The sequence below is a fragment of the Cicer arietinum genome, chromosome 6 (assembly GCF_000331145.2).
Source record: "Cicer arietinum cultivar CDC Frontier isolate Library 1 chromosome 6, Cicar.CDCFrontier_v2.0, whole genome shotgun sequence".
NCBI lineage: Eukaryota > Viridiplantae > Streptophyta > Magnoliopsida > Fabales > Fabaceae > Cicer > Cicer arietinum.
Window position 1 is genome coordinate 66,521,888 of NC_021165.2, and position 64,065 is coordinate 66,585,952.

At 28.7% G+C, this 64,065-nt stretch overlaps 5 protein-coding genes and 1 pseudogene across 8 annotated transcripts in view; 3 read left to right on the forward strand and 3 right to left on the reverse strand.

Annotated features, from left to right (window-relative positions):
• Positions 1-13,038, reverse strand: part of LOC101491903 (DNA-directed RNA polymerase III subunit 1) — a 43,728-nt gene extending 30,690 nt beyond the window's left edge. Inside the window, exons 1-6 of one of the 2 annotated variants that reach the window (XR_003473513.2) lie at positions 12,721-13,038; positions 12,479-12,608; positions 11,611-11,760; positions 10,718-10,883; positions 6,252-6,439; positions 5,992-6,101 (exon numbers count right to left, since the gene is read on the reverse strand). Coding sequence is in view for 1 of the 2 variants with exons in the window: in XM_004505866.4 (XP_004505923.1) it covers positions 5,992-6,101; positions 6,252-6,439; positions 10,718-10,883; positions 11,611-11,760; positions 12,479-12,608; positions 12,721-12,794 (818 nt within the window). In the remaining variant the exon portion in view is untranslated. The remainder of the gene's footprint in view (positions 1-5,991; positions 6,102-6,251; positions 6,440-10,717; positions 10,884-11,610; positions 11,761-12,478; positions 12,609-12,720) is intronic. The other variant, XM_004505866.4, reaches the window with a different exon arrangement.
• Positions 13,039-17,111: 4,073 nt separating this feature from the next.
• LOC140920830 (zinc finger BED domain-containing protein RICESLEEPER 1-like) lies at positions 17,112-30,033 on the reverse strand (annotated as a pseudogene).
• Positions 30,034-40,678: 10,645 nt separating this feature from the next.
• On the forward strand, positions 40,679-44,248 carry LOC101489217 (two-component response regulator-like PRR1). 3 transcript variants are annotated; one of them, XM_073369937.1, is made up of 3 exons: positions 40,679-41,219; positions 42,264-42,458; positions 43,234-43,581. In XM_073369937.1, exons 1-3 carry the CDS (start codon positions 40,818-40,820, stop codon positions 43,267-43,269), a joined length of 633 nt encoding a protein of 210 aa, XP_073226038.1. In that variant the 5' UTR covers positions 40,679-40,817; the 3' UTR covers positions 43,270-43,581. The 3 variants fall into 3 exon arrangements, with proteins under 3 accessions (XP_073226038.1, XP_012572766.1, XP_004506003.1); XM_012717312.3 differs by lacking the exon at positions 43,234-43,581 and adding an exon at positions 43,590-44,248 and having other exon boundaries at positions 40,693-41,219; XM_004505946.4 differs by lacking the exon at positions 43,234-43,581 and adding an exon at positions 43,590-44,248 and having other exon boundaries at positions 40,696-41,219; positions 42,279-42,458.
• Positions 44,249-52,174: 7,926 nt separating this feature from the next.
• On the forward strand, positions 52,175-55,013 carry LOC101488892 (uncharacterized). The gene is made up of 3 exons (XM_027336224.2): positions 52,175-53,447; positions 53,541-54,702; positions 54,792-55,013. The coding sequence occupies exons 1-3, from the start codon at positions 52,210-52,212 to the stop codon at positions 54,960-54,962; spliced, it is 2,571 nt and encodes an 856-aa protein (XP_027192025.2). The 5' UTR covers positions 52,175-52,209; the 3' UTR covers positions 54,963-55,013.
• A 4,580-nt stretch (positions 55,014-59,593) lies between these two features.
• LOC101491592 (histone H4) lies at positions 59,594-60,213 on the forward strand. The gene has a single exon (XM_004505865.4). The coding sequence runs from the start codon at positions 59,693-59,695 to the stop codon at positions 60,002-60,004; it is 312 nt and encodes a 103-aa protein (XP_004505922.1). The 5' UTR covers positions 59,594-59,692; the 3' UTR covers positions 60,005-60,213.
• Positions 60,214-61,388: 1,175 nt separating this feature from the next.
• On the reverse strand, positions 61,389-63,815 carry LOC101491061 (receptor-like protein kinase HERK 1). The gene has a single exon (XM_004505864.4). It carries the CDS (start codon positions 63,674-63,676, stop codon positions 61,601-61,603), a length of 2,076 nt encoding a protein of 691 aa, XP_004505921.2. The 5' UTR covers positions 63,677-63,815; the 3' UTR covers positions 61,389-61,600.
• Between the last annotated feature and the right edge of the window lie 250 nt (positions 63,816-64,065).

Sequence of the window (64,065 nt, forward strand, 5' to 3'; positions counted from 1 at the left end):
AATGGTTTCTCAAACAATGGTTTTTTTTACTTTTTTTGGACATAACGGAACTTCTAATGCCCTTAAGGTTGAAGTCCAGAAACTCAATGGAAAAAATTAAATCGAATGTCTCAAACCTTAAGATTGATACTAGACGGTAAGGAAAAATATGTTTTCCTCACAAGAGAGGTGTAAATGACTATCACAACAGATCCGAATTATAGGTTTTGGAAATCTGAGATTGTTTGGCTGGTTAGTAATATGGAGTCAGCATTAGAAAATCTTTTATGTTCTTGCCTACTGCGAAGGAAGTTTGAGAGGCTGTCAAAAAAACATATAATGATATTCAAAATTCTTTTCAAATTTCAGATCTCAAATCACGATGGTGACATGCCAAGTAAGGAGACAAAGATGTCATTTCCTATTAAAATCAGTTGAGAACATTAGGTAAGAATTGGATCTCTGCAATGATGATCATTGGAAGTGTTGTGAGGACAGTGTTTTGTTTCTTAAGAGACAGGAGAACGGCCGAGTATTCATTTCTTGGTTGAGAAGATTGCAATCCCATCACTTCGGGAAGCATTCTCAGAAGTTAGAAGAAAATAGGTGAGATAAAGTGTTATGATGGGTGCTGAGGTCGAAAGCTCCACCCTGGTCAATAAGAAGGAAGAAAGGAAGAGAGATGGAAAGAAACCACGGTGCGAACATTACAAACGTCCATGGCACACACGTGATACATGTTGAAAGCTACATGGAAAACCTCCAAATTGAAAGAAAATGGTGGAAACGAAGGTCGCACCCTCCAAGTTGGTACCTTTGATCAAGAGAAATAGTCTCCTTCAAACCCATCTTCTTTCACCAAGGAACAATTAGACCAACTGTACAAACTCTTTGAGTCTCAAACTCCTTCTTGCTTTATAGCTTAGAGAGGTAATTTTACAAATATTGTTCTACTTAGTGTCAATCAATCTCAATCATACTTGGACTATCGATTCTAATGCTACTGATCATATGACTGGAGAGTCAAGTCTGTTTTCTTTTTATAATCTTTGTGCAAGTAACCACAAAATTAAAATTACATATGGCTCTCTTTCAGCCATTGCAGGGAAATGGTATGTTATTCTATCACCTTCAAAGAGAAACCTCAAATAAGTACCTGCTTTGAATCTATTTTGATTTCTTCTAATAATGATGATATGATGTTATGGCATTTACGATTAGAACATCCTAGTTTTCTGTATTTGAAACATTTGTTTCCTAAGTTATTTTCTAAGAAGGATTCGTCTTTATTTCATTGTGAAACTTGCGAATTTGCTAAACATCACTGATCTTCTTTTTCTACAAAACCATATAAACAATCATAACTGTTTGCAATTATTCAAGTGATGTTTAGGGTCCTAATAGAATAAACACATTTTCTAATCAAAAATGGTTTTTAACTTTTATCGATGATCATACTAGAATTTGTTGAGTTTATTTACTGAAAGAAAAATCGGAAGTTGGACAGGTTGTCAAAAATTTATTTAAAATGGCCAAACTCAATACCAAACAAATATTCAAGTCTTCAAAAGTGACATTGGTAAAGAATATTCTAATATGCTTTTGTCATCTTGAAAATGGGATTGTTCATCCAAATTTTTGTATTAATACACCCAACAAAATAGAATTGTAGAGAGAAAGAATAGACATCTTTAAGGTTAAGGTTGCTAGAGTTTTACTCTTTGCAAATAAGATTCTAAAGTATTTGTGGGGTGAAGCTATTTTATTTGCATCATATTTAATTAATTGTATGTCACCTAAAGTTTTAGATTTTCATACCCATATTTATGTTTTTCAAAATTGCTTTCCTTTGATTCGTGTCTTTGTTGATTTGCGGTTGCACTGCTTATTCATGAACATAAACGACTTGAAAAACTCGAGCCACGAGCACTAAAATGTGTTTTTACTGGGGCTATGACTATTTTGAACTAAAATCAAAAAGAATTTTTGTAATTATATAAGTTACTTTTGTTAAAAATCAACTTTGCTTACCGACATTCATCTTTAGGGAAAAAATTTAAGGAAGATTCATATCATGAAAACATCATTACTTTAGGTGATATAGTGTCACAAAATTTTGAGACTTATATTGATGCACCAAAACAAAATGCCCAAGAATCCATATTGAAACTCAATCTGTTTGTGATTAAGGTTCTGAAAGATTCGGGAGGGACAATTTCAAATCAAAATCACAATGAACAAATTATTGATCCCGATAATAATGAAGGACCACCAAAAATGTCACAACATAATGACTCAAATAAAGAGACACAAAACAGGTTTATTATCATTGACCCTACTTGGAACGGAAATGTCTTTGAAAGAAGAAACTATAAACAGTGAAATGAAGAACCTATTATCCGACCCTTCTAAGATTCTGAATCAATAGATAATCCAACTCATCGTCCTAATACAGGTAAGTCTTTTGTTGTTCTTAAGAGTAATGTTGAATATCCTGATATAGACCTTTCTATTGTAATTAGGAAATTTGTTAGATCATGCATTAAACTTTATTTGTCTAATTATGTGTCATACTCAAAATTGTCTTATTCATTTGTTGTGTTTACCTCTCAGATGTCTACTATAGAAATTCAAAAAAAGTACAGCAGGCTCTAAAAATTCCAAAGTGGAAGAAGGCACTTAAATATTTTCTTAGTATGTAAGTTGTTCGCTCAAAGAAGGAAATTGTTAATTCTCAAAGAAAATATATCCTAAATCTCTCGGAGCAAACTGGGATAAGTGATGTAGACCAGCATATACTCCTATGGAATTAAATGCTAAACTTTTAGAGAAAGGCAGTGTTCCTGTTGATATTGAAAAATACCAAAGGTTGATCGGCAAACTTATTTATCTGACCCACAATATACCTAACATCTCTTTCTTTGTGAGTGTTGTAAGTCAATTCATGCATTATTCCTACGAAGAAAGCTTGGAGGCATTTTATCAGATCTTAAGGTACTTGAAATCAAATCCTGGAAAGAATTTGTACTTCAAGAAAATCAATAATAGAGGAACCTCTATATTTACATATGTTGATTGGGCAGCATCAATTACTGATAGAAAATATTGGATATTGTGTCTATGTTTGAAGAAATCTAGTCACATGGAGAAGTAAGAAACAAGGTGTTGTTGCTCAAATCAGTGCAGAAATCGAATTTCGAGCAATGACTCAAGAAATTTGTGAACTTCTATGGATTCATAAACTCTTGGAAGAATTGAAAGTGAAAAGTTGATCCACCTTTAAAATCGTTTTGTGATAGCAAAACAGTAATAAGTATAGCTCAAAACATGTGCAACATGATTGAACCAAACACATGGAGATTGATTGCCACTTCATAAAAGAGAAAAATGATGTTGGAATTATATGTATGCCATTTGTGACTTCTAATTGGAAAAATAATGATATCTTGACAAAAAAATTGACAAGACCCGATTTTGAGCGACTTATAGGCAAGTTGGACATATAGAGATCTATACACCAACTTGAGGAAGGGTGTTGGGGAATCAAGAGAAATCAGATTTAATCTCTTTTATTTTATATTATTCTGTTTATTTTTATTCTATGATTATGTCATTATTACTATTGTAATTTATTTTCCTATATAAATAGATTTAATTTCTTTTACTTTCTTCATCTATATTTTTCCCGGTTTTCCCTTTGCCAGTAACAATATGACTCCCCTTCATTTGATTTACTCTCCTCGCTACACTTGGTCCAAGTCTCTTGTGTATCATTCTCGTCCCTTAGCCAACCTATATATAGACTTTTCTCCCTCGTTGGTGCATAAGGCTTACTATAACCCTTCAAAATCAGGCTTACTATAACCCTTCAAAAGCTTTAGTTCTCACTTTGCAACACCACCTTTTTGGTATCTTTCCTAGCTTCTGTATATTTTTTCCAACTTCAAAACATCCCCTTTTGTCCTAACTTTCCTCTCTCCACATTTTCGTTCCACCACCAAGATTCCTTATCCGATGTCCAAAACCTCTTGATTCACCCAACTGCTCTTTTGCTACCGTTTTAATCCTCTTTGTCATCTTGTCCCACATATCATTTGCACTTCCTTGTGGCTCCCAAAAACCTCCTCTGAAACATTGGGAGTGAAGATATTTTGTTTTTCACCCTTCAAATGTCACTTCACTCTTGTATGTGATAATATGTTCCTTTTTTTCCTAATACGTGTATTAGCTATAGTAAGATCAAAAGCCGACGAAAAATTCTAGATTTACCCTTTGCATTCACATCCCCAACGCCATACCCCTTATGCATGCCTTCATAACCCCTCGATGCCCTCTCTACATGCCAACTTAGATCCCCTCATAGAAAAATCTTCTCTCTTAATGGTATATCTTGAATCAATCTTTCTAAATCTTCCCAAAAGTGTACTTTAATGTGGTCTTCTAACCCTACCTGAGGTTCGTAATCACATTAAAGGTGTTTTATTCCACTACAAATTTAAGGGCTATGATCCGATAAGCATACTGGTTAATTTTGCTTATATTTTGTTGCAAAGGGAGTAACTCTTTAGACCCGTGCCAAGAAAAGAAATCAATTAAAGCAAAAAACTATGAATGATCTTGTGTATGTGATGCCCAAATATAAGATTACACAAAAAGAATGTTGAAGGGAGACCACGAGCACTAGACATTGATGATCTCAATTATGATGATTGGTATGCGGGTGATGAAGAAAATGCAATTGTAGGTCGTGTAGCTGGTTGATCCAAATGATGACTTGATTTGTATTGAAGAAGCTAGTAGTGCTACATCAATTGTACTTGTAGGCTACAGATGAATTGGATGTTTCTAATATTGAAGATCATGATAATGAAGAAGGGGGTGATGACAGACATAATGATGGAGGAGATAATGATAATGATGAGATTAATGAAGATATGAAAATGTTCATGTTATGGAAAATAATATGGTTGATTGGCACATTAGTGTTTTGATCTAGGCTGTAAGTATTTTCTTTTGTGGACTTGGATGTATTATGTTTAAGCTTTGAGTAGTTTCTTTTGTGGATTTGGTTGTTTTAATGTTTAAACCTTAGAGAGCCTCATGTTTTGCATGTGATTTTTATTAAGACTTGTGAACTTATGCACTGCGTGTGTATTCGTTTTGGTAGGATCTTACAATCCTGGTTACAATCTTCCTACCTCATCTTGATCTCAGGCAATTATTTTAGTAGAGTCTTATGATAATTTTGCTCCCCCTCTCTCTATCTTAGGCAAGATCTCAATCTTGAGAGCATTGATCAAAGCAATACAATTATAATCACCAAAGCAGTGAGCTCAAAGAGGACTCACAAGGAAAAGATACTTCCCAGTAAACAAAAACACATCCTAAACTGAGAAAATCAGGAAATGCATGAAAACCAGTAATGAGAGATAATTATTAGAGCCCATACATCGGCTCTACCCTCCCTGTGCTAAGTAAGCATTACAATTGTTTATTCATTTCAAAAATATGGCTTATAAACAGTAGTTTATTATCAAATGGATTTTCCACTCTAATACTCTATCCGGTAGTTACCAATACTTATAAAATATGTTCCTATCAAACGGAGCACTGTTGGACTAAATTGGATCAAGTGATAAAGACAATGTTGAGAAAAAGATTGCTTTTCGAATACAAGATGGTTAGCAACTAGTTCCCTCCAAAACTTGGTTTATCTTCTCCACTATTTCCCACCATTTGTGTCCTTATTCGTAACATTTCCTCTCATGTCATTATACAATTCTCTAAAAATCTTGTTGCACGTGTACATATTTTGTTACACTCTTGCACAATTATATCCTCCCCACTACTAACAACGACCATAATTTCCTCTCATAATTTCCCTTGGCCCGACACTCCAGCCCGCCCTCCATCTTTTCTTTTATTATTATATGTGTGTAAAAGGCTAAGTAGAAATCAAATCATGATAAGGAATGGTGGCAAAGACATAAATTCATCCAAACTAGTATTTACCTCTGTGATCCATCCATTATAACTGAAGGTCGAATAACTATAGGTGGCACAGCTATGTTTGTTATGATGAGCTTTTCTGGTCTTTCAGCAAGATAAAGTAATGCACAGTCCTACAACAAAGAGAAAAAAATTTGTTTAACTGGAGGGAAAGGTAAACCTCTATTTGGCATTCTTAATGTCTTAAAACACAGCAATCCCTCTTCAAACGAAAAAGAAAAGTAAAAGCAACCAAAAACATCTACATTAGTATTCATGCCTACCTCATCACTCATCTTGGTAAACAAGGAATGAACCGATTTAGGGTCAAGATTTCGAGAAGCCAAATCGTTGGTAGCCCTATATTCTTTCATATGAGAAAGAGCTGATTGGAGCTCAGAAACAACATCATTTTTACCATGTGAGCAGTCATGAACAATCCTCAGGGTAGACCTAGTGAGCTTTACTATTCCTGTATCACAATAATCATCACCAAAATTACCATACAGATGCAAAAAAAAAAAAAAAATGAGTCTCTCAACATGAAATAAGCCATACAATCTAGGTAGTTAATCCCAGATAGCGGCGCATCGCAACCAACTCCGGAAACCGGGATAGCGGGTCGCGGGATACCGGGATTACCTCAATTTTTTTGAACAAATTACATGAATAATACTATATAAACATGCATAATTAAACAATGTCTCAAACTCATAAACATTCATACATAGTAATAAAAAAAAACCAAGTCTTAATCAAAACATACATTTAAATACTAAATATCATTGTCTTCTTCAACATAGAGTTATAAAATAACAATATTAGATGAAGGGAAGTAGAAAAGGACAGAGAAAAAAAAAAGAACAGAGTAACTAAGTAACAAAAGAAAAGAAAAGAAAAACTACAGAAGAAAAAAAAAAGAGACAGAAAGAAGAAAGTAAGCAACTACATAAAAGAAAAACTAAAGATAGAAAAAACGAGACGGCGCGACTGGTGGTGTATGAAGCTGGAGGCGGCGCGGCGGTTTGAAGCAGGACGGCGCAGGTGGTGGTGGAAGAACAAAAGCAGCAACGAGGAGGAACGAAGAATAGGAAGAACAAGGAAGAAGGCAACGTCAACGAAGAAGAAGGGAACGTGGACGAGGAAGAAGGGAAAGTGAAATTAGGGTTAGTGAAATCTGAAGTATGGAACACCAAAAATACCCCCAAAATGTTTTAAAATGGAAGGGTAATATTGGTTTTTCTTGAATAAAAAAATCACGTTTTCTGGGCGTTGGGAACACGCGACCCACGAATGTGCCCAGACCGCACGCGATCTTCCTTTTCCCCGCGATGCACTGCACCGCCGCGGCCAAACCCTTCGCCGCCACGCTCCGGCGCGATCGCGCCGGGGACTGCTGCAATTGACTACCTAGCATACAATCATATTTAATATTCACTCCTATAATAGCTATGAATTAGAGTCAATTTTTACAAGTTTTTCATAATGACTTTATAAAACAATTTTTTTTTTAAAAAACACATTTATTATATTTTTTTTACATATTTTAACTAAAAAGACTGGTATAAAAAGGCTAAAGAAACAGACCTTGGTGTTAATATTCAGCTCTTACAACATAATGGTAAGTGTCTATTCATAGGGGGAAAAGAGAAAGTTTACTACCATGAAAGCCTTAGCAAAGAAATTGTTGAGCCTTAAGCAATGCATTCCCTACCATGGAAGCTTACTACATGTTGAGACATTGTTAACTACTTATTTAGCTCATAGCATCATGCAAACCGGTATCCAAGCTAACACCAGCATTGTCGAAACCAAGCATAATCATAACTTTTACATTCTGGTTAGTATCTTATTTTATGTCATAAAAGCTTGCTCACATCTTCATAAGATGTTGGGATCCGGAGATATGAAACAACAATCTCATTGAATTAAACAACAAAAATAGGAGAAAGATGTCTCCTCCAAGGATTTCCCAAAGGATTCATCCTTTCACAAGCTACTGTCAAATGTACAGAATGAGTTCCCTAAAACTGATTTTCCCATATATGTGTCTAACCAACCCCCTTTCAATGACTTCTAACTAGCTAAATCTGTTTTCTATCCAAAGGATACGTCCTAACAATATCTCCCCCCTGAATATCCACCATGCCTTTAATAGGGGTATTTACCCGGATCCTCTTTATACCATGCCTCCACACCTTGAAAGTTGAAACCAAACAATCTCCTTGGTCTTATTCACAAGCTCCACCATCACATACCAGAAAAATAGTGCAACTAAATGAAGTTCCACAGAAGTCCCTTCGACAATTAACAATGCCATGTCAAACACTTTCCTTGCAAGTTCAATATTACCCTAATCATCATCTCTAAGTGCACATAACCAATAATAACACTACATCAATTTATTTTGAGGTCTGCCCCATTAGGTCTAGACTCAAACCCAATTCTCTGCTCTACAATGAAACGGTAAATAGAGCTCTTTTCTTGAAATAAGGTGCTCTGTTTAATGCGCCCTAAAAAACAGGGAATATCATTCACTCTGATACCATGAAGGGATTGTTGTGTGTTGTTTGTTGACCAGATATACTCATCCTAGCAGAATATAATATTCTGGTAATATCGACCCACATAAAGTAGAAAGGGGACTCGAGAGATGGTAAGTACGACAGGGCATTGTGTCATTTGGATCCTTCTAACCACTGCAAGAAAATCGGCATCCAACAGTTTGGCTGGATGTAGTGGACATACTAGACGGTCTCAGACCCAAACATTAGAGCTTTCCACTTCCTCCTTTCTTCCTTGTTCTAATTCAAAAGTTACCTTCCCTATATTTGGTTGTTCCTATGCCTTCTTCGGAAGCTTAGTTGAAAAAAATTTAGGGACACATCCCAATGGTTGGTCATATAGCCCATCTTTCTCGCCCAAGATTGGGTCAATTACTCCAAAACTCGAACTCATTACCATTTTCATTTTATCTATTTATTTTATCTTCATTTCAACAAGAACTTCTACACTATGTCTTCCTCCACTGTCAATCCTTTTATCTGCATTTGAGCCATGTGTTCTTTGGTCACCTTCTAATGTTAGCTTTCAATTAGACAATTACTCGACTGTTAACATGCATAAGTAGCTCTCAGGTTGAACTCAGTCATTAAGACTGAATCCATAATCACCAACATTTTTTTACTTCTCTCTCTTTTTCTCTACACTTTATTTTCTACCTAGTAACAGAGTTGGAAGGCTGTAGAGACAAAACTAAGGAAATGGAACCACGCGGATAGCGCAGAATTTGTTTTAACAACCTTCTAGTGACTTACCAAGTGTGAGTCATAAACTGGTACACTTTGTTGACATGGTATGTTATTTCTAGTCTAGTTAAGGTGGCATGACAATAGGCATATTGGTGTAAAGATTATGGTCGGAATTAGTGTCATATCTACTTTGTTTACAGTTGTAGACCATAGGAGAAGAGATCCTTTTAGCTAGCATAAACAGCTCCCTGATTTACTTAGATTGAGACAATATGAGGCTTCCAAAAGACGTTTGAGCTAATAGGAGAGTAGTCTTTCTTTCAAGAGCTTCCTATTCTACAAAGGATGTATGTGTTCAGTAACAAACTATTGTCCAATATAATGAGTTATGCTAAACTGATTTCTCCTTATTTATATCTAACCAAACCTTGTTCAATCCCTTCTAAATAACTCACTAATAGATTAAGATAGAGCAGTTGTCCTTGTTTTATCATAATGATACATCCTAACATAAGAAAGTGATACATACTATTTCTTCTCATTTCCGTCTTGTTTAGTCCTCCTAAAATTATTAATATTGATTGCAATGCTATGGGAGATCCAGATTTACAAGGTATCCGTCCACGATCACTGCTTTACGAGTACATTCAGAGCACAACTTAAACAAAATACATTGATGCAAATTGACAGACTCACCCTCCATATAATATACAAATTAAATTTGTTTTTCCTTTATCTTATTTTCTGGAGAAAAAGAGACCCTAACCAATAGATAGGCATTAGGCAATCATGGACACAGTCTTCATCCAGCACATAACATAACCAAGAGAATTGGACTGGGACCTCTTACTGAGCTTAGGCTTTGGTGTTAGGGGTGCTAATAGTTTAAAAATGCAAGTGTCATGAAGCTGCCAACAAAGTGGGTGCACGTGAAGAAGAATTATGCAGGATCAAAGCCCCAAGTTATTGTGGGAATTGGAATGACTAGGGTTAACTAACAGCGCTAGCAAAGCCATAGAAGGCAAATATAGATGGCATCGAAGAAGGCATAGCCATGTTCTATTGCATCATGAAGTAATTTATACAGAGTCGAGACAAGAACATTGGGAAGCCATACCCTTCATATAATAAAGAAACAAGAAAGCACCCAGAAAAAAGGGTACTCTAATAAATAGATATTAATAAAACAAATTTGTTTGTTGCAGGTTGTTCCACCTTTTTCCTTGTTCTAGCTGTCAACTATTTACTCAAGGAATTGTAGCACAGACAATTGAAATTGTATGAGGCTATGATCATTATTTATGGCCCAAAGAATAAATAAGCAAAAGGAAAATAAATATTTACTAAGGTTATATTCATGATATCCTGTAAGATGGAATCAGCTCTAAAAAGGTGTAAGCATGTATGTTTCTACTGAATATGGAAATAAGTCGGCCAAAATACTACCTTTTTAAACAAGTTCCAATGATGAAGTCATTAGAATAAAGCATAAAACATACCATTAATATATCCACATCTTTGGCACTTTATGAACTTAGCACTTCTAAATCTTTTCATTATAGATTCAAGCAACTGTATCTTCTGCAGCTCATCCAATTTAGAGTTTCTCATTTTCTTCAAATATTTTTTTCGGGTATCTTCATCAAGGAGAATACCAGCACAACCCTGGAAATAACACGTTCAAGCAGGGTATTAAGAAACACAAAATTAAGACAACTACGTACTGAAACCTGAAAAGCATATATACAAAAAGAGCATGAGAGAGAAAGAATACATGGGTAAAATAGAATTTCCACTGATAATGAGCATGGCATACAAACATGTAAATGGATTATCATGCATTAGAACAGTTTTGAATGAATTGTAACCAAATAATTTTTCTTTTGTTGAAGCCATACATATATAAGTCTATAAACATTACATTTTCTATAGAGAATGACAATTGTGTTTAGTCACTTAGCTTTTCTTATAAGTTGATGAAAGAGAGAGACCACAAAACCGTGAACTAAACGAAGCTCAAATTGGAAGCCAAAGAGCAATATCAACATTCTTATAGATTTGAGCTTTTTTATTGGTGCAAAAGGAGAGTCATGTCTCAACCCTCGAACAAGGAGAAAATCTACTTATCACCAAGTGAGTGACCACCAAACCAGAGGTCTGGTGATACTTTATGTTGGAGTTCTTACGGGCTTGCGGCAGGAAATTTAACAGTTCTTCAAACGCTTATTCCTAAGACTAAACATTCAGAAATAGTGTCGTCCATATATGCATGTTATGTAAGTAGTTAATAGAAGTGAGATAAAACAAGAGAATTATAGTGTTGATGAAAATAAAGTAAAAAAAACAAAATAGAGAGAGAGTGTAGATGAGGAACATCTGAAAATATGGATACCTTACAAATGCACTTCAGTATTTTCACCATTGTATTCAAATATCCGACATTGAAAACAGGTTGCACAAGTGGTAAGTATCCATAATGGCCTTGACAGTCAGCAAAGTTCCCGTGGCATGTTGCACAAACAAGACTCTTATTAGCAGGGCCCTGAATTGCATGAAAACATTACTTTATTTTATCATTCTATTCTACACAGGAAAATACATGAGCATTATGAAAGAAAAATATAAGATCAAACGGATGGAAAGTCGAACAACGCATTTCATCAACATAAATTCTTCAATAAATTTCCAAAAGCACTCAAGCCCATACAAATTACAAATGATTAATGAATATGTGTTCAATCATTTTTCAAGTTAACAGTCCAAATATCTAATGAACGCCATAAGTAATATACTTAGTATCCATTGACATTAAATGTCAATATTGGCATAAACAATGTTGTCAAATAATGGCTATAACACACTGGAATTAGAAGATAACAGTTTATCATGCGATGCGTTATTCAGTACTAAGTGTTATCAAATAACGGCTATGTCAGCTCGATATCATTGTATCCATTGACACTAAATGTCAATATTATTGGCATAAGCAATGTTGTCAAATAGCGGCTATAACACAATGGAATGAGAAGAAAACTGTTTTATTATGTGATACGCTATTTAGTACTAAGTATTGTCAAATATCGGTTATATCACCTTGATAGCATTGTAGCCTGAACAAACCACTATTTTCTGTAATTCACAATTGACACCACCTGGCATAAGCGAATCTAACCATTGAATTTGAAGCTCTCACGAAGTACAAAATCTTATACAATTCAACAAAGTCTCAAAAATCGTAAAAATAGGCAAATAAAATGTACCATGCGGGAATCCAACAAGCCATCAGCTTCAGGTTTTCGAAATGCATCATAGTAAGTACCTTTCCACACTTGAACTTCACCGATTTTGCTGATTTCTGCTTCAGAAAGCGTGGAATACGTAATACCCGCTCTGCAATAATCAAACAACGAATTAACAAAGGCTTTATTCGTGAGCGAATAAATAAAATAAAAAAACGCGTCATGAATGATGAAGAAATAAGCATGAATAATAAACTGCTCACATTTTGCGTGGACCTAAATCCTCTATGAAAGGTTCCTTTGTGAAGACTAAGCCTTCGGTTCTCGACCTATTCATTTATTCTGTTTGTTTTTTGTGAGAGCAGCGGAGTGAGGTTTATTTGGCGCGAAATTGAACGGAGAGAGGGTTAGAGAACGATGACTCGCGGTGGTCACGACGGGGAGTGGGCGTGGCAATTAGGGAGAGGGGCGGAGATTGATGCCGGCCGCTGTTAAGAGTGGCAGTTACTCTGAATGTCACAAGGGGGTTTTCAGTGTTTATACAGCTCTATTAGTTTGGCGGCCAAAATTTACAAGAAAAATAGTTCCTCCTTTTTCTGATTTTTGAAGGTTAAATTCGTTTAAGATTAAAATGAAAATAAGGCCCATTTCATTTGTTACGAGTTAAAAAAAAATATTATATAATTTAATAATATATAAATTTTATTATAAATTAAAATCAAAATATAATTTAATGTATACTTGCCAACGGCAATATAAATTATTTTTTAGAAAAATTAATTATAAAATAATATTTTTATGATAAACCGCTCAAAACGGTTGTTAAACAATTATTTTTAATTTTATTTCTTTTTTAGAATTGTAACAAACATAAAAAAAATTACTAAAAGAAGTTTAATTTTTAAAAAAGATAATTATGTTTTAAAAAATCTATAAGGTCGTAAAATCATTTTTTTTTTAAATTGTCATTTAATGGTCAATTTCCTACCATACAAATTACTATAATAATAATAAGAAATTATAAGAAAATGATTTTGACTTTCGAAAGTGTAAAGATAATTAGGCGTACATGTGCATCTTTCATTGTTAATAATTTTAATTTACAGAAATAGTTTTAAAATATTTATATGGACACTGTAACAAAATAAAAAATATTGTATTTATTAAGCACCAAAATTCCTAAGTAAATTTGATTATCAATGCTAAACACATATGTCGGATTTTTTTTAATTATCATCCATAATTGGGTTTGCTTATTATTATTCATTGTGCATAAATACTGTAAACAAAGTCTATTCTATCAATAAATTATATATTAGACTTATACATTGAATTGCACGTCAACTTATCAAAATAGAAAACCCGAAATACATTAGCTCAGTCATTGGGCATATTCATCATATTAAAATAAAGTATTCCTAAATTAGTAAAGAATTAATATAAGCATGATTTTTATCATATGTTGTCAATTTAAGTCGCAATTACATGACCAACATACACAACTATTAAAATGAATTATTTAATCATTTAGTTCGTGTATGTGTATTTTTCGAAGGACTTTCATTTTTTATAACAAACGTAAATAATATATAATAAATTCAGGTTGTTAGGATTTCATTGAAATCAAAAACTTGCAAACATCGTATAGAATGAGTCATAAATTTTATAATGACAGTCATCTTCAATAAGTTGTAAATATCTAAGGCATACAACAACACAACACAATCCTAGTTATAATTACAGTCATCGAGGATGAGTATAATTATATATTCCAATCCAAATTTATTAATAAAAATAGTAAAGTAATATTTTGGAACTTGATGAGCAGGATGCATGTGGTTGATGTTGCAGCAGTTGTCCATATAACAAAAATGAAATTAATTTCATAAGAATGTTAAGAATATAATTTAATGATAAAATAAAGTAGAATACATCAACATAAATATATAAAGGTTAATTTATAATCTTGAAATTCGACTCCCCAAATGTGAGATAACTAATTCACGTTTGAAAATGAATCACCGTCAAGTCTTTTGCCATTAATTTAACGATCAATTCATAACCAATTAAGTTATCCTTATATCAGTTTAAATACAATCTAACTCGTTCATAACCAATTAAGTTCTCATTCTATCAATTTAAATACAACATAATCAATTCATATTATAATCTAAACTACTAAGTAGGACTGCACAATAATACTAACTAGTTTGTAAGTCGTGCGTCGCACGGAAACAACGATTGTAATAAATAAATTGTTATATTAGTTAATATATATATATATATCAAATTTTATAAATTTTATTGACATTAAAAAAATAAGTTGACTTAAAAAAAATTACAATAAAAAAATTAAAAAGAATCTAATTATAACTTAACTTCAAAACTACTTTCTTACACGCTCAATGTTATTGACGAAAAGTATGACTCCAACACCGTGCCTTATTTTTGAATTCTATAAAGAATCTTTTTTCTTTCCAAAAAATTATTATAAAACAATACTTTTAATTTTAAACAAATAAAAATAATAATTATTAAAAAATAATAATAATTAGATTAGATGAAATAAGAATTTTTAAAATAATGAACATGGACATATATAAAATAAGTAAATTAGTAAATGTAAAGATGAGTAAGTAATTTAATAATGAATTTTTATTTTTATTATTCAACCTATATTATTTTATATGAAATACATGACATTTAATAATTAATATAAATTTTGTTGTATCAAATGGCAAAATATCTTTCATTTTAATACTACTCACAAAATACTAAAGAAAAATAATTTTCCCATTACAAACAAAAAATTACAATACACATAAAAACTACGAGTATCTTTTATTTTTGAATTTACATGTTAGTCGTCATTAATCTTTCATGAATCTTTTGAATTCGTATAGTAGTTTTTAAATTTGATAAAATAGTGTTTGAAGTTTGAAAAAACATTACTTTCAATGAATCGATGAAATGAATTGTTTCTTTAATTCCTACATAAATTTTATATTTTCCTAAATAAATTATTATTTTTCTCTTCAATATTCTGAAAATTTAATTGAATTCATGGCTAAGAAGCCTAAATAAATTTTATATTTACTTAAATAAATTATTATTTTTTATTTAATATAACTGTGTGCCAACACCATTTACTAGACAAATCTGGTATAAGAGAATAGAAATACAAATATACAAATATACAAATGTACAATTTGTTGACTATTTATGAGTGAATTTAAAATCGGAGTTATTAAGACAAATGTTATATAACATGATAGAAATATACATATACACATTTACAATTTTTTGAGACAAAATTAAGAAAAACAAAAAATACAAAATATATATACATAACAAAATAATAATCTTTTTTTTATAAATAAAATAAAATAACAATGATAGATTGAAAAAAATTTATCATTCAAGTAATTCGTGTGAACATATACTCTAGAAAGTTGCTACACAACACGAACAAATACATAGTTTCACCAGAAATATTAATCTCGAGAAATAAAAGATCACAAATATTAATCTCAGTACTATTTCCATTGCATAAAAATTTTGTTTGACATTGAGGAGATCAAGACAGAAACCACATGCACAACTCTAACGACCAAATTTCATGACTCATTTATTGGAGAAATTGAAGCAACAAATTCTGATGGAGAAATTGAAGCAACAAACTCTAATGGAGAATTGTGTATACAGAGATAATATGAATGATATTTATAAGGGAGACGCAAGAAATGAGAGAGTACTGAAGATACACGTTTAATGCAGTATTAACAGAATTTGTAAAATAAAATAAATTTTTTAATTAAATTAATTTGAAGGGGTGGTTGCTAAAGTAGTGTTTAAAAAACAATTACAAAAACTGTCAAGTCGTGGTATGATTTACTGTATTTTGCTGTTATTCTTCTTCTTTTTTAACTAACCACTAAATTCTCAACGGTTAAGTGATGTAATGTATTTTATTTTTAATTCATTCTTTTATTTTTTTAATTGGCCACTAACTTTTCAACTGAAGCATGTACAAAGTCGTGTAACATAAGTTTAATTTTATTCTAAAAAAAGAGATATTATTTCTATTAATAGAAACTTGATATATCTTCTTAACACTCTGGTTAGTTGACACGTGTCAAACTTGTCAAATTATCATCTTTGTTTTATTATATTGTATAGATTACTAAGTTAACAATAATACTTATTTCAATAAATTAAAAATAATATCAAGTTCAGACTAAGTACTAAGTTGATAATAAAAGTTTCAATACAAACTTAACTTAAAGTTAATGATACAAAAAAAATATATCAAAGTAGTAACATACCCATTCACAAGTGGAAACTTGAGTAATTTTTGTGGTTCCCAATAGTGATGTTCATTTAAAAGTTGGTGATAATCAAACACAAAATTAGTACCCAATAATTCAGAAATTTCAATAAATACAACTCAATAAGTCCAACATACAGAAACCTACCAATTATCAAGCATGAACCACACATACAGAAATTGATGGTAGCAACCAGCCCAACAAACATCAACGAATCATATTCAAAATGATGTCAAGCAAGCACAGTTGTCAGCCACTTACATTATTAAAGTTCACTTACATGCTATATAAATAAAAATAAGTATATTTTTTCTTACTCAAAAAACTTAAACAGGCCCAGGAGCAGCAGCTCCGCCAATAACAAACTCTTGTCTTCCGCCACTAGTTATTATTGAGTTTTTGTTGAAGTTCTACAATGAATAAGCAGTTCAAATTAAAAATTAATTTACAATGAATAGAAATAGTCTAATTAAACAAGTACATAAACACATTACACAACATGTCACAACATTCTTAGATATCTCAAAATATTCTGTCAAAATAATGTATTTAAAGGATGAGAAATGGGGCTTCAACCAGCTCGGAGTGCACATCAAAGCTTCTATTATTTTTGGGCTCCATGAGCTCATATATGTGTCTAAAACCATTCCACATGTGTTGAATGTACTATTTGAAGCTACAGTTGACACTGGTGTGGCCAAAATTTCTCTTACCATTGTTGCCAAAATAAGGTAACGAGCACTGTTTTGCTTCCACCAAATCAAAATGTTGAATTTCTCACCATATATTGAACAAGCGTCAGTTAAGTACCTCTCAAGTTCGTTTTGCTTATTAATAGAATCTTTTTTTCTAAGTGTTGTTTAAAGGCATCTACCCGTGCAAAATGATGGATTTTTAGGGGGTAGGTTGTTCAACAGGGGAACTGTTTCCAAATCGGACAGCAACAGATACAACACTGCGATCATGGGCAAAATTGTACCAATTGTACAATTTCATTAAACTACCTTTAACATTTTCAAACTCCACGTTACCAACTTTCTCACCATACAAGTCATTAAAAGTCCACTCAATATACCTCAATTTATAACGAGGGTCACATATCACTCCAAAATAAAGAAAATGGTTGATTTTTTCAATTCACCCTAATATTTATCATATTTTCTCTTCATATATGAACCCATTACAACCACAATAGTATTCAGATTCATTGATGTTTTGTCAAACTCACATTGAATAGAAGTTAAGTTATGAAAAGTCATGTGCAACGACACTTGTTGCGACGACGAAAATACCTTTGTCGCCTCAAAGAAAATCTTTAAAAAACCCACAAATGCTCGAACTTTTTCTCAATCATTAGGAGTAGGAGGACCAACAACCCGAAACCAAGTCAAATACCCATAATCCTCACCCTCTAGTTTATCAAAAGTTGCTTGATACTTTTCAGCAGCTTCCAACATCATGTATGTTGAATTCCACCTTGTGGAAAAATCAAGATTAAGACGTTTTTTATAATTTATATTACAAATACCAATGCATTCCTTAAACTTCAAAGCTATTTGTGGAGAAGACTGAACAAACCTAATTGCATTGCGAATGCTATGAATAGATAAATCTTGTTTTGTTAACCCATCTTGGACTACTAAATTCAAGATAGGGACACAACACCTCATATGAAAATAATCCCATTCGCCCATTAGTCCATTCTTGTTCTTAAGCCTCTTGTTCAAATAAGATACAACCACATAATTGGATGATGTGTTGTCAACGGTAATCGTAGACATACTTTTAAAACTTCATTCCCTCAACACCTCTTCAATTTTCATACCAATAGTGCTCCCTTTTGTGATTTGGCACTAAACTAAAGCTTATAATGTGTTTCTGATAGTTCATTTCTTTATCAATTAAATGAATGGTAAGGGTCATATAACCGAGATTTTGAATAATCCAACGGTCCGTAGTAAGAGCTACCCTACTGCAATCAGATTTGGAATATGTCTTAAGCTTTAATTTTTCAGCAAGATATAGCTAAAAACAATTCCTAACAATAGTCATCCTTGAAGGGATGGTCATTTGTGACTGCAAATGTCAACATAATTGTTTAAAAACTCTACCTTCAACCACTCTAAAAGAATGTTTATCAAGAATAACAAAAAAGACAATGACACTCCTACATGCTTGGGCATTGAACCTTTGTCTTGATGGAACCAAACTACCACCCTCACCAAAAGAAAATGTTTGTTTGAGTAGGGTCATTGAGAATGTGGGCTGGATTACTTTTGCATTTCTCATAGTGAGCTTTTATGTTCGAGGTTCCATGTGTTTTAGAATGACAAAGATATATTTGGCGACAATGTTTACAAGCAACAATAGGGATAGGTTCATCAGGTATAAAGTTAAAGTCCAACCAAACTTTAGAGCTTCTTATAGGACCAGTAGCATTGGATTTTCTTTTTTTTTACTACCCATAGGAAGAGGAGGAAGCTCATTTGCAGCAATAGCTGGTTGTGTTGGTTGAGAATTCTCCACTACTGAAATATTTTAAGAGTTTAATGTTTAATTTTTTAATAGTTAAAGTATGGTTTTTCATTACTATTTTTTTTTATATAGTTAAACTATTTAAAATGTTTTAGATAGTTAAAATGTTTAATTAATAAGTAGTAATAGATTGTTTGGCAAATTACATAAAAACTAATTAAGCATGCTAATACATAATATGTAGGTATAAAGGATACGTACTAAGTAAACAAAAACAGTTGCAAGTATACATATGAAGCATACAAAGTGCTTAAGGAAGGAGTACACATACAAATTAAGGATAATAGATACATATTAGTTAAGAATAAAATAGTTGCAAGCATACATACTAAGCATGAAACATGCATACATACATACAAATTAAAGATAAAAGAATATAAACTAATTAAACATAAAATAGTTGCAAATCAGATACTAATTAAACAAGAAGCATACATACAAATAAAACATAAAAGAAACATACTCATTAAACATACAATATTTGCAAGCATGTATATTAACACAATTAACATGAAGCATACATATGAAGCATAAAATAATTGGAAATGTAACATAGAACAGTTACAAGCATACATATTAAGCATCAGTGTACATAATTAAGCATAACAAACTTATAGTGATGTTGCTCTATTACTCCTTGTTGTCCTCCTTGACTACTACCCTCTCATTGATCCATCTTCTAAAGCTAGAACCACACTAATAAAATTAGAATTAAACACAAAACCTCAAAATAAAAATCATAATTAATAACCAACAATAATAAAAATCAAACAACAAAAAACATAACAGTAAAAAACTAATAAAATATAAAGCTTAAAGTTTAGAAACACACACTATTAGAATAATTTAAGTTAAAAAACATAACAAGAATTAAAACAAAATAACAAAAATGATGAGAATAAAAAAAAACTAATTAAGAACACAAACATGTTAAAAAATACAAATAGTTAATAAACATAAAAATACAAATTAGAACTAATAGCCAACCAGAAAAAGAAAAACTAAACAACAAAAACCATAACTATAAAAAACCTAATCTAAAAAGATAAACATGCTAAATAATATAGTTAGTTAACAAACTAGACAGAAAATCTTCATTGTTAAAACCTCCTCATATAACAGTAAATAAAAACAAACTTGACAAAAATCAAAATCAAACAACAAAACAATATGAATAAAAGAACTAACCAAAAACACAAACTAAATAAAATAAAATAAAGAAGTAAAGTTAATAAAAAAACAAACTTGATTGAAAAAGCTTGAAGTCTTAAAATAGGATCCCTAATCTTAAAACTTTTTAAAATTGGAAATATTTAAATAAAACTAGATTGAAAAAGTTTGAAGTCTAAAAACAAGAACCATAATCTTAAAAAATTTTAAAATTAGAAACATTCAAATGGATAAATATAAATTGAAACAAATAAAATTTTAATAGACGAACCTTAAATGATGTCCAAATTACTTAAACCTAGGGCATGGCATAAGCAAAAATTAAAAAGATTGAAACCTGAATAAAAATTAAAATAAAATGTATAAATAAAAAAGATTAACCTTGTATCCCCCCACACCTAATTTAGTTCTATTAAAAAACTTTAATCACTAACTCATATATATTATTTAAAACAATGTAGAGTGAAAAAATAAAAAATAAAAAATTTAAAAATATATAATAATGAAGGCATAACAAATAATAAATACAATAACAAAACTCCTCATAAATCATAATTCACTAAGTAAAAAAATTGACAACAATAAAAATGAAACAAACTAAGAAAAGGCTAAATTGTTTAGCCTCTCCCTCATAATACAAAAAGTAAAAAAAATAATAATAAATAAAAAATAAAAAAAATGACAAGATCAACAAAACAATAAGACAAAAAACTAACTAAAAACACATATTGAATAAATAAAAAAAGTAAATTTAATTAAAAACAAACTAGATCAACAAAGCTTGAAGTCCAAAAACAGAAACCTTAATCTTAAAACTTTTTAATATTGAAAACATTTAAATAAATAATTATAAACTGAAACAAATAAAATTTTAATAAATCAACATTAAATATGTCCAAACAACTTAAACCTAGGGCATGGTATAAGCAAAAATTAAAAAGATTTAACCCTATATAAAAATAAAAACATTGTGTAAATAAAAAGATTAACATTTGGTCCCCCACACCTAATTTAGCTCTATTAAAAAACTTTAATCACTAAACTAGATATCTATTTTAAAACAGGGTTGAATGAAAACAAAAACAAAAAATATAAAATGATGAAAAACATAACAAATAAATAAATAAACTAACACCTTGTAAAAGCAAATTTTCAATTTGTCAATTTGTAAGCCTCATATGGTTAAAAAAAATATAAATAATAAAATGTTAGAACAATGAACAAGTTCGAAAATCAAAACACTAATACAAAAGAAAACAAATACTTAATAACAAAAAGATATTGATAAAAACAAGATAAATAAACTAACCTTATTCCTATGTTAAACGATGTTTTCATTTGGTAGATTCAGGAGGTTAAAAAGAGAAAGAAAAAATAAACATGTTAGAAGACTAAACAACTTCAAATGTCCTTAATATTGTAATAGGAAAAACCATAAGGGGAAAGATCTATCACAAACTTAACATAAATTTAAAATTAACACAAAGTAGATGCAAAAAATCAAAAGTTACAGAACAAACATTTTAATAGTGTTTTCCTTAGTTTTTAATCTTTCAAGCCAAAGTTGTCCAATTCAGAATAAAAAGCAAAAACACAAGAAGTTAGAAAGCAAAAACCCTAAAATAGAAAGAAGAACAAAATTTGATAGAATAACAAAAAGAATGAGAAGAAAAATATAATCACAAGCTTAATATAAAATAAAAATAAAGTAAAAACATAATATTGAAAGATAAAAAAAAAAAAAAAAACCTTTTAATAGTGTTTTTCTTTGTTAGTCTCTACTCTCTAATCGTTCAAGTCAATGTTGTGAAGTTCATAATAACAAAAAAAAAAACACAAAAGAGTTAGAAAACGAAAACCCTAAAACAGAAGAAAAAAAATTGATAGAGAAAGGGAAGAACAAGATTCAACGGAAGATGAAAGTTTGAGAAAGATGATAATGAAAGAGTTGTAGAGCTTTGAGAAAGAGATAGGTGATATATTGAGAAAGATAACTACGAGAATGAGAGAGGACAACAACGGAGCGGCTACTGCTCAGATGAGATAAAGCGAAATTAGGGTTGATCTGATTTTTTTTTTATATATATACTTAGAGTTTCTTAAGTAGAATATACTGGATTGGGTCGGGTTTGGGTACCGACTGTTGTTATTTACAAATCTGAACCGACCCATCTACACCCATATGTAACTGGTGTTCCAACTCGGTAACCTATTTTACTCAGTTTGCCACACTCATGTTAGTTTCTCTGTTAGTGGATCGATTGGGTCCGATCGGTTGGACTTGGGATGTCCGATGCTAATGTACATTGCATTCATATGTACTTGCATGTCTTCAAGGAATACAGTGCATAACATTTTAATGTTGTGACTTTAGATAGTGATAATGGTATTGAATGAATGTATAGGAAAATGTAATAGTCATATGCAACATTATTTTTGTAATCTTGAGTTACATGTTGTATATGTGTGCATTGAATTATTTGCATGCATTTATAGAAAATTGTGCAAAGTATAAAATGATGTGGCTTTATATATTGTTACGAAAAATAAAAATCATTAAATTAAACATATCTGTTAAAGTAGTTAAATGTATAATATATTGAATGCATAGACCGAAGTAGTTGAGTATATATATAGTTTAGAAAAATGTAGTAGACTTGTGCGGCATTATTTTAATAGTCTTGAGCTATGTGTGCATTGAACAATAACATTTATTTCGACGAGCTTCTGAATCAAAATCATTTTTAGTAGAAGGGTGAGAAATACAAAATTACTTATTATAATTTTAAACAAACACAAAGTAGTCGACATATGTGTTTTTGAATTTGAAAGTTAGTTAAAGTGATGGATAAAAACTCTCAACAATGATTCTTTTCATTTCAAGAAATTATATCAATGACGAATTTTTATTTTTCAACTGTAGATTCTTTAACTACTCAAGAGAATCTATTATCAAGCATATCGTTATTGGTAATTTACAAAATAATAAAATTCGTAAACTTTAATTTGCACATAAAATAAGACAAAATAAGTTATAGTTTTGAATTTGACATAATTATAGATCTGAAAATAAAGCGATCTGTAGTATTTCCTAGCCAATGAAATTGTCTATTTATATAGCATGATACATAACTTGATTAAAAGAAAGAACTATTAGTAGCTGCATTGATGAAAGACATAATGTGGCATCAAATTATCCTCCAAGTAAGAATTAATGAATAACATTTATGTATAAAAGCATAGAGACGTTGTACGCAGCGATCCGTTAGTGTAGTTGTGAAATGTGTAATGATTAAATTGAATTGAAGTATATAATTCCATGTCATCCAAGGTCCTTTTTGACTCAACATTCCACAATGGTCATAAGTAATTAATTAAAGCCTAACCGTCTTACATTGAGAAGATTGAGTTGACCTTGCTCACATAGATTTCAATACCATAATAATTCAATTATAGATTTTCATTAACCAAAAAGCCTATTCTTTCGGAGGGGTTTAGGTTTGTCTAGATGTCTATGCACTTACATACGAAAACGACGAAATGCTTGTCAATCTATTGATATCAAATTATCATCATCATATAATAATAATAATCATCATCCCATTTGCGCATAGAACTTTGGTTCATGTAATCACTTATTTGTCAACCGTCCACCAATTTATTTAGCATATGATGGGGATGTGGTTGCCCACTTGCACTTTTTTCTAACCCAAAATCACCCTATAATGTGACACATATATGTAGTTAGATGCTGCCAAGAGTTGAAGGTTATTTGAAGTAATCTATCTTATACCGATTAAACATGTTGACAATCTTACATTGGAATAAAATATGAGATAGTTATAACAAAACAAAAATGAGATAGAAGATATATTTATTTAATTGTATACATCATTCACCTTATTCTTATTTTAAAATAATATTTTAGTTTATCAAAGATTTCCATTGTATTGGACAATAAGGTAACGCCTCAAATGTAATCTTAAAAATTCTGAGTATGTTAAAAGAGAAACATGACATGAGATATAAGTAAGAGTCATTTATCATAATATATGCAATTTTATAATGTTGAATTAGGTTTACATCAAAATTTAAGATAAAATGTTTTTTTCATTCAAATTGTAGAACGTGTTAGTGTGAGGCACCAATAACATTGGTGGAGTTTTGTGGCATCCCAATGTCCGCAAAAAAATTTAATTTTAATAAAAAATACCAATTAGAAAAATATATATGTTTTAACTTAAATTTTAATCTTAAGTGTTTTGAGTTTCATTTAGAGATATAAAAAAATTAATGATTTCATAAATTAAAAAAAAATCAATTAAATTGATTGTTTTTTTTTTTTGTGTGTGTGTGTTCAAGTTCAAATTGAATCGAACTAAATAAACTCAATCTTTGTTGATTTGAGTATGATTTTAATTCATTTAAAATTGATCACCGATATCTAAAAAAAAATAGACTATACCAGTAGTGTTATCTTAAATATGTGTTGTTGTATTTAAGAATTTTTTATTCATAACATATTATTTTTCTCATTGTAGTTTAAAAAGTGTTTGCTGATTTTTTTAATAGTATAAAAAATATAGTGTTTGAAAAAAGAAAATTTTATATTTTTAGAATAAGAGTGTTAATTTTTATTGTCAACTTGATTGAGCATAATTAAATCAACATGCTATTCATCAATTTAGGTTTAAGTTTGTGAAAAAAATTGGAAAAACTCAACCAAATTATTATTTTTTATTTAGATTTTTTTCCTCTTCAAATATACGAACCAAATCAAAATGTTATATATATCTATAATATTGTTTCTCCTAAATATATACAACTTTTCAGCTTAATTCGTCTTTTTTGCAGTTGTATCTGCAAATAAAAATTAATAATAAAATACTATATTTAATTTATCAAGTAAATATTTTGAAATTCCACATCTCAAAATATTTGTTCCAACACGGACCAATAGGATTAATTTGAGTTTTTAAAAAAATTGACAAACCAACATGGTTGATTTACCATAAAAGTATAGTCTTTTACAATGTGACACGAATCACATATTAAATCCAAATTAAAGATTATCGCATTTAATTAGTGTTTTATATTGTTTCGAACATAATTGTTTTTGGTAGAGAGAAGTTGCAGAAAAAATATATAATATTAGGTGCGTTTGTTTAAGATTTTTTTGTAAAAAAAATTATTTTTGTAAACTAAAATCATTTTTTATTGTTTGAGTGGTGTTTGTTTCATTTTTTTTTAAAGAATTTTGTAAAAAAAAATATTCTTTTGTTAAAAATAAAAAGTTAAAAATAGTATCTTCTCAAATTCACTTATGCGAAAGATGAGAGAGAAAGGTGACACAAATTTTAAAAATATGAAACTTAACTCACTAAATAAAGAGAATGGTGTAGTTACCTTGCCTTTAGTTAGAAAATCTAAAATTATCTTTCATCAGTTTTTACTAGGTTTTCTTTATATTGCGTCAGTTTCACGACCCGTTTTTTTTTCTTCTTATTTATACGAGACTCTGATATATATTTTTAAACTTATAAATTTTGAAGTGTCCAATTTGAAATATTTCAATTTCTTTTTATTATAGTTAGATATCGACAACTAGTATAACACAAATTTTATCAAGTACTAACTATTTTTTTAAAATAATTATTTTTATAATAATAAACAAAATGAAAATCAAAAATCATTTTTAAATAAATCTCAATAAAATAAACTTTAAATTCTTTAAACTAAAAATCATTTTTATTTAAACTCAAACAAATACATCAACTAACAATTCAAGAAATTAATTTGTTTATGGTATGCGAATTAATTAAGATAGGTAGTTGTGTGGGAAGTGACAAATGGATGAAAGATTGAACAAAATGATTTAGTAAGTTTCCTCTTTTATTGAATTTCCATCACTTTATGTATGTCACTTTGATATAGCTCTTTTCTCTCTCTCTCTCATCTTTTTTATCTTGATAAGTAGAATAGACATTGAAGCGAACCTCTTATAGCGACAGAGGTATCTATCTATATTACATGACAACTCATCAAGAACTATCGAAAAAAACAAACAGTCCACCTATAACGAAATTTAAGATATTTTGTTTTTATATACTTTTTATTTAATTTTTTTATTATATTTTACGTTCGATTTTATATATCAAAATATTTTTTTTTATTTTTAAAAGATCACATTTTCATTTTACAGTAAAGATAATTTTTTTTTTATAGGTGGTCTCGTATCGGAGATGCAACTATCTATAACTATTTATTTTATTTTATTTATAATAAATAAATAAATAATTGTTAATTTATTAAGTAAAAACAAAATTATATTAATAAAATCAAACAAAATACATCATAGTAAAAAAAACATAAATTATTGTAATTGAGTAAATGTATCAAAATAAATAATATATTATATTTTTTTAACAACTCTCTTCTATCATATAGAAGACAGTTAGCAACTTCATTACACCTTTCTCTTATTTTTTTCTCCTATTTTATTATAACTATTACTTTTTACACTCAAAGTTATATCAAAAATAGTTGTGATAAAAAAAAAAAAAGAAAAAGAGTTGTTAATAAAATAGAATAAAATTGTTAATTTATATGTAAAATATGATAAAGTTATTAAAATAATATAACACGTTATTTGTTTTGATACATCTACTCATTTGTATTAATTTTGATGTTTTATTTTGTATCAATTAAATGTGTTTTTTTGATTTTATTAATATAACTTTATTTTTAATTATTTTTTATTTATTAAATTAACAAGTATTCCTTCATTATGATCAAATAAAATAAATAGTTATAATTTTAAAATACGACACTAAAAAAATATTTTGATATATACAATATAAGATATAATTGAGAACTTTAAATAAAAAAATATATATAAAAGCAAAATCTCCCAAAATTTATATGTCCATATATCATTGTCTAAAGAATCAGGCAGGCTAGCTAGCTATTGACGTTGCTCTTTGATGTGTGTAGTATATCTAATTGATGTTACTGTTTTTTGTACAATTACAACGTCTTCATGTATTACATCAATTTTAACATTTCTATAATAGCTAAATATAACGATAAGTGTCTATGTGCACATCAAAACTATAATTTAAAGGAATATGTGTTATGTAAAGTTACATCATCACAGTAGTCTTATCATAATTGTGAATTTTAAAAATATGAATTTTAATTTTATTTTAAAAATTAAATATATTTTAAAATCTAGATTATATGATCATTAATTACGATACATATCAATGCATTGCTTCTAATTTAAAATCAAATAAAAAAAATCAAAAATCACTTATTCCCATGGATTAGCTCCCAACTTATAATTTGACCTAAATTAAACTCATCTTCAAAAATTACAAACCTAAACCATTTCATACTTCTAAATTATTTATATTTTTTAAAATTTCAAAACTATCAAAAACATATATTTATCTCTATACATTATCCAATATACTTTTGAATGAAAGTAATATTTAATTTTACTAAAAAAAATTATTCAATAATTTATAACAAAATAAATAATTTAGTGGGACAAGTGCAGCCAGTTAACACTAAGTGAATTCATCATTATTTGAAAATTTACAATAAATATTAAACAATTATGAATAAAATAAATAAATAAAGAATTCAAAACAAAATACTCGTATTTTCAACTATTGATCTATTATTGTTGAGTATCTAACCTCATTCACGATCAAATCTTTTTACTTTTAGAAAAATAATTTGTTTGCAATTGATAATTTTTTGAGGAAGTGTAATTTTTCAATACAAATTATTTTGTTCGTATAATAAATTTGAAGAGTTTTCAACATAAAAATATTTCTTGAGGTATTTTATCAAAACTAAATTTAGATAAATTCAAATACTATCTAAAATCTAATAATTTCAAATTCATTCTTTACTTTATAATATATGAATTATTAAATGGTCCCTGTAATTTTTTCATATTTAAAATTCTGACCCTAAAAGTTTCAAAATTTTCACATTATTTCATATTATTTTATTTGACTTAAATATGCAATTAGTTCGTGCAAAATGTAAAAAAAATTATTTTAGTCACTGCAAAATAAAAAATTTAGTTTATGAACATGTAAAATGCAAATATTTTTGTTTTAGTCCCTAATGCTTAACAGTCTTAGTTTTATAACAGTTGAGTAATTAATGGTTTTAAATTTATTCATGCAAAATCCAATAAATTTGGTTTTCTTTCCTGCAAAATAAAAATTTAGTTTTAGTCCTATAAAATGTAAGAAATTTCATTTTAGTCACAACATAATAAATAAAAAATAGCCCCATGTACACTTTCTTTAATATTATGATTAGTATATTATAATTATAATCGTTTTTATTTAAAAGACAAAAACTGTGAAATCGTACAAATTTTTGTCACAAAAAAATTAATTAAAATTTTTATTTTATTAATATCTTTAATATAAAAATGAGAACAAAAATGATATAATAACTATAATTTTTTCACACTCTAAATTTTTACGTTTTTTTTTCTTCTAAAAATGAGTCATAAAAGAAACTGTTTGACATATACAATTCATACACGAAATAAATGTCTGTCTTTAATCAATTAGTTAAATTTTGTATTTTTTCATGTCTTCTAAATAAAAATGAAAATAATTATAATATATTAATTTAATATATTATTAATTAAAAAATTACAAATGTATTATAAAAATGGTAATAATTATAAATAAAAATCTTACATGAGAGTAAAACAATTTTTTTATTATGTAGGGACTAATTAAAATCAAATTTATTGTATTTCGTAATGACTAAGTTTAAAGTCATTAATTAAAAAAGTAACGGTGGGTGTTCAACAGACTTAAAGAAAAAAGTTTCAATTTTGTTGAGACTAAAACTAAAAACTTTATTTTATAGAGACTAAAATCAATTTTTTTGCATTATGCAGGGACTAATTGCGTATGTAAGTCTTTTTATGCCTTTATTGCAAATTGGTCCCTAAAAAATTTCAAATTATGCAAATTAGTCCCTAAATTTTATAAAATAGTCCCTGTCTTTTACAAATTTTCAATTTTAGCTCAAATTTATTTTTTCTTTTGTCTCAAAACTTTTGAACTTTATAAAATAACTCAATTTTAAAAGAATAATTATTTTATCTAAACATCAAATTTAAGAATAAAACGAATGTAATTAAAACATTTGAATTGTTTATAATTTGTATTTTCTTAAAATTTCCAATTATCTCATTTAATCACTTTAAGATTTGAATCTCATTTTGGTGTCAACTCCCTTTGTTGTGTTAATCACTTTTTCTTCCACATTCTTCACAAAATGCATAGATATACTAATCTTAGATAGCATCCAAAGATCTTATTTTTTTTGTGACATGTTAATTTAAATTCATACCATCTCCACAATATTGAGTGATTGTAGTGGAGAAACTATTTGTTTATCCTGTTGACAAGAGGCCACAAACCTCTGTAGCTTGTTGGGCCATAACAAGTTTAATTCGTCGTTTTCTGCCATATTGGCAACAATTAAACTATCCATGTAAGCAACAAAAAAACCCACTTCATTTCTTCATACACAAAAGTTCAACTTTACGAGTAAGCACAACCCCACACCATTAATTATTTTCTCCACAAATGAAACACACCATAAATATTATTGCACGATGATAGGATTTTGGACTTATGGTAAAAATAAATAAAAAGTTATTATTATTTTAGCTTCCATTATTCTCACTATGAATGTATAAGACATGTCCGTCCTAAAAGTCTATCTTGTTTCATAAGTAATTGTTTTATTTGAACTTGATCATAAAAAAACAGACATAAAAAATAAAGATAAAACAAAAATAATGTAGAAAAAAGATTGATTTTGTTTACTCGCCTTATCTCAAATTACTTTAAAAACAAATGATTATTTTATGTTATTATTTTGTACTATTATTGTTTTACTCTCTTTTAAAAAAAATATCAATGAAATCACTCACTTAGTAACTGCATTATATAAAATAATGTTATGAGTTATTACTATTGAATGAATTGACAACTGATAACCACATGTGACTTGCTATGAATTACTTTTATTTCGTCTTGTCCTTATTGAACCTGCAACTCATCGAATTTGGTTGAATTAAGGGACGAGTTAAGCTCTAAAAAATGATCCGATCAAATATTGGGAACGAGTAAGAGACACACCAAAATCCGACCTAATATGTCATTTGTATAACTCTAATTCTCACCTAGCTATTGCTTAAAGATGTTTTTCTTTCTACTTCTCTTTTTCTTTAAATATATTGATAAATGAATTCACACAACTACGAAATCACATGTTCAAACACATAATATGTTATTCAGTCTAACAATATTGGTCAAAAATACTTTTTTTTTTAGTTATGTAAACTATAAGTGAATTTCCCAGGAAAAAAACTACTTTTTTTAGTTATGTATATTTAACTATAAGTGAATTTCAACTGAATATAAGAATATTTTTTATACAACAGTAATATTTCATTAATTAATAATAAAACAAGACATAATTTCAAAGTAAACTACTAAACTCAACCAAAATCTCCCCCTTATAATACAACTGTAAAAAAGATTATCATATATGGTTCAAGACAATCAAATCAATAGCTTTTGATTGAGATTTGACAATCTTTTTATATATATATATATATATATATATATATATATATATATATATATATATATTATATCCTCTTACAATTCTTATAGAGCAGTTTTTTCAACTTTAAAGTAAAATCCACTATATATGGTATTTGTTCAAATTAACTGTAAGTCTAAGTCTTGATGAACAAAGAAGATGATAATAATAATAAAGTAAATATTTTGACTTATATTATATTATATTACTTTGAATGAACCATAGAAATTGGACAATATATGATAAAACACGATCCCACTAAACATGTGGAAGTTGATTGCCACATCATCAAATTTTATTTCAACCAAGATGTTCTATTGTGCAATTGACATAAATATCTATGCTCTAATTTGAAGGAGAGTATCGACATATGCTAGATGATACTACAAGGACATTATTTCTCTAATTATTAGAATGATGTTGTAGTTAATTACATAGGTTTGAGTAGTTGGCTAATAATGTACATTAAAAGTAGGAAATTTTCAATTTTAGAGGTAGTGATTATATCTATATAGTTGTCTTATTTTTTTAGAGACCCTATGTAAATTTAAATATTTGAGTCTCTAATTAAAAAAAAATGTAATTTTCATTATTTTAAATTATTTTAAAATATTATATTTTTATTCAATAAAACATCAAAAATTTAAACTACTTTATTTAAATTAATCAAAATAAATAAATTATAAATAACATCTAAATACAACTTTAAGTTAATACTAACTTTCTAGCTATTTAAAAGAGTCATCCTTCTAACATTTTTTAAGGTAAAATCATAATTTTTAAATATAACACCAAATAATCACATTTCAAAAGAAAATAATCATATCTTCTTAACTACATTTCATAACTTTCAAAGATACTGTTAAATAACATATCAAAAGAAAAACAAAATAACAACATTCTTAATCATATTTTTATATCAAAACAAATTTTTTTAATCCTATGATATTTTTTCTTTGTGAACTCATTCAATAACTAAATTCTTGTTGAACCTAATAAATTATGATGCAATAAGTAATTTCCTCTACAATAAATTAAATCTTACTGAACTTAGATGTTTATTTGATTCTATAGAATTTTTTTAATCAATATAGCAATACTATAAGAAAAAATATTAAGGTTCAATAATTTTGAGATCATTGCACATGAAGATTATCGGACTTTATATATATATAGATATACTCTCATCATGATTGTGAAAAAACATAACAATAATAAAAAATAGATTATTGTCTTACAGTTATCAATGAGGAATTTAAGTAAAATATTGTTGAGTCAAGTATCATGGAGTGCTGAGAACATTAGACTCTCAAATAAATAAGATATTGAGGAGTGTCATCTAATAAATAATAGGTACAATTGCTCCAATGATCTATTAATTTAATTTCAGTTAATAATTTAGTCTTTTATATATTTTTTTTTCTTCTTTTTATGAGTTCTGATTTGATCTTTTATTTAATTTTAAGTAACAATTTGATTCTTTATATCTTAAAATGTCTTCAATTTATCCTTTTTTTACATAAATTTTGAAAATTCATCAAAATCTTCAAACAGAATCCATAAAATTCAATACCAATTTCAAGAAAAGTCATCTATTCATCAAATGTATAACTCAAATATTCAAACAAACTCATATTTTCATCTCCTACAACGTCAAATAAAGAATGAAAATATGAGTTATGAAATTTGACAAAATTTGATTTTATATTAAAGATAATAATTAGTTTTATGGATTTTGTTTGAAAATGTTGAATTTTTTTTTTTTTGAATTTTTGTAAAAAAATGATAATATTGTTGATATTTTAAAATATAAAATATCAAATTATTATTTAAAATTAAATAAAGAATCAAATAAAAAAAAACCGAAGTATACACCTGAAATTAAGTTAAAGGACAATTAGAACAATTTTAAATATGTATATATTAATTAAAAGAAATTTGCTCAGAGACAAACTCTGTTCGGGGACTTGTATACATAAGATCAATATATTTATTTAGATAACAAATATTAATAAAAAGTTTAATAGTTAAGTAATACGAGAACTTAATTAGGTAGGTACTAAATAGGAAAAGTTTAAGGTCAATTTTAACATCATTATATATACTTCTTGATTTGGCAAAATTATGATTACTATATCTTCTAACAATCATCATGACGAGAAAAATGACCTCCATATGTTAAAAATCCAATATATAATTAATTGTTCAAAGAGGCTAACTAGGAATGATTTGTCTCCGTGTAATGATGATTGTTAAGAATATCTCGCTTAATTAATTTATAAATGGGAGCTGCTCGTGTATTCTCATATGGAGTGTGTGGAGTAAAGTGGTGGGACCAAATGCAACTTGGGTACAATTTCATGACGTTTGGGAGGCAATATTTTAGTAGTCATAATATGGGCACAAGTTTGGACCACGTAGGAAGATATATTACTCTTAACTTAAAAAGTTTGGTTTAATTGGAAAAAAACATATGTATTAAATATGATAAATTATAAATTTAATTTTTGTGGATGTTATTGGAGAAAAATAAATATAAATTTATATGTAAATGTTTATAGAGTCTTAAGATTTTTCTTACCTTGAACTGAGAAAACGTTTCATCATCCTCAATTTTGTTTAAAAAAAATATATTATTGATGCATTGTTCCGAATTTGAGATTTTGTTAAAATCCCAAAATGCAATTTATATCGAATATATTTAAAATAATTGAAAAAAATTCATAAGAGATCCGGAAAACATCAAACAAGTTATGCTGTTGAATTACATAAAACAAGTATGTAGAATTTGAGATATGATCACATATTACTAAACACGAAAATTGATAGAATTTGAGTATTATGGTTTCATGTAAAGGAAACTCAAAATTATTATTCAGCAAAGGAACCAAGAACAAAATAGCGCCACAATCTAGGGATTGATAAGCCAAGAAAGAATGCCACAAGGATTAACAACCTTAGTATGGTCAAAGTGAATCCTTTCAAAAATAATATTCAAATTCTCCTTAAATGAGGTTACAAATGCTTATTTATACTAAGTCTATCTCTAAACCTAATTAATGTGTCATAAGTGACACCATTCTCTAGACTCATATTGGACTTACATCTTATTTTTTTTTTTATAAAATAAGCTTAATGTAAGGAAATAAAGTATCTTCACTTACACATAACATAAACTAAATAAATAATAAATCTATTACAATTCCAAATCAAATAAGAATTATTACAAATCAAATTAAAATAAATAAAGTTCATCATAATTTATTAAAATATGGATCATCTTCATGCTCTTGAGGTCCTTATCAGGTGGTCTATTTTGCATGCGTTCCTCCTCTTTCACAAAATTAGAGTACACCCCAAGTTCCATACATCTATCTACCTTATAAATACTACTAGTGTGTAATATAGCTCTCATGTGAGATATTCTTATTTTTCAATTCACACCAACACTAACTCTTAGTAATGTATCATTATTTTTAAGAATCTTCCATTAATATCATTATGATTTCCGAACACAACAAAATTAAACTATTTTACATAAGTAAAAGATAAATTAACACATTGACAAGTAACAACAAGTGGCAAGAACACGTTGCAATCCCAAGATAGAAAAGGAAAAAGAAAATCTCACAATCAAGCTTAAATAGGGAAAAACAAATACATGTACAAAAGAAAGTCATTAATGAATGTGATATCAATGAAGCAACAAGTTGAGATTTAAGAGACCATGCATTAACGGATAGAGAAATTATGAGCATGAGCAATATATATATATAAAGACAGTATAAATAATTGTAGTCTACAATTAATTCTGTTAAAATGTCTCATAATAAGGGACCGTGAAAATAATTGAGATGTAAGATAAAAATAATCAAATAGCATATATATATATATATGAATTATATTAAATATATAATCAATATGTTTTTAAATAGGAGATGTATAGCTCACTAGTTTGAAATAAAGGTTTAAACAAATTTATTAATAACAGTAAAGAATATATTTTGTGATAATAATTTTTAAAACATAAACATTTGTATAGAAAATACTAATATGTGTATAGTACGAGTTTTTTACACTAGTGTCATAAATATGATTTGAATATGTGTCATTACTTAAATGATCTGAGTCCGATTTCTCTCATTATATGCAACCATTGCATTTTTTTTTATATATTTAGAGATTTAAAAATATAATAAAAGCGTCTCTCACATATGCAAGATAGACCCAAAGGAGAAAACCACTACAAAAATTGTTTTAAATCTCCAAATATATAAAAATTAAACTTAATAAATAGCATCCAAAAAAGTATTACTTTATAAAAATGTCTCCAGAAAAATAAAATTTGTATTTAATAGAACTGTCTTATATTTTAATAATTTCAAACTGAAACTATTAAAATTTTATTTAAAATTAATATTATCTCAATATATATTAAATTAATTTATGTTATCATCAATTTAAAAATAAATATTATAATAAAATCAATTATATTAATTTAATAAATAATTTTATTAAAATACTTCATATTAAAATTCATCTTAAGCCTCTATTTATGTTTGATCGGGCCTCCTTTTGTAAAATGGTATTTTTTTTAGGAATAAAAATGGTTTTAATGCTAAAAAACAATTTAAAATCTATGAAAAATACCTCAGAGTTTTATTGGATATCGATACTATGAAAGCAAAATAAATTTAAAATTTATATTCAATTCAAAATAATTGAATTTTAAAAAGTTACATGACATTTATGGTGCGGTTGTTAGACTTTTTTTTCTTAAAGTAAATTAATCATTTTAAAAAGTTTTCATATGGTTTTTATAGCTTTAAAATAAAGAGAGAATCTAAACATAATCAAAAAACTACTTGAGCTATTTTTAGTTTCTCAAAACAATTATTTTACATAATAAATTTTTTAAAAAATAGTGATTTTCATTGTAGTAGGCAAATACCAAACAATTTTTAATTTTAAGGGTTAAGTAAGTTTTTGATCCATATAAATATGTCGTATTTTATTTTTATTCCTCTAATTTTGTTTTTAAACAATAGTTCCTCAAATATTTTCTGTTAATAATTTTGATATATACTTTTAAGTAAACTTATATGTATTATTCAAATTATTGAATGATTTGTTACAAACATGTTTAAAACATTATAAGAATATCCCCTTTAAAAATTTATAAATTTTTAACAAAATATGAATTTTTGAAGCACTAAAAGATTAAAAAATTATATTAAATTAATCATTTGATTAAAAATTCTAAAATTGTTCTTAAGTCGTAGTTCAACTGTCAAATGCCGATACCACTAAGTTGAACGTCTTATATTTAACGTAATGATGTTTATAATGTTCTATACATGTATGCAGACAATGCACACGAGTGTACTTAAAATTGTTTGATACATCAATCTGATAGAATATATTAATCAATTTTTTTAATCATATCCTACTTTGGCCTTGGCCTAAGAATACAATAATAAAAAATTTAATGATATTCTACTTGACCTTATTTTCTAGTCCTTAGTTTAAGTTAAGTTAAAATAATATTTTCCAAGCTGATAAATGTTAACAAATACTTTCTCATTGTTCTTTCCCTCAAGTTTCTATGTGTCCCTCTACCTCTCTGTCCACTCTCACTTGTCCTTAGTGTTTAGTGTTATGAAATAATTTTTTTATTATCATTGATTTTATGATTGTTTTCTATTGTTGATGTTTTGTTGATTTCCACTAAATTTATTATTCCTTTAATGTTAGGATGATTTCCTCTTTTTATATTTGTTGAAATTTTTTTGGGTTGTTTTCTTATTTATTTTATTCATAAATCAGATAAAAATTCTAATTGTTTTTACCTTGAAAGGTTGAAAAAATAAACTCTGAATCATAAATTTTTTGATTGTTTTAATCTGTTCATTTTGTCCTTTCTTTTCTAACATATTTGATATTTGAGTTTTATGTTAATTGTTTTTTATATAATTACTAATAATAAATTTTGATTTATGTGTTGTTTGTATGAGATAGATACACTTCAAACTATATAGACTTCTTATCATAACATGTTTCTATCAAATCATGTCAAACAAATTAAATTACCTTTAATAGACGTTTGAAGAAATTTAAAAAAAAACTAAAAACGAAATATAACATATTTTTAATACTATCTTAAAATCTTAAAATTAATTAATAACAAAATAATTTTGTACAAATGAATGGTATTGTAAAAGCCAACGTGCCAATTTGTACAGGGAGTGCAGGCGATGTGCAAGATGCAATCAGCATGTGCAGTTAAGAAAAATTCAACCGTGTGCAAAAAGGAAAGCCTTCAACTGCAAATGAAGCTGTGACGATGATGGATCATCTTTGACTGATTTGCATGACAAGTTGTTATATGGAGTCCTTTTGGAAAGATGGGGAATAATGTTTTAGGGAAATGATTCTATGAATTTGAAATCAGATTTACTCAAATTGTTTTCTTCGACTACAGATTTTAATTTGTCGAAGCATAATCAAACAACGGCGTAATGTTGGGTTTCATTGATGGATTTGACTCATAAATGTTACGGTCTAATATATATATTGTTTTCCATCACCAATTGTCTTAGAATATCGGTGAGCTTGGATACTGCAACAAGATAAGGTTCTTTTGAATGATACTTTAGTCATTTTGCTAAAATTTTAATTGATATTAATTTATTTACAAAGTCATGATAAAATATAGAAGCAAGGGAAATATATGTTTTTCTTGTTAATGTTGAATATGAAAATCTTCTTCTTGTTTGTTTTAATTGTCACTTGATTAGTCATTCTTTTGCTATTTGTAATTATAATTTAGCCAATATTGAGAAGGAAGAGTTGACTAAGAAGGCTAATATCCTAAAGGACTTGTGAGTAGATACATGTCTCTTAAAAAACAAACCTCCTTTAAAAGATAAGGAGTTTGGGACAAATGATTGTTGTCATTGTCTAAAAGTCTACAATTGATAAAGAAGTTTGAAAGGGTATCAATAACGTCCTCACATGGAATTGTACTGATAATAATCTGCTTAATTATAGGGTTTGTGGAGGTTAATCAAGAGGTAGTTGGGACTTCACTTAATATTATAAATGTGAAGAGTGACACACAAGAACCTGTTTACTGAGAGAAAAAAAAGATCATATCAATATGAATTTACTCATGTGATTTCTAAATCACAAAAGAAGAAAAAAAAGACGAAGAAGCAAAACTCATCTCCTAGGAGCTCAGAAGTTGCAATTTAAGAGGTGTTTGGTTCATCATCAGATAACACAAAGCAACAAAGTGACAATGATTTATAATTTAACATAGACCATATTTGAGAGTATCGTCAATATTCAGATAAACATATAGTTAGTTCTTGGAGTGATACACTGTCAGACGAAAACGATATTCAAAATCATCGTATTTATTTTGATTTCTAAGTCAACTCTAACTCAAATGTTATGTTATTGTTATTAACAATTATTTGGATCCCACGATTGTTCACGACTTATAAATTTTGTGAGATTTTTTTAAAACTAAAGATGTTAACTAAACATATTGATAAAGTTCAACCACCTATAAAGAATCTTATATAATTTTGTGAGGTTTTTATATGACTTAAAAAAAATTAACATTTTTTTTCTTTTTATTTTCCTAGTGTATACTCCCAATTTTATTTGGATTTTTTATCTAAATATCTTTTTTCTCAAAAATATAACCAAACTGCCTTATTTTAAAAAAATTATACCAAATTGTTCTCGAGATGCAATAATTAATTTTTTTTTTTATTTTAACAATTGAATAATTATTAATTTAATTTAATTAATAAAAAATAATTAAAATATATAAAAGAAAAACAAAATTATATTAATAAAATCAAATAAAATACCTTAAATTGAAAAAAAAAATACATCAAACTTAACATGTTGTTAACTAGATTGTCAAAACAAAAAACGTGTTCATACTATTTTTTTAGCAATACAATTTTATTTTGTTAACAACTTCCTCCTATTTTTATAACAACTCTATTTTATCTATTTGATCAAGAAAGAAAATAAGAGAAAGTGGTTAACAAAATAGAAGTATCTATTTATTTTATTTATTTGATGTATTTTTTCTATTAAATATATTTTGTTTTTTTTAATTATATATTTTTATTATATTAACAATATTTTATTTTTATTATTAAAATAGGAAGGAGTTGTTAAAGGAAATAGAAGTATGTTGCTCTTTTATCTGCAAAATATTATGAATAATTGGTCCACACTTTGATGTATTTTTTCTATTAAATGTATTTTGTTTTATTTTATTAATATTATTTTAATTATTTTAAAATATTTTTATTAGTTTAACAATATTTTATTTTTATTATTATTATTTTATTTATTTATTAGATCGAAGTAAGAATTAGACAGAGTTGTTAACAAAATAAAATTGTAACGCGTTATTTGTTTTGGTACATCTAGTCAACCGCATTAAGTTTGATATATTTTTTTCTTCAATTTAATATATTTGATTTGATTTTATTAATATAATTTTTTTTTTAATATTTTAATTATTTTTTATTAATTAAACTAACAAATATTCAATTGTTAAAATAAAATAAAAAAATATCTTAGAACATGATCGCATTCCGACGATGATACCTCCTATGCAAAAAAATAAGATAATTTAATATATATATATATATATATATATATATATATATATATATATATATATATATATATAGAGAGAGAATTTTATATATATATATATATATATATATATATATATATATATATATATATATATTTAAAGTAGGAGAATTCGATTATATTTTTGAAAAAATGATATTTAAATTAAAAAAATATATAAAATAACATATGTGATCCTTTAACTTAATTTCAGTTGACGTTTTAGTCATTTTTTTGTTTCTGATTTGATCATTTATTTTAATTTTAAGTGAATATTTGATCTTTTATATTTTAAAATATCAACAATGTTATTTTATTTTATTTTATTTGCAAAAATTCATCAAAAATTTTAAATAAAATCCATAAATTAATTATCATCCTCAATATAATATAATTCAAATTTCAACAAATTCATAACTTAAATCTTTAAATAAATTTATATGTTCATCTCTAACGACATCAAATAAATAATGAAAATATGAGTTTATTTGAAGAGTTGAGTTTCGAATTTGATGAAATTTGTATTATATTGAATAATATAATTAATTTTATGAGTTTTATTTGAAAAAATTTATTAATTTTTTAAATTTTTATATAAAAAAAATAATATTATTAATATTTTAAAATATAAAATATTAAATTATCACTTAAAATTAATATAAAGCAACTTAACTTGTATAAAAAAAAAATCATTTTATTTTATTTTAAAAAAGAAAAAGTCAACTCTTCCATCAAATAATGATGATATTTACGTTTGACGTTTCATCACTTTTTACTCTCAACTTTCATTTTCCACTGTCCTGCCTCACTTCAAGTGAAATTTGTTTGCTTTTGTTTTTATTTTGTCTTGTTCAATGTATCTCCATCTCAAGCACCCAAAAAAAGTACTTAAATACTCTTCACTACTCCCTTTCATCTTCACTCACTCTCTCACTCTCTTCTTCTACTTATAATAACTTCTTCTTTTCCATCTCCCACCTCCACCACGCGCCATGTATACAAACTTCCACACCACTTTCTCACGCGCCACTGACACGTCACCATTACATTGCCCCACTACACCTCTTCAACCCCAACTCATTACCTTCAACGAGTCCGACTCGCTTCTCGACTCACTCTCCCAACTCAACTCAGAAACGAGTTACAATAATGCTGCTGCTGTTGGTGGTAGTTATAATAGTTGTAGCAGTGGCTGCACTAGTTACATGGGCTCACCGAGTTCTCTGGCGAGTTACGAAACTCAACGAGTTTCGAATGGTTTGATACAGAGGAGTATTAGTAGCCACTCGCTGCAAAAGAGTGATGGGCCCCACTATCACCCTTTTATGTTTGCTGAATTGCTTGATCAGGATAATGGTCCGGTGCGGCGAGTTTACAGTGCCGGTGATCTTCAGGTTCCCCTCTCCGTTTACATAATCTTTCTCTATACTCTATCACAAATCAAATATAACCAACAAAAAGTGTCATAAAACTTATTTATTTGATTCAAAATTTAAATTAAATATACAAATTTTTTAAATATTTTTAATTTATAGTAGTATATAATAATAATAATAATAATAATAATAATAATAATAATAATATACAATTTTTTATTTTTGTGGTTAGTGTGTTTTTATTTATGCAGAAAAAATTATTTTAGATTATAGATTTTGTTAAAAAAAATTATTCTGTAAATTGATTTGAAGCTAAGTAATTTATTTTATGATACAATTAGCGATTTGAATAATAAATTTGAGACAATCAATTTTATAGATAAAAATTTCAAATTTTATACTTTAAAACAAAATAATTGTTCTTTGAAAAATAGTAATAAGCATATTAAATCAATTTTACACCGACTTTTCACATCATACATTTTTGGATGCATTATTAATTTTAGTGTAGTTTTCTCTTTTGGTGTAAGTTGTATTTTAATTGTGCATACAAGAATATCGATTCTAATTAAAGTGTGTTCCCCAATTACAGTTGCAGGTGTAATGTAAAAAATTTAGTAGTCTTTGTAACAATTTTTTTTGGGTGAAAGACTTTTTAACAATATTAAAATTATAATTATGGTTGCGTGAATTGCATTCATATACATTTTACTAAAATAAGAAAGTTCACATTAACTGCAACTGCAATTTAATCATAACAGTAATTATAGATTATTTTTTCTTGACTAACCAATAAAGATTCCTTGTTCAAAAAAACAGTAAAGATTCTATACAAAAGTCACATATGTGAGGAAAAAAATAGCATAAAAATATATGTGAATTATGGCATGTGTGTGGAAGAAAAAGAGCACTTGATACAAAAAGAAAAAGAGACATTAGTATCATAGCATCAATAATGTTTAGTCTACTAGTACTTCCTTTTTTATTTATTTTAAATTTGTTCAAGTTAATATGAATTGTCCATATATAAAATCAATCATGTTTTTGTTATAATAAATGTAGTCGACATATGAACAGAGGGTTAATGGAATGCAACAACATTATCATCAATCAGATAGTCCTTTGTCAATAGAGAGTAGCATGATAATTGAAGAAATTAACAGAGCAGCTAGTCCTTACAGCCCACAGGAAAAGAGGATGAGGATTGAGAGATATAGAAGCAAGAGAAACCAGAGGAACTACACCAAGAAAATTAAGGTTCATTTATTCTCTCTCTCTTTTTTTTTTGTCTTAAAAATTATGTTGATAAATTTTACTTATAATAATAATAATAATAATAATCTATAACATTATATAATGAGAATATCAAATTATTTGGTGGCTTTTTTCTTCTCATTTTATTTACAACTATATATTTCTTTATCTAATTAAATAATTTTTTTTATAAACATATATAATTTTTTTGGGTACAAAAAATATATATAGTTTTATATATAAAAAGATATTAAATTTTGGTATAAATGGAATGATGCATAAATTTTGAGTAGTGGAATTTGATTCTTAAATGTCCTTTGAATTTATTAAAAGTATAAACACACTTACGCGTTTTCTAATGTCTCTTTTAATTGTAATTTTATAGATGACTAATAAAAAATATATTTAAAAATTACATTAATCAATATTTTTAAAAAGTAACATTCTTTTTATTTAAAAAAATTATATATTCTCTCAAAGTATGCCAATATTTTGTTTCCAATTGAAAGAAATAAAGTATTAAAAATGCACATGGAGGGATTTAAGAGAAACTCCGATAAATGGAGAAAACTTTGTGAACAGGAAAATCATTATTGAGAAAGTTTGCACCATATCATTGCTAAAATCGTATCTAAGGTTGAAAGTTAAGTGAAACAGTAAAAAGATTGACAAATCCTCAATTTATCTTTTGTAATACTTTCAATAATCAACATGATATAATTTTTGAATGAAAATTATAATTGGATCTTGATTTTGTTTTTTGTTTTTTGCATGATAGGGTCTTGCTGGCCACACAGAAAATATCAAATTGTGATTATAGTTTACTGCTAAGACTTAGTGTATTGCAACATGTCCCTAAATTTGTGATATATCAAACATAAAAATAAAAAATTGTCTCATATTTGTCTTATTATACGAGGTTATTGGTAACCCATTACTCCTAAAGTAAGCAATTAGAAGTGTTGTGTTACTCTCCAACACAATGTACTGTATATAGTTCTATATTGCTCCACCTGAATACTATTTAGTCATGAAATGATGCAATCATGTCATTAAAAAAAATTAATATTTTGGTCAAAAAAATTTAATTTTTTGGTAAAAAAAAAATTTAATTTGTTTTCTTTTGGGAATCAGTATGTTTGTAGGAAGACATTGGCAGACAGTAGGCCACGTATTAGAGGAAGATTTGCTAGGAATGATGAAATTGTAATGAACCCTCCAAATCAATGGAGCAATATTATTAGTAATGGAGATGAATTAGAAGATGAGGAAGATGAAAATTGGGCCAATTTATTTGATTCATTGGCACCTACTTCAAATCTTGCTCAAGAGCCTCAACATAGTTCCTCTTTTGATGTGTTCTACTAAGTATATGATGAAATAACGATAGATTTAACGAAATTACGATAATACCATAATTTAATTAAAATTATAAAATATAATTTTTGTTAAAATTATAATGGTATGCCGTGATTTTATTAAATTTATTGTTGATTCAAGATACACTACATGGGTTGGTTGGTTAATTAATTTGTTTGCTTTCAAATTTTTTAAATATTGTGGTGCGCTTGTGATCAAAGTAGGTAATGTAAATGTAAATATAGTTATTTTAATCATGGATGTGACCATGTGCAAAACTTATACTTTCTAGTCTTAGGTGAAATTTTTTAGTGCCCTTTTTTATATCTTTTTATAGACTAGGCCTCAATAGCAAAAAGTTGTATTTGAGGTTTGATTTCTATGTGATGTATTTATAAAATTATATTGTAGTATATATGAACTTTTTTGTTGAATATTATGCTTTTAGATGAAGAAATAATATTAAAACATAAACTTTGAAAAGGACAATAGAGGTAAGAAACAGAGAAAATATTTTAGTGGCAATCACTTTCGGCATTACCTATCACTTCTTTACAGTGAAATTTAGAAGAAAAAAAGGTGTAGTGCTCTGATTTTGTCTTCAAGCTCGGACTTAAGGGCTTTCTACTTAAAATAAAAAAGCTGTATAAGCTAAAAACATGATTCAGAATATAGAATATATATTTTTAAAAATTAGTGATAAATATTTTAATAATATGAATTTCTTTTTATTTATAAATGATTAAACAAAAAATATAATTTCACAAAATCATAATAATTAACATAAAAATTAAATATCAAATATGTCACAATTTTTAAAATGGAAAATTTTTCTTAAAGAAAGACAATAAAAATCAGGTAGTCCAATAAAACATTTCACTATAGTCCATTAATCTCATAATAATTAAGTCATTTGATCATTTCACATGTATTAAGAAAAATATAGAAATGAAAGAGAAGAATTTTACTTTTATCAAATTTCCTTAGCTACTCGTTAGCGCATTATCAATGTCATAAATTCAAATTAGAATATATTACATTAGAAAATTAACAAGTATTATTAATTAAAAAATACATTTTGTTAAAAATAAATGCATTAAAAATTAAAAGAATAGTGTATTTTAAAACAATTTTTACAAATGGGTAATTTATTGTGGGACAGAAGGAATAATAAATAATGAGTACATCAAATTCTCACTAAAGTACAACAATTAACGTAATAATTAGGAGTGTTCAAAAAAACCAAAAACTAAACTAAACTGCATAACTGAACCGAACTGTTTTTGAACTGATTTATAAAAGTTGAGAACCAAACTATTTTCGAACTGGTTTTTTAAAATTAGAACTAAATCCAACCGGTTTTCTGTTTGATAAAACTGAACCAAACTGATTTTCAGTTCGAAAAAACTGAACTAAATCGGTTTTTATTTCAAAAAACTTGAATATAATTTGTTTTTTTATAAGTAATTAGAGATAATTATGTAAAATGTGGTATATATAAACAAAACAAAAAAAACTAAGTTAAAAATCGGTTCGATTTGATTCAAAGTAATAAACTGATGCACCAATTTATAAAATAGTTTGGTTTAGTTTTTTGAACTGAAAATCAGTTCGGTTCGGTTTTTTCAACCTGAAAACCAGTTCGATTCAATTTTCAAACAGTTTTAGTTCAGAACTGAACTTTGATCACCCCTAATAATAACCGCTACCAAGGTGAAAACCAAACAAATCTCACCTAAAAAAACTCAAATCTCACATTGATAAAAAATAGAACGCTATAATAGTTTATAAAGAGGGACACCCTCACCTTACAAGTTGGTTTTCTAATATATATATATATATATATATATATATATATATATATATAAAAGCAGTTGGGTGTATATAAACAACGAAAGGTGTGTTGAAAAAAAACTCAAGTCTCACGTGGATAAAAGATAATAGTTTATAAATAGTGACACTTCTCATCTTATAAATAGTGAACACTTCTCAATATAAAACCTAAGACTAAGTAGTCTTTACTAATTTATTCCAATATTGGACCTGATAAATTGGATTACACTATACCATAAAAAATAAAATCATTTAAATGGTTCATGAATTGAACCATATATTTAAAACAATTTAGTACAAACTTAATTCAAAAACCATTTTTACAATTTTAAAATTAAAACTTATTTTTAACAAAATTTGTTTTTCTCGAAAAAAAAAATACAAACTTATTTTTTTCAAAAAAAATTAAATTAAATCAGTTTTTTTTTTAATTTTGAGAAAAAAATCAATAACATTTTTTTTTTCTGAAATTTTTTTTATTTTCTTTTTTGAAAAAAAAATCAAAACTTTTTTCTTGAAAATTTTGTTATCGATATTTTTCTTAAACAAAATTTCTTGAAAATTTTTTTTATCGGAAAATTTTTTACATCTATTTTTCTCGAAAAAAAATCGATATTCTTTTATAAAAAAAATTTCAAAAATCTTTTTTCGAATAACTAATTTAAAACTGATTTTAACTAAAAACTTGTTCAAAATATTAAACTAATTTATATTTGTTAACCAATTTGAAACAGGTTCGGAATTGCACTAAAATTGATTTGAAAGTATTTTCAAGAACTAAACCACATCATTAATATGGTTCAATGCGATTTAATTTTTACACAATAAACGTCCCTAATTAAAAATGTTTAATAGTGATGAACGTCTAACCGTGTTAATCATATTTACCTTTGTCTCATTCCTAAGGAAAAACACTTATAAGAATGAGGGTGGTTTCAGGTCTATTTGATTGTGCAATGTTGTTTGTAAAATTAATTGCAAATAGGCTAAAAATTATTCTCTTTGATATTATTGGAAAGTTTCAAAGTGCCTTTGTGCCTCATAAATGAATCATATATAATGCTCTATTAGCTTTTGAGTCCTTTAGTTAGATGCGAAAAAATAGGGAAATAAAGGTTGTGTGGATCTTAAATTGGGTATGGTTAAAGCGTACGGTCGTACTGAATGAGAAATTATTAATTCAACAATGAAATTCATGAATTTCTCTTAAAAGAAGTAATCTTTGGTGTTTAAATGCATATAATGTGTGTCATTATTCGTTCTTTTGAATGAAAGTCAGTGTCATATTTTTTTCTCCCTAATGTGATCTCCTATGAGGGACCCGTTATCACCATATTATTTTATTCGTGCAAAGGTATTCTCAAGTGTTTTGGTGAAAGTCCAAGAGGATAGCTGTGTGGTATTTAAATAGCAAGAGGTGTTCCTAGTACCAGTCACTTATTTTGTGATAGCCTCATTTTATGCAATGTTGCCACATGATGCGCAAGCAATTAATAAAATCATTTATCTTTATTAGGCTACTTCTTGTCAACTCATTAATTTGGACAAATTTGAAACTTTATTCAATCAAAAAGTTATTGAAGAGAGAAAAGGTATTTTCAATCATTAGGAGTGTTTAAAAAAATCAAAAATTAAACTAAATTGTAGAACTGAATTGAACTGATTTATAAAAATTGAGAATCGAACCGTTTTCAAACTGATTTGTTAAAATTATAACTGAACCGAACCAGTTTTTAATTCGAAAAAATCAAATCAAACTGGTTTATAGTTCGAAAAACTGAACCGAACTGGTTTTTAATTCGAAAAAACTAAAACCGAATTTGTTTTTTTAAAAATAATTATGGGTAATTATATAAAATTTAGTTTAAAAACCAATTCAGTTCGGTTCAAAAATAAACCGGTTCACCAGTTTATAAACCAATTCGGTTCAATTTTTTGAATTGAAAATCCGTTCAATTCAATTTTTTCAAATTGAAAATCCCCTCGGTTCAATTTTCAAATGGTTTTAATTCAGAACTGAACTTTGTCCACTCTTATCAATGATATACATATTAAGGTTGTTGAATGTCACTTTAAATACTTCGACTTATTCGATGTCTTTTGTTACTAGGAAAATCCTTAATAAAAGAAATATTGAGAATCACATAGATAAATTGTTGTATGTATTTCATAATAATTGATCGTGATAATTATTAATAATAATTAATTATTATTAATTTATAATTAATTAATTAAATAAGCAATCTAACATACGTGTGACATTCGTGAGTGAAACGTGTTGTATAATATAGCATCAATCTTCCAAATACGGTATTACTAAATTAATATTTAAAATTTAACACCCTAACAAATTTCTTCCACATCTAATCGTTGACAAGGGAGAAGAGAAAATTCACAAACTTCAATTCCTCCACACGTGATGATTGGCAAATATTTTTCTATGCAAAATAGGGTTGATTATGGGGAAGTTTTAATTAAATCATGTTGCTCATAAAGCTAAAGGCTATGTGGTTTTCTACTTTCTAGGTTTAGGAGAAAACAGCCCAACTCATATTTGTTATCCGGCGGTGTGTTAGCCACTAGGTTTATGGTCGGCATTTTTTTATTTGAATATTTTTACTCCAACATGAATTTAGTGTAATTTTGTGACTTAATACAGACAAGTATTTCAAAAAAAAAAAAAACTTCAAGATAATTTCCAAATGAATTACATGGTCAATCATGAGGACACCACTCACTCACTCAACTTAAATGAATAAATAAATGCATAAAGTATGGATAATGGATGCCATAAACATTGAGCTACTATAAGCTATGAATGCAGTGCCTACATTGTTGGAAAATATCATAGGAGGAGCCCGCTTCCTAATAAAGATTTCTGTTATAGTACTTAGGCTAAACTAAACATTGAAAAAGCACTAATGTTGCCTAGGAAAAGAAGTGTAAAAGTTATATACTAAAATCAATTTATATATCTATATATAATATTCTCTTCGGTTACAATTATAAAAAGAAAAACTTATTATAATTATTAAAAATATAATAATTTTTCTATATAAAGTAAATATTTAATTTTTATTTATGACAATAATTAAATTTAAGATGTTTAGTTTTTGTTTATTATAATAATTAAATTTATTTACTAATAACAATGATTAAAAGGAGTATAAAAAAATTAACCACTCTGCAAATTATTATATGTTCGTATTTATAAGTTTGACACGTCCGTATATGTTATTAGAAAATTAGATATTTTGAAAATTATCAATACATCCTTATTTATAAATTTGACACATCATTTATAATTATGGGATTAAATTTGGAATAAACATCATTTTTTTTTCTCAATGCATTTGTCAACTCAGTCTCCTATATTCTTTAAATTATACGATAAAAATAGATGTTTCGAAAATAATCAATATGCTCGCTCTTACTTATAAATAGAGTTGTTATAAAATTCTAAGGTCTCGAATTTCATCTCAAAAATCTTATACTAAGTCTCTAATATTAGACTTCCTATTAAAATAAATTTTAAAGCTTCAATTTATTATTTTATTAATTTTTGCAGGCTTAAGTGAGGGATTTAGGTTCATACATCTAATGTTTTGTTAATTGATTTTTTTTTATATTTATTTTTCTGAAAAATATCGAAAAAAATTTTAAAAAATGTCTAAAATATTTTTTTTCATAAAAAAATATTTAAATCATTTTTTTTTGAAAGGTTTTGTGAACAAAATAAAAAATCATTTTTTTAACAAAAATTTTTTATAAAAAAATCAAAAAAATTTTCGATTCATTTTGATTTTTTTGAAAATGTGGGTCTATATGCCCGTCTAAACCCACACAATTTTAGAGACTTTTTGATTTTGGGGACTTTTAAACTATAAATAATTTTGCCCCTCCAATATATGAGTTGGAGTCAATAATTAGTGAAATTGGGAAGCTGCAACTCAACTTATAAGTAGACCTGTCAATAAAATCCAAAACTCCAAAGCTCCCTTAAAAAATTTCTTACTAAGCTCCTAATAACCTACATCAATCTGGTCAGTGATAATGTGCGACAGACGATCCATACAAATGAAAAAAAAAAAAGATAGGGAGAAAGGGGGATTGCCTTGTCAAATACCTCTAGACGAGGCAAAGGTATCAACCTTGTCCCTATTCCGTAAAATTTTGAAAGATGAAATAGAAATACAATGATAAATAAAATTAATTAACTACTTGGGAAACTTACAATCTCGAAGAAATTGAGTAACAAAATTCTAATTCAATATGTCATAGGCCTTCTCTAAATCTATCTTTATTGACATAAAGACTTTTTGGCTCTTCATTCTTCTTATTGGATAAACCATCTCCATAATTATAATAATATTATGATGAATATTCCTCCCGGAGATAAAACTTGAGTGATACGGTTCACCGCAATTTTAGTAACCAATTTATAAATCACATTGTAAAGAGAAATATGACGAAATTGTGCGAGAAACTCCGATTGATCAACCTTTGGAATGAGCACCAAAACAACATTGTTAGTTGAGCTAATTTGAGAGGAATAATTCAATACATCGCTAACAAACTGATATAAATACGAACCCACAATGTCTCAACAATGCTGGTAGAAAAGTGTTGGAAAATAGTTTTCAAAAATTGAACCAAACCATTAATGTGGTCAAATTTAGTGTAGTTTTTGTATCATAAACATCCCTAATTAAGGGGTATATGTGGAGGTGGGAAGTAGAAAACTCCAACATATTTTGCAATGCGACTTGAAACACATGCAGATATGCTTAATAAAGGTTTTGATTGATGAAAAATAGCAGATAATAGATAAATTAGTTGATAACATGTCAACTTAATAGCATATAATGGATAAATTAATAGTTAAATTAATTGATAAAATGTAACTACGTAAAAAAATATATTTAAATAATATAATTAATAAATAAATTAAATAATGAGAATAAAAATACAAGAAGATATGATACACTACAATCTATTAGCTTGAGCACTTGTTAAAGTGACATTTCAAAAAATATTATAAACTCGTGTGTAAACCCTATAAACTCGTGAGAGAAATTAATTACTACACAACTCTATGGTTGTCATAAAAACTTATACGTTTTATGCAATAAGCTAACAATTTTGTCTTTCCAAATAATACCAAAGTATCTTGATTTTTATATATAAAAAAATCATTAATCCATTGAGTCAATCAAGTACGTTTTTTTTTTTGGACTTGCATGTTTGGTTCACCATGAGACAAAATTCCACCATTTTTGTTTGTTGTCCTCCATTTTAGGAATATTTTGATGGGAGGAAATTAAAATTACTCGTCAATCATTTAAAATTTACCTCCTCCTTTAAAGCAGACATAAATTCAATAAAAAAATTATCGTCGTGTCCTTTCCATAATATCTCTCATCTCTTTCTTCCGTTGAACTAAATAGATCATAAAATTTTAAAACAACTTATCAAGTTAGACCAAAATTCTTGTAAAAAAAGTTGTATCAAAATTGACTACTATATATTTTAGGCTTATTCTTCTAAATTTTACTGCGTAAAAAATTATATTTTTTATAATAAAGGAGTGATATACTTATTAATTGTTTAGTAAAAACCAATTAATCTATTGATCCATAAGTATTGTTCATATGGTACCTCTAAAAACAAGAGTGCGTATTTATTGAAAATTTTTTGATAATATTATTTAAAAATAATAGTTTATGATCTCGTTTATTTTTATGGTATCCTTGTGTCAATGCTATGCAAAGAGAGGCAGAGAGCACCCTCACATATCAGTAGTTTTAGAGTTTTGTACCAGGCACCCCCCCAATTTGACCTGCCACCCCCCCACTATTTTTTAAAGACTAAAATACCCTTTTGTAAAACAGTATAATATTATTTTAAAAATTACCATTCAGATTTCACACCCCACCACCTTCGAAAATTTACAAAAAAAAATGTTGGATTCGAAACTTTAAATTTTCGAAATGAATTTTAGTAAGTTACTCGAAAATTTTGCTATTTTAAAACCTTCGAAATGCAGTTTATTTAAAAAAAAGACAAAAGTTCGAAACTTTGGATAAATGCCAAATTTTCGAAATAGACAGTATTCGAAACTTTGCTTGCATTTGAAAGTTTCGAAATAGAGTTATGCTTCGAACATTTGGCTTTTGATGAAACCTTCGAAATGTAGTTTCGAAACATACGAATCTTCGAAATGCATTTTCTACTTCGGAAGTTTGCTTTTTCACCAAAGTTTCGAAATGCATTTTGTTCTTCGAAAGTTTCATTTTTCACAAACTTTCGAAATGTAAGAATGTTTCGAACTTTTCATTTAGTTAAAGTTTCGAAATGTATTTTATTATTTTTTTAAATTCAATATTTATGTTATAAATTATTTTTAAATGTTTTTTAAATTAAATATTTAAAATATTATATTTAATTAAATTTGTTACTAATTTTGAAATTAGGTATGAGCAGAGTTGAAGTATCTGCTTCAAAAAATGTTATAGATACTACAGAAAAATTCACCACTGATCAGGTATTATTATAACTACTGATGAATCATCACCGATTAAATATTTCTTATAGTTATATGGTTAATTTTTATTTGAAACATATTTTGCAGGTATTTTCTTCTCGAGAAGCTGTATTTGAATGGGCAAAAGCGATTGGAAGACAAAATGGAATTTTAATTGTTACCATTCGATCAGATAAAGCAAACGGAATTAGGGGAAGAAAAGACAAATTGATTTTGGGATGCGAAAGAGGTGGAAGATATAAATCAGAATCAAAAAAATCAGTAACTTGCTCTCATAAGGAAAACTGTCCATTTACTCTCAGATGTGTACCATTAAGTGTCGGTGAAGGATGGAAAATTAGTGTTCGTTGTGGGACACACAATCATGAATTACTTGATACTGTAACCGGTCATTCCTATTTGGGGCGTTTAAACGAAGAAGAGAGGAAATTTGTCAATGATATGACAAAGTATAAGCTTGCACCCAGATTCATTCTAAATGCTTTGAAAGTGAGAAATAAAACCAATGTCACTATTCCCAGTCAAATATATAAAGCAAGGAGTACTTATCGATCATCATTGAGAGGTCCGTACACAGAAATGCAGCATCTGTTGAAGTTAATACAACAAGAAAATTATGTGCATTGGACAAGAAGACGGGAAAATTCTGATATTTTGAGAGATATTTTTTGGACGCATCCTGACTGTATAAAGTTGTTAAACACATTTCATTTTGTTTTGATATGTGATAGCACATACAAAACAAACAGATATCGGTTGCCATTACTTGAAATAGTCGGTGTCACTTCTACTAGTTTGACATTTTCAGTTGGGTTTGCTTATTTGGAAAAAGAGCGACAAGATAACTTCATCTGGGCATTTGAGAAGGTACGAATGTTGTTCAAATCTGAGTCTTTGATTTCTAAAGTTATTGTGACTGATAGAGATCTTGCCATGATGAATGCGATTAGTGTTGTGTTTCCTACTTCAATACATTTGCTATGTCGTTTTCATATTGAAAAAAATGTTGGGGCAAGATGCAAACAATATGTCAAAAAGGATAGACAAGAAGAAGTAATGGATTTATGGAAAAAGATTGTCTATTCGACTAGTGTGGAAGAGTATGATCATCATTTGCAACAATTTGAGATATTGTGTGCCGATATTATTCTTTTTGTTGATTATGTGAAAGATTCATGGTTAACACCTTACAAAGAAAGGTTTGTCAACGTTTGGACCAATAGAGTGATGCATTTGGGGAACACAACATCTAACAGGTATTTTTAAAATATGAATTGTGTTGTTTTAGCAAACATGATTTACTAGTTTATGTGATTTGTTTTAATTTGTGTTATTTAATTTATTTGTAGAGTTGAGTCTGCTCATTGGAGATTGAAAAACATGCTTCAAACTAGTTTTGGTGATTTGTGTAAAAGCTGGGATGCAGTGAATATGATGTTGAAGAACCAAATATGTATCATTCAGTCTTCTTTTCAGAAAACCATCAAGGATGTTGAGCACGGGTATAATTCACAATTTTTTCAAAATCTACATCACTGTGTATCAAGAAAGTGTATGAAATTAATTGATAACCAGTTGGAAAGGGTGAAGATTGTAGGCACTAACAAAACAGAATGTGGTTGTTCAATTAGAACAACTCATGGATTACCATGTGCTTGTGAGTTGGCTAAGTTGCAGATAAATGGTAATGCTATCCCTTTAGATAGCATTCATGATTTTTGGAAACAGTTAAGCATTGCACATGAATTAGAGGATGAAGAATCTTTATCAGATTATGACTTTTCTGAAGAGTTGGAAGCAATGAAAGCGTACATGAAGACACACGATATTATAAGTCAAAGGATATTCAAGGCAAAGGTGCGTGAAGTTGTATTTCCACATACCACATCAATACTTGCACCACCAGAGAAAGTGAGAACCAAAGGAGCTGGTAAAAAGAAAAAAGAATTTGATACTCCTCGTGATCCTTCATATTGGGAGTATGTTGATGCCTCTCAAGAATCTGCAAAGGCAAGGCAACCATCTCAATCATCTCAACGTTCTGCAAGGCAACAATCTCAATCATCTCAACATTCTTTTAAGACACAATTTCCTACTTATATACGTCCGTATATTGAGGACATAGTAGATGTTGTGGCTGATGGAAATTGTGGGTTTCGTGCAATTGCAGCATTGCTAGGTTGGACCGAAGAATCTTGGGCTTTAGTTCGATCACAATTGGATAAAGAGATTGGTCTACATAAAGATGTTTATTCTAATGTTTTTGATGACAATGTTGAATCAGTGCGGAACTCATTGAAAATATCAAAATTGGGTGCTCAAGGAAAAGATAAGTGGATGTCTTTACCAGACTTGGGTTACGTGATAGCAACACTATATAATGTCATATTGGTGTCGTTGTCTCGTAATCTGAATATGACATTTTTCCCGCTAAACAAATCACCATCGAAAGAGACCTTTGGGCAGTCTTTACTAGCAATTGGATTTGTTAACGAGAATCATTGGGTACAGGTAAAATTAATGCTTGATGTTGTTTATTAAATTAATCCTAAAAAATTTATTATTCAGATAAATTAATTTGTAACATTTTTTTTATTCAGATCAAATTGAAGTCTGATTGTCCTTTGCCACCTACGTCACAAAAATGGAAAGACTTTTGTAGTGACACAGCAAAGAGTTGGGAAGTAGCTTATGCAGCACGTATGAAGCATTGGGAACGCATTGATCCATCATTTATCAGATCATCTTGTATTTCATTAAATGAAGATTAGAATATGTTGTGTATCTACATTTATGGATTATTATAATATTTTGTTTTATCATTTTCAATTTCTTTTATTATGAATTAACTTAAAATAAATGCGAATTTACATAACACATAACACAATCACTAAACATATCACATAATCCCAAAATATCACATAATCCCAAAATATCACATAATCCCAAAATATCACATAATCCCAAAATATCACATAATCCCAAAATATCACATAATCCCAAAATATCACATAATCCCAAAATATCACATAATCCCAAAATATCACATAATCCCAACATAACACAATCACTAAACATATCACATAATCCCAAAATATCACATAATCCCAAAATATCACATAATCACTAAACATATAACATAATCCCAAAATATCTCAAATTACAGTACATAACACAAAATATAGCAAATTACTAAACATCGTACATAAGACATAACTCACTTAAAATCTCATGAATTTCACTAAACGGCTCTACCAAGTTAATGCCTCTACGTACAAGCTCAGCTGTTCTACGATCTCGGTCAGACGATGACGGACCAGCATGTGCAGCAGATGATGTACCCACATGTGCAGCAGATGATGGATGGTGAGATGGATGCTCAGAGGATGTACCCGCATGTGCAGTAGACCGAGGAATGATCAGAGGATGTGACACAGACATGTACCATGGATAATAGTCCTCAGTGACCTCTCCAGGAAAACTCGCAACATGATATAGCCTCCGAAACACCGATACAGATGACTGCATAGTAGTCTGCCACACCCAATCTACACTAGGGGGCCTGGGAGGAACATCAGGCGGGATGCACTGAATACGACCAAATTGTCGAAGACATCGCTCCGGCAAATATGGGACTGAGACTCCACCACATCGAAGATAACCAGAGAACATCGAAATATCTTCAAACGGATGATTAGCTCGATCATCATCGTATGGTGTAAACAGTACATCATCAAGCAACAAAGCATCAAGTCTCTGCCGATAGGTCACTAATCCACCTTCAACAGCATGTTTTGCAATCCACCTACATGCTCTTGGAAGATGTGCAGGAACCGCACCTCTATCGCCCCGCTTACAGATCCTAGGGAAGTGTTCGTAGATCCAGCACTGCAACATAAGTAACATAATACAACTTAATTTAAATACATAAGTAAAATAATACAACTTAATAAATAAAATAATTAAATAAATGTCAATACCTGTAAAAGGGTCATGTAACCTCCTAACTGTCGAGTGTCGTGGACAGCCCCATCTCCCATGTTATCATACAGGAAAACCAATGCCGCGGCAGCCCACGAATAGTGTCGACAACGAGCTAAATCAATAAATAAACTAATGTATTTCGCCTCCACACGCGTATGCGTTTTATCGGCGAAAATGGTGCTGCCAACTAAGTGCAATAGATACGCTCTAGCCGCACACTCAAACTGATTAGTTTGAATGAGACGACTATATAAGTCACGCAGCCACTGCAATCTATATTGGGCACATTTATTAAAATTAATTTCAGCTAGAGATTCCTCCCAAGTTGCACCTAAGTACTCATGTGCAGCTCTAGCAGCATTATTAGTACTCATATTCACAGGTGCATCAAAAAATTTACCATTCGGTGATATGTGAAGGAGAGTAGCTACGTCGTCTAAAGTAATGGTCATCTCTCCAAATGGCAAATGAAATGAGCTGGTCTCCCTGTGCCATCTTTCAATCCCTTCCTTTTTTTTTTTTTTTTTTCTTTCTTATTAACGGTATCGCTTTGTACTATTTTTATTCTAGTTATCTTTCTTTTCCGGTTGATTTGAAATGAAAATGACTTCTAAATTTATAAACATTTGAAACTAAATTAAATAATGAAAATTATTTAATACATTATCTACTTGTATGTTTTTCATAACTATAACCCTATTCTAAAATCGGTATCAAATTGTGACGAAGATTATGGCTATTATTTTATTGAATTAAAAAAATAAGATAAATAATCGTTGTATAAATTAAATAAATATAAGTAATAGTCATTACAAATTATAGAGAAATATAAAAGTAACATAAAAAGTAATAGACAATTCAAAAGAGAAGATAATTTAGAGAGGATAAATAAATAGTCTCGTTCATTTCATACTCATTTAATTGCTATTATATCTCTTATAGTCATCTCCCTTACCCGTATTTCATCCCTTAAATGTAGGAATTGTGACTACCTTTTGTTGCTGGCCATTTACCAGTGATGTTGTTGTTTTGATTTATCCTTCAAATTTGTTATACATTCTCACTCAAATACATCCTCATAAAATATCTTTATTTTCCCCACCCTATAAGTTATATTTCTTCTCCCAACTATATTATGGTGATTTAGTATGTTTGTATACACAACAATACCCTAGTAGGATTATTGGTATGTTGTAACTAGTATTACACAAAATATACACATAAAATAACTAATTAAGTAGAAATACATACAACAAATAACTTTTATGTTTGTTCTAGTTTGAACCCAAGTTTGAGAATGCAATATCCTTAAAGTTTTTAGGGAGAGATTAATCTTTTTAGTTGCTCGCAAATGATACCTAATTTACACACACAAAAAAAATAACTTTTTGTTTTGAATTATGTCAAAGCTCAACTCGTTAGAAATAAACTATCCAAATCTAGCATCTCACTATGTGACATTTATGAAAATATTCCTTATTTCACTAATCATAATTCCAACCAACAAATATCAGGACACAACATCTGTCAATGACACGATCATTACTTCACTGGAAATGTCACGACTCCACTATAAATATAGCCATTTTTACACTGTCAAAGTACAAATTAACAATCAAATACTTAACCTCCATTTTTACTCAATCTTATCGTGGAGAGGAAATGTTATGTTGTCCCACTAATCTACAAACTCGACCTCTTTTCTCTATCCATTTCAAATGAAGTATCTATTTTAGCATATGTTTGTAGCACAACAAACCCACACTCAATTCAACCCTTTAATTTGTAGCTTTTGTAGAATTACAACAAAAGTGCATTGGAACATAAGAATTGGATGTCCAACACAGATTCAAACGTACGCTTTTACGATATTTTATAAGATATTGTAGTTTGATGTTTTTACAAATGAACAGTATTGAACTTATTTGCCTAAAAAAAAGTAGGCTTAAATATTTGTTACGTCTATGTAAGTATGTGTATTTCTCATTTTCGTCTCTGTAAGTTTTGTTCTTTTGAATTTAAATTTTACAAATTTATTTAGTTTTAAAATCATATTTGTCGTTAGTTGTTGTTCAAAAAAAAACTTACGTGACAAACAGAAAAGTGATATGGTGGTAGTGGAATAAATTAAATAATTAAAAAAAATAAAATTAAGTAATTAAATTGATTAAAAAACAAATGGAAAAAGAAATTAAAGAAAGTTGAAGGTGTTAGATTTTAGTCATTCAATCCAAAATTAAAAATAGGTTTGAGGATTAGGGTTTCCTCATTCTTTATCTACCATTGCATCAGCATTACCAGATCACTAACATTGCATCACCTTCATCGTATCACCATCTTTGACTCACCGTCATCACATCACCATAATCGAATCATCATATTTGAATCGTCATCATCACATCACCATCATCTTTGAATCTTCATATGCTTATTTGTTCAACAACGACGTCATCTTCGACTACAATAAATTCAACTTGTTTTCAATTGTCTAAATGTGGGTGTAGAAAAGTAATGCGTAAATTCATCTCTAACACTAACGGTGATTTTAGAGATGTCCTCGTTGAGATGTGAGTAATTTTGCTTAAATATGTTATTTTTATGTTTATTATTTGTAGTTATAGTTTGTACTTCCTAAATTTAATGTTTAATTTTTTGTAGACCCTTACAATTGTCAATTTTTTGTTGGTAATGCGATGATGATGATTCAATATTAGTAATCTGGTAATAGTAATGCAATGATGATGAAAGGATGAGAGAATTCTAATCCATAAACTTGTTTATAATTTTGCATGGAGGGACTAAAACATTACACTTTCAACTTTTTTTTCATTTATTTTGTAAACAATTTAATTATTTAATTTGTTTCCTTCAACCCTTCAATTGTTTTTCTCCTTCATTTTTTAATTAATTTAATTATTTAATTTATCTCTGCCATACTACTCTTCCGGTTGCTACATAGATTTTTTTTAATAATAGAGTTAATTTTAAAACAAAATTAAATTTACAAAATTTAAATTAAAAAAAACTTACAGAAAAAAATAGACAACTTAAATATTTAAAACAAAAAAATATAATTGCAACTAAATTTAGCTGGTATTTCAAATTATTTGGAACATGCTTGTCCATTTATTTTTTTGGAGACATTATTTAGGGAGGCGGCATTCCACCTTCGAATTTCCAAAGCACGAAAGTGAAAAAAACCCATCGCGCCAAAAATTCCAAAATACCGAGCGTCCTACTATTTTTGTTTTTTTTTAAAATAAACATAAACCGCCACGTCATCGATCCATTTTTAGTTAAATCTATCATCTGAACCGTACGCTAATCTCCCATCGACGGTCCAAACACCTCATAAAAACTCACCCGGATCCCCAGCATTCTCATCAAATCCCCAATAAGACCTATAAATTCACCACACACCTTCATCAAACTCCATCACACTCAACTAGAACAACAAAAACCCAAATCCTCAACTAAACAACAGAAAATCTCTAATTTCTCTCTTCAGAAATTCAAAATGTCTGGCCGTGGAAAAGGTGGAAAGGGTCTCGGAAAGGGTGGAGCAAAACGACACCGTAAAGTACTCCGCGACAACATTCAAGGAATAACAAAGCCAGCAATTCGTCGTCTTGCTCGTAGAGGAGGAGTGAAACGTATAAGCGGTTTGATTTACGAAGAGACTCGTGGTGTACTCAAGATCTTTCTCGAGAACGTGATTCGTGATGCTGTTACTTACACTGAGCATGCCAGGAGGAAGACTGTTACTGCTATGGATGTTGTTTATGCTCTTAAGAGACAAGGAAGGACTCTATATGGATTTGGGGGTTAAATTAGGGTTAGGGTTTCTTGTCGATCTGTTTTCTTTGGTTGTAGTTGATGTTTGTGTTTATTTTGGGAGGGAAATTGAATGTTAATGATTGGGGGTTCTTAGGGATTTGAAAAATATTGTTGATGTGTTTGATATGAATATGTTTGCAGCAGCAATCTTGTAATCCAATCATTATAATGTCAATGTTACAACCATATAATTGTCGCTTCCTTTTAGCAACATTTCAGTATTGATTTCAAAACCAATACACGTTTCTTAGAAGCGATTTCTTGTGTGAAAAAAACTAATTTCAAATGAACTGTATGTTGTCATTTAATTAAATAAAATCTTGATTATGTTTCTCATAATTCAGTGATTGTGGATAGTTCACCTATTCTTTTATTAACAATTAAATAGATCCAAATTCAATCACTACAAGCGAAACATGCGCAATTGTAATCATCACAAGGTGAAGTATTTGTTCAGCGTTTGCCAGTTCATATCTAAAAAGCTGTCAAGTAATTATTTGTTAGTTACACACAGTAGACCAATTTTACTATCTGTGTATTTTGGGTCCATCGAATCATCTAAGAGCTTTTTGAATGGCAGGATGTAAAAGTATTGTTTGAATAATGTGAATTTTTTGATGGATTACTGACAAGGCTACTTCGATAAGTATATGCTAAGTATTAATTTCGAAATCTAAAATCTAAGCTTTTAAAATTTATCCCGACCTGCTACCATTAATAATATGATTATTGTTTTTTAGATTTTTACAGAAAAGAAGTATAATTTATATTTGCTATGTAATCTTTTTATACATTCCATGTCAAGTCTTCCTAGCATAGAAATGTGAAAGAAATTTCTCCCCATAGATTACTTTGATCACAGAGCAAGCTAAAAATCAAGAACTTAGCATCTCTTCTCATTCTCACCGTGAATTTTGTCCTAGATCTTTGATAGAGCATGCTCAAATGTGCACATGAAGTTTTGCAATTACTAATCAGTGAAGGAAGATAATGCTAGAATATATGGAAGCATATAATATAACCACATCTCTAATTAGCCATCTGGAATAAACAAATTACATCATGCTGAATGAGACCATTTCAGAGAAATAGCATACTTGGCACATTGGCATTTAACAATTTTGTTTTACCACCTATTTTGTGGTCTAATGCAAGAACTTGACTAAATTTGTAAGATGTTAGCAACATATTCTTTAAGATACACATTTGAATACTCTTTTTTATTGGTTAAAATTTTCATGAGTTCTACTAAATTGTATGGATTCCATTAAAAGTTGTTTGGACCCACATGAATTTTAACTAATAAAAAAAGTGTATTCAAAAGTGTCTTGTTAGCATTATTCAAATTTGTAGATTCATATGTTCCTCTGTCGATAAGTACCTAAAGAATCTAGCTCAAAATTTCATAATCAGAGATTCAACACGGAAATGTATTGCTGTGTTAACAATCAAGAAAAGCACATGTCATCATTAACTTGGTCTTTCTCTACAACTCTATTGCTAGGGATAACAGAACTACAGTTTACAAGACAAGAACAAAAATCATAAAAGTGATGTAATATGCAGAATTTAAATGTTGTATTCAAAGTCATCTTCCTTCAGACTTCACAAGCTGTGAGAATACTTTACTCATAGAAACACCAGACAGATCATCGAGACTTGAAGCTTCAAATTGTGCAACAGAAACACTTGCTTCATGGCCGAAATTGTTGATCTGCGCAGAGAGTTCACCAATCATATTAGTACTGTTTTCTTCGGGATCGCCTTGAACAACAGCCTCTTGAAGCTGAAGAGCATACTCCAAATTCCACAATACATCTCCCATAGAAGGCCTATCAACACCAAAGTCAGCCAAACACTTTTCGGCAGTTTCTCCGAACTTCCTAAGAGAATCTGGTCTGATTTTCCCTGCAAGTGTTGGATCCACGATTCGCGCCAGTTCACCTTTTTTCTGCCATTTCATTGACCATTCTGCCAAGTTCACCATTTCTCGGGAGAGGGATGGATCAATAACAGGTCTTGCACACAGAACCTCAAGCAGAACTACCCCAAACGAATACACGTCTGATTTTTCTGTTAACTGTTGCCTTCTGAAATACTCAGGATCAAGGTAACCAAAACTACCTTTGACAGCCGTGCTCACATGCGTTTGATCAATTTCCGGTCCAGTCTTTGATAACCCGAAATCAGCAACTTTTGCCATGAGGTTTTCATCAAGAAGGATATTTGCAGACTTTACATCGCGGTGAATAACCGCTTTAGCATAGCCGGTATGAAGGTAATGAAGTCCCCGGGCGGCTCCAATGCATATCTCGAGCCTCTCCTTCCAACTTAAACTGGGGAGATTGGAACCATACAGATGACTCTTTACAGTTCCCTTCTCCATATATTCATATATCAAGATCATTTCATTCCTTTCGTCACAATATCCAATCAATGATACCAGATGACGATGGCGGAACTGAGACAACATTTCAATTTCTGTTCGGAACTCTGCAAGTCCCTGATGGGAGCGAGGGTTCCCCCTCTTACAAGCAACTTTTGTTCCATCGTTTAATTCGCCTTTGTATACCTTACCAAAACCACCTATACCAATAACCCAACTCTCATCAAAACCGTTTGTGGCCTCCTGAACTACCACAAATGGGAAGCGGTATCCAAAGTTCGAAGCAGCGCTCGCTGTTGTTCCATATGAATATTTACTTCCCATTGTGTGAGAAGTTCCATCGTTGATCGATAAAGGAACCCATGTCTTCGAATGACCTTGTTGTGCCAACAACTGTCTTCTTCTCTTGGAGAGTACCAAGAAAATTCCAACCATGGCTACCGCACAAAGTATCCCAAGACTCACGCCAACTATCACACCAACTTTCTGAGAATTCGAACCATGATTTCCGGTGGGAAATACAGCTGTTGATGCACTGAGACTGCTCATAGAGTTGTTAATTTTCATGATCTCTAGTCCATTCAAAATGGCATTAGGATAGTCATTATTTACATCAGAAGGGCCAATACTTATAAGAATTTTATTGTCGACAGACGGGGATGTAACAAAATCCATAAAATACGGAGCAGCCAAAACATTATTACTTTTTGCACCGAGATCAAGATCCTTGGCAGCCAAAAAGGAATCAATGTAAACATCGAAATAGAGTTCATTAAGACCTTTACTGACTATGTCACAGAAGTGAAACCGAACAAGGTATTGAAATTCAGGTTCCACATCAAACTTCCATGTCACATTGAAATTACTAAGTGGATCACTTTTCGAGTTCATCTGTGTTAAAGTACCATAGACAGTAGGTGGAGCAGTATTTTCATTTGGACCCCCTTTTACATATTTAACAGCACCTATACTTGAAAAATTACTAGCCAGGTTAGGTAGTATAAGGAAGCTTGTATCCGGAACCCAAGTTCGATGAAGCGGGTCAGCGCCAGAGGAAACAGTTGGACCACCCATGTTAACTCTGATAACTGTCTCGAGTGCCTGTGTCAACAACCCCGAGTATCCGCTTCGCGGATTTAAGGCTAAAGCATCATCGACAATAAGGTCATCAGGCACAGAAACAACTTCAATTGCATTCACAAAAGCGACAGAATTGTTGGAAGGGGTAAAAGTGATGACAAAGTTGTCTAAAGTAACATTTACTAAGTACTCCTTCATAACAGGATTTTTCGGCACACTAAAGTTACTAAGAAGCACATTGTTTTGGGTGGTAACAGCAAAATTTGCTGCACTAAGATTGTATTTTCCATACGAAATCGGAAAGAAATAAAGACGGATCCAATGCCTACCTTTTTTGTTAACAGGAAATGTGAACTTTGAAGGTGAGTTAAAGATTCTTGCTGTTTGATAGAGAGGTGAAACATTGGTGGAAGTGATTGATTTTAAGGAAGTATTTGCAAGAATATCTTCTTGTGTGGAAAGGAAATTCTTAAAGAAATTATCAGATGTGAAATTTTGGTTACCAATTGAAGTATTTGTGTGTGAGCCACAATCTATAAGGTAATTATCTAAATGAACAAAGTTTGCAGAAAAACAAACATAGGGAA

Bases quoted from the DNA above. Each gene is read 5' to 3' on its own strand.
- LOC101489217 (XM_012717312.3), top strand. From the start codon at position 40,818: ATGTATACAAACTTCCACACCACTTTCTCACGCGCCACTGACACGTCA. The intron at 41,220-42,263 runs GTTCCCCTCTCC...TAATAAATGTAG, and splicing joins ACAGTGCCGGTGATCTTCAG to TCGACATATGAACAGAGGGT. The intron at 42,459-43,589 runs GTTCATTTATTC...TTTGGGAATCAG, and splicing joins ACTACACCAAGAAAATTAAG to TATGTTTGTAGGAAGACATT.
- LOC101488892 (XM_027336224.2), top strand. From the start codon at position 52,210: ATGAATCATCACCGATTAAATATTTCTTATAGTTATATGGTTAATTTT. The intron at 53,448-53,540 runs GTATTTTTAAAA...ATTTATTTGTAG, and splicing joins GGGAACACAACATCTAACAG to AGTTGAGTCTGCTCATTGGA. The intron at 54,703-54,791 runs GTAAAATTAATG...TTTTTTATTCAG, and splicing joins ACGAGAATCATTGGGTACAG to ATCAAATTGAAGTCTGATTG.
- LOC101491592 (XM_004505865.4), top strand. From the start codon at position 59,693: ATGTCTGGCCGTGGAAAAGGTGGAAAGGGTCTCGGAAAGGGTGGAGCA.
- LOC101491061 (XM_004505864.4), bottom strand. From the start codon at position 63,676: ATGAAGGAGTACTTAGTAAATGTTACTTTAGACAACTTTGTCATCACT.